This window comes from Muntiacus reevesi, chromosome 2 (genome assembly GCF_963930625.1).
Source record: "Muntiacus reevesi chromosome 2, mMunRee1.1, whole genome shotgun sequence".
Classification (NCBI taxonomy): domain Eukaryota; kingdom Metazoa; phylum Chordata; class Mammalia; order Artiodactyla; family Cervidae; genus Muntiacus; species Muntiacus reevesi.
Window position 1 is genome coordinate 188415154 of NC_089250.1, and position 71933 is coordinate 188487086.

Consider the following 71933-nt stretch of genomic DNA (forward strand, 5'->3'; position numbering starts at 1 on the left):
CCCATGCCCTCTGGGGCCCTCGGAGCTGCTCCCAGAGAGGCAGGGGTGCAGGCAGGGCAGGGGAGCAGGGGGCTTGGCCGGCTGGCATAGGCAGTGGCGTAAGTGACAGCTCCAGGGTGCCCAGACGCCCGGGCGATTCCTGGTGAGCGTGGGCAGCCAGCAAACAAGCCTTCAGTGTCCGTGCAGCCCACCCGGCTCTGAAACACGTCCTCTCTGTTTTCTGGGGGGTGGGGCCTGATCGTAACCCCTCAGGGCCCAGTGACTGCAGGATACCTGCCATCTCCCACCCCTATTTTATATCCCCATCCATCCTCTCCTTCATCAAGAGGGAGGGACTCCCCGCAGACCTGGGTGCAAGCCAGCTGGTTTTTTTTTTTTAATCTCAAAGATCGTGTCCATCCCAGCCTGGGCAGGGCCCGGGAAAAGCCTCTGGCTCCATCCGCCCTCTCTTTCCATTCCCTGCCCCCTCAGAAATGAACGTCGCAGGCGTTCTGCCAAGCTCAAAATCCTGAAATGCAAGCCACCGCCTCTTGGGTGCCTGAGAAGAGTCAGGGTGGGGCCGGCTCCCTCGGTAGCACCCAATCCCTCCTCCCCTTACACTCTCCACTCTGGCATCAGACATAGGTTCCCCCCCCCCCCCCCGAGACACACACCTCCACTCTAGGGCGTGCATGCGTGCTAGGTGACTTCAGTTGTGTCTGACTCTTTGTGACCCCATGGACTGTAGCCCACCAGGCTCCTCTGTCCATGGGATTCTCCAGGCAAGAATACTGGAGCGAGTTGCCATGCCTTCCTCCAACGGAGTGGGGGGTCTTCCTGATCCAGGGATCGAACCTGCGTCTCTTGCATCTCTCGCCTTGCAAGCAGGTTCTTTACCGTTAGCGCCATCTGGGAAGCCCACTCTAGGGCAGTGGGGAAGTTTCCAGAACCCCAGATTCAGAGAGTGGTATGAGAGGCAGGTGTGTGCTTGCATGTAGGGATGGGGTGGGGGGGGACAGACTGTTTGAGATACAGGTCCCCCAGGCGGGGTGGAGGTAAGGAGGAAGGATCTCTTTCAATTCAGCGCTTAACACTTGGTGGGAGTTGAGGGGGAGGAAAGGGAGAGGAAGAGGGTGCAGGGCAGTTAATCAAGGTGTTATCTCTGCCCAAACAGCTGCCAGATTGCATGAGCTAACTTGTGGAATCTCAGAACAGGGGTGCCAAAACTGCGTATCTTAATTGTGTTTATTATTATTGCTGCTGTTCCTCTTGTTACCCTGTCTTCTTTCTGGGGCCTCAGTTCCCCACAGGGGTGCATAGTGTCTCTGTCTCCACCTGTGTTGGGGAGGGGAAGTTGTCTTCCCAGAGAAACGAGTGAGTTTAGCTGCCCCAGGATGGTCCCCAGGACACTTCTGTCCTCTGCTCAGAGCTCACAGCCCAGGCAGGGTCCCCAGCTTGGGTTTGTTCGTATCTTGTTCGCTCTCTCAGCTCAGGGACACATCAGTCCGTTTTGTGATTCTCCTAGTGTTCTGCTCTTGTGTAGGCAGGGTAATAAATACACTTGGAATTGAATTAAAGTTAGTCACTGGAACTAATTCTATTCATTCTATCATCATCCATCCATTTAACAAATATTTCTTGAGGCCTGTCGTGTGCCAGATGCTGTGCTGGAGGTAGGGCTGCAAAAAATAAAGAGGATGGTTCCCACCTTTGAAGACTCAGAACTGAGTGGGGGTGGGCACACACCTATCAGCCTCCCACCCACAGGAATGGAAAGGATCCCCCAAGGGGCTCCTTAAAAAGCACCCAGAACCCTTTGCTGGGCTTTCTGACTCTAAGGCTGAGAAGGGCCCAGGAATCTGCATTTTACAAGGGACTTCCCTGGTGATTCAGTGGCTTAGACTTCACATTCCCAATGCAGGGGGCCCAGGTTCAATCCCTGGTCAGGCAACTAGATCCTACATGCCACAACTAAGAGTTCATATGCCACAACTAAGACCTGGTGTAGCCAAATAAATAAATAAGAACTTCACAAGGGAGTTTGGAAAGGCTGGCCTAAGGAATAGGATTTATACTCAGAGCTGAGAAGGAAAGGAAGCTGCAAGGACCCATCAGAGAGATCAAGCTAGCCCTTCCTGGGGAACTGACAGAGAGCTGTGAACAAGGCCATTCACTGGGTGGAGAAGGGACTCATGTTCCTGGAGCCAGAACAGCATGTGCAAAGGTCCTGTGGTGGGAAAGTGAAAGACCAGGGTGCCTGGAGCACAGGAGGAAGGGGGCCTGGAGAGGCAGCTCAGAGTTAAAGTTGGGGTGGGGGATACCCTAGGAGCCTGGGGAGTCCTGGAAGGGTTTTGTGCAAGAGGGGCTGACATGACTGATGCTTTGAAAAAAATTTTCATTTTTCAGATGAACTTATGGCTGCCAGAGGAAGGGATAGTTATGGAGTTTGGGATGGACAGGTACACACTGCTACTTTTAAAATGGATAACCAACAAGGACCTACACTGTAGCACAGGGAACTCTGCTCAATGTTCTGTGTCAGCCTGGATGGAGGAGAGTCTGGGGGAGAATGGATACATGCATATGTATGGCTGAGTCCCTTCCTCAGCTGTCCATCTGAAACTGTCACAGCACTGCTAACTAGCTATACCCCAATCCAAGGTCTTCCCAGGTGGAGCTAGTGGTAAAGAACCCGCCTGCCACTGCAGAAGACATAAGAGACGTGGGTTCGATCCCCTGGGTCGGGAAGATCCCTTGGAGGAGAACATGGGAACCCACTCCAGTATTCTTCGCTGGAAAATTCATGGACAGAGAAGCCTGGTGGGTTACAGTCCAGAGGGTTGCAAAGAGTCCCACACGACTGAAGGGACTAAGCACACACGAAGTTCAAAAAACCCCAAGCTTTTTCATTCCCCAGATACACACACGGAGCCTTGCAGGTCCATCCGGCTACTGGCAGGATCAGGCTTCTCTCCCAGCTGCCACCTCAGTGGGGCCCTGCAGACGGAGGAGCATACAGCACACGTGGTCTGCAGGCCCACCTCGCCAGACGGGAGGCTCCGGACTCAGTGTCTGCTCTCATGGGCTGTGCCCACCTCTGTGTCCCCCGGGGGTGGCCCAGCAGCTCCAGAGGGAGAGGGAGGCTGTTTTCCAGTCCGGCTGCCAAGATCCACCTCTAGTTCCGCTGCCGCGCCCTCAGACGGCAGTGCCAGCACCTATTCTCCCCTCGCCGCCATTCCACCCACCTCCTTTGCCTCTGGAGTCACCTGCCAAGGTGCTGACAGATGGGGGGGCAAGCCAGTGCCGCAGAGCAGACATGCACGCCCTCAGGAGACTCTCCTCCGAACCCCAGACCTGGGCGAGCCCCTTCTCCCACCACCCACACGCCCTGCAGTCTGGCTGGCCGACGGGGAAAGGGGGCGTCCTCAGCCCCTCCTCAGACCCTCAGCGCTTGCTGGGTAGGAGGCTGGAAGGAAGGTGGCCAGTGCCCACAGGGGTTGGGCCGCCAAGCACGATTGGCACGGAGGTGGCGGGATGCCCGGACATCCACTCAGGGGCATGGGGGGCAGGGCACGGCTCAGGGGGCGGGGCTACACACGGGGCCTCATTTGCATACAACCCTGAGGGGCGGGGCAGGGCCGCTGGCGTCATTCTTGACGCCATCCCTCCCACCTCCACTGCGCCCAGGCCCACTGCCCCCGTTACCCCCGGGGGACGCTCTTACCCACTCACATAGTGTCTTTATCTCCTCTTTTGAGTAGATTTAAAGCTCCGGGACCAGTTCCTGGAATCCAGGGAGGGTGGACGGGAGGGGAGAAAAGACATCCATCCTCCAAGCTGATGAAAAAGGCTCCTGAGAAGATTTCCGGGAAAAGTTGAAGCCACTGGGGTTTACGAGGAACCAGGATGGGGAGGGGGTGTTCCCAAGTGGCGCTAGTGATAAAGAACTCGCCTGCCAATGCAGGAGACGTAAGAGAGGAGAGTTCCATCCCTGGGTTGGGAAGATCCCCTAGAAAAGGGAATGGCAACCCACTCCAGTATTCTTGCCTGGAGCATCCCATGGACAGAGGAGTCTGGTGGGCTATGGTCCATAGGATCACAAAGAGTCAGACACGAGTGAAACAACTAAACACACACGCAGGGTGGGGAGGTGGGACTGTACAGGCTTTTTCTGCACCGTCCTTTCTACAGGTGATGCACACGTCCCGGGGCCTCAAAATCTCTCCTCCTTTTGTTCTGGGTCAGCTTCAGGACCCCAGTCGCCAAGCCCACAACATGATTTGCTAAGTCGGCGTGTGGATCAGCGAGTCCTGGCCTGGCCAGGCCTCTGAAGAGTCCCCCCTGGCCTGCAATTCTCTGTCTGGTGGGGGTCCTTAACAGATACTGAGAAAGCAGGAGCCCCCCCTAACTAACCCCACCAGCAAGGCACCTCTGCTATGCGCCAGTCTCTGTGGCCTGCGTTTCATAGACATTGCTCCGGACAACGGGCTAAGCCCCCACGAATAGAAATTATTATTGTTACTCCCATTTTACAGATGAGGAAACCGAGGCTCGGGGCAGTTACATGAGTTGTCCATAATTACGCAGAGAGCGAACTGCAGCGCCTGAATATATTTAAAGCTCCTGGACAGCTCTTGGTCTGCTGTGGTTCCCCGTCAGGATGGTCCTGTTTTGGAACAGGAGGCTGCAGACCCATTGGAAAGGTCAGTTCTCTGACTCACATCCTCCCCTGATGGGTCTCACTCATCTGAGACCACCAACAGCTGGCGTTGAGCTGTGGGCCCTGCAGAGACACCTTCCAACACACACACACACACTCACACACACACTCACACTCTGCCAGGCTCAAACCCACTGGGCTTGTTGCAGGGGAGGGGCTGCTCCAGGAGCCCCTTGGCCACCCCCACCAGGCTGTCCTGGGCTCTGCCCCCATGGGTGCCCACACCCTGGCCTGCCCGCGGAGGAGCGCCAGGAATCCCAAGCAGCATAGTTGGCCGGGGAGGAGGGAAGGACCAGCCATCCCTGGGACACAGAAAATTCCTCCTGGGAGCCCATCTGTAGTTACAACGGACCCAAGAAGGTGCAGCCAGAGGCTCAAAGCCCAGCCCAATATAGTGACCAAGAATTTTCTGTGTGTTTTCAAGGGAGGAATTGAAGGACTCCACATAGTTCCTTAGGAATTTTAATCATGTGCCTTGAAACTGCGTCCTTTCCTGCCCCTCCCTGCTCAGCCTATGTGAGGTGACACTTGCAAAGGGTACCCCAGGAACCACAGGAGCAAACAGCCAGGACTTTGTGTGATGGTGACGCACTGGCATTTCTGGTCAAGGCAAAAACTGCAGCCGCCTCCCTCCCAGCGCCTAGCAGCCTGACGCTGGCTGGGGAAGGGTGAAGGGTGGGGAGCCCCATGGGGGCCAGTGCCAACTCCTCATAACTGTACTGCTGTGGGCACCCCATAACATGTGTTTGGAAGCCTGGACTCGGCCTGATTGCCTGGGTGTGGATCCTGGCTTCACCATCTCTAAATTTGGATGACTTCCTAAACTGCCCTGTGCCTCGGTTTCGTTATCTGTAAAATGGGGACAGGCAGGACAGTGACTTCAAATGATGAATGTGGGATTACCTGAGATAAGAGGGTAGTACTTGGCATCTCACAAGGGTTCAAGATGTTATCTCCAATTATTATTATTGCTATTTGTTAGCCAAGAATGGATAAATGCTGTCTCCCCCCCCCCCCCCAGGTCAGCTACGTGGTGACTAGGGCTCTGGGGTCCTCTGTCCATTAGAGTACCCTGTGGTGGTCGCCAATGGCCTTGCCGGACCCCTCTCGGACTCCAGGTCCACTTTAAACAGTAACTTTTCTTTTATTTTGGGTCAGCGGTTCAGACCCTAAAGTCACATACCTGAACTTATGTCCTGTCTCAGCCATTTATTCACTGTGTGACTCTGGGTGAGATTCTTAACCTCTCTGGGCCTTGATTTCCACTTCCATAAAATGACATGGTAAATAGAACCCACGTTCCAGGGCTTAGTTCCCTGACCAGAGGTTGAACCCACACCCCCTACAGTGGAAGTGCAGAGCCTTAACCACTGAACCACCGGGGGGTTCCTGAAGTTCACTGTTAAAAACCTCATTTGACTCTTCAGTGAAACAGAATTCTTTTCCCCCGGGTTGTTTGACTGAGGACTGTGGCTTCAAGTTCTGTGAAGGCAGGAGGAGTCCCTACTAGAGCCACAATGCCCGGCACAGGTGTGGACACATGCCGGGTGTTCAGTGAATATTTCCAATGAAGACGTGAATGAATGAATGAAAGTTTACATGGAGTAACACAGCGTCCAAGGGTAGCCCTTCTATGTATATTACTAATTCATAGCCACCTTTAGTCCCAGACCAGATGGCACAACTCTCGGTCCTTCAAAGTCATCGAGCAAAGACAGGCTCAGCGTGCCCGCTCAGCTCTCCTTAACCTGGGGGAAAAAGAGGGTTCTGCAACAGGCTTGGGAATTCTGAAGAGAACAGAGTACCGGCTCCACCTCTAGCTGGCTGTGTGACTATGAGCTAGTCACTGTGCCTCTCTGGGCTTTCTCTTCTGAAAAATGAGGGCTTGAAAGTATCACCTCCTGAGGCCCTCGTGAGCCCCATCTATTCCATCATCCATTCACTCAAGAGACATCTGGTGATTCTAAAGGTTAAAACCAAAACAGAGGGCCTCTGAATCACTCTTGTTAACCAGAAAATGAAAAAAACCCCAGGACCTTTGCATTCCTAGATCATTGCTTTTGAGATTTTACTGTACTTTTCCCAGCCTTGGTTTTGCTGAATTTGTGAAATGAAATTGGGAAAGAGAATACAACAGCATTCAAGTTAGTGAGTATCCTGGCCCCCAACAGCTCCAGCCTTGATATCTCAGATCCTATGTCCCTTCTTTTATTTTTTTTTTTTATTTAATTTTTGTATTTTGTTTTTTACCCCTTCTCTTGAAGCACCCCCATTGGGAAGTAGATAGATAGCAAGGTCAGAGAGTGACTTTTGGTGTCAAACATGATTATAAATTCTGAACAATTCACCCAGGGAGAAACCTGGGGGCATAGGAAATCAACCAGACAGAAATCAAGCGACCTGGTCCCCACTGCATATCTGCCTTGTCTGTATCATGTGACCCCACTTGAAGTGTGACCCCCTTCTCCTCTCCAGCCCCTGGGCCTCAACTTTCTGGATCAGAGGATCTTTCAGGAGCCTCAACAAAGCAAAACACCAAAATCAACTGCCTAAAGGGTCAGCAAGTGATCTGTGTTAGTGAAGCAGGACTGGTGTGTGACAATAGGGAATGGTGGGGACTGTGGTAAAATGAATGCTGCAAGCTCAGTATATCAGCTTCAGGGAGAGTGTGCAATCAGGGTAACCAGATAATACCATCTTTAATAGAAGCCAAATGTGTATTTTCATGTATGTGTGTGTGCGTGGAAAGTATTATTTAGTCATTGGCAGTTAATTCAACAATTCAATACCTTTTTGAAAGCTTCCTGCTAATTGAGACTCAGGTCCATGCCCATCAGCCTTCCATCTTCAACTCTGTCTCTCTTCTTTGGCTTTTCACTTTGTCCCCGAAGCCTGCTGGATCTCTACCTCAGGTCTGGTCTCAGAAATGCTAAAGTGCTGGGTAAGACTGTGGAGACAGGGAGACTACAAGTGTGAGCACACACACGTACACACACACATGCACTGCTTAGGGAGTGGTCTGTTCCCTGGAGCCAGCTGGACAGCATCCTCCTGAACCCACTGGAAAGCAAGTCAACTGGAAGATCCTCCAGCTTCTCCCAGTTTGCTCCCGGCCTGGCAAGGAGCCAGCTCTTGGTCGTGTCTCTAGGATTTCCTGCCTGGGCTGCAGCAGGGAAGACATCAGTGAGGCTGTGGTCACCACGCCAGCCTCTGAGAGCCACAGTGGAAAAAACCTCACGGGTCCTTAAGCTGTAAAAGCAGATAGGAGACTTACCTTCCCACAGGAAAATCCAACTACACCCTTTTTCTTCTAAAACTCAGAAGTCATCCCTTCTGTCCAAGATAAATGTACATGCATTTGTATGTACTTGTTTGGTTATTTACAATTTGCCCAATCAAGTATTGCATGCACATGTGTGCTCAGTCATGGCCGACTCTGTGCAACCCAGGGATCTCTTGTGTCTCCTGCATTGGTAGCCAGATTTTTCACCACTGTGTAAAAGAATCTGCCTGCCCAGGTGGCGCAGTGGTAAAGAATCTGCCTGCCAATGCAGGAGATGCAAAAGGCATGAGTTCAAACCCTGGATCAGAAAGAGCTGCTGGAATAGGAAATGGCCATTCACTCCAGTATTCTTGCCTGGAAAATTCCGTGAACGGGGGAGCCTGGTGAGCTACAGTCCATGTGGTCGCAGAGAGTCAGACATGACTGAGTGAGCATGCAAGTACAATAAAGTATTTATGGAATACCCACTTTTACAGGGACTGGGGTGTGGAGTTGACTAAAAGCTCAGGGCGTCCCCAGTTCTCTCCACTTTGCTTTCTGACCCCATCACTCTGCCAAAACACCTCTTCTCACAATTCATCCAAAGACTCCTGGGCACTAAACCCAATAATCTTTTTATTTTCTTATTAAAAAAAATTTCCTAATGATGACCACATTTCCTTAGGGAAATGCAAATCAAACAAATCTCACAGATACCATCTCACACCCATTAGGATGGCTAATTAAAAAAAAAAAAACCCAGAAAATAAGTTTTAACAAGGATAGTCCCACCAGCCCTTGTTAGTGGGACTAGTATGGTGGCTCCTCAAAAAATTAAAAATAGAATTGTGTTATCTAACAATTCCTATTCTGAGTATATACTCAAAATAATTGAAAGTAGGATCTCAAAGAGATATTTGTATATCTGTGTTCATTGAAGCATTATTCATAATAGCTAAAACTGGAAGCAAACCAAGTGTCCATTGACAAGTGAATGGATAAGCAAAATTAAGTACAAGAGAATATTGTTTAGATTTAAAAATGGAAGAAGTTTTGCAATATACTACAACCTGGGTGAACCTTGAGGACATTATGCTAAGTGAAATAAGCCAGTCACAAAAAGACAAATACTGTGTGGTTCAACTTATATATGAGGTACTTAGAGTAGTCAAAATCATAGAGACAGAAAGTAGAATGGGTTGGCAAGGGGGAATAGGGGGAGTTACTGTTCAATGGATACAGACTTTTAGTTTTATAAGATGAAAAGAATTATAGAGATGGATGGTGGTGATGGCTCAGTTCAGTTCAGTTCAGTCACTCAGTCTTGTCCAACTCTTTGCGACCCCATGGACTGCAGCACGCCAGGCCTCCCTGTCCATCACCAACTCCCGGACTTTACTCAAACTCATATCCATTGAGTCAGTGATGCCATCCAACCATCTCATCTTCTGTCGTCCCTTTCTCCTCCCACCTTCAACCTTTCCCAGCATCAGGATCTTTTCCAATGAGTCAACTCTTCGCATCAGGTGGCCAAAGCATTGGATTTTCAGCTTCAGCATCAGTCCTTCCAATGAGTATTCAGGACTGGTTTCCTTTAGGATGGACTGGCTGGATCTCCTTGCAGTCCAAGGGACTCTCAAAGAGTCTTCTCCAACACCACAGTTCAAAAGCATCAATTCTTCAGCACTCAGCTTTCTTTATAGTCCAACTCTCACATCCGTACATGACTACTGGAAAAACCATAGTTTTGACTAGATGGACCTTTGTTGGCAAAGTCATGTCTCTGCTTTTTAATATGCTGTCTAAGTTGGTCATAACTTTTCTTCCAAGGAGCAAGAGTCTTTTAATTTCATGACTGCAGTCGCCATCTGCGGTGATTTTGAAGCCCCCAAAAATAAAGTCTGTCACTATTTCCATTGTTTCCCCATCTATTTGCCATGAAGTGATAGAACCAGATGTCATGATTTTAGTTTTCTGAATGTTGAGTTTTAAGTCAACTCTTTCACTCTCCTCTTTCATCAAGAGGCTCTTTAGTTCTTCTTCACTTTCTGCGATAAGGGTGGTGTCATCTGCATATCTGAGGTTACTGATATTTCTCCCGGCAATCTTGATTCCAGCTTGTGCTTCATCCAGTCCAACATTTCTTATGATGTACTCTGCATAAAAGTTAAATAAGCAGAGTGACAATATACAGCCTTGACGTACTCCTTTCCCTATTTGGAACCAGTCTGTTGTTCCATGTCCAGATCTAACTATTGCGTCTTGACCTATGTACAGATTTCTCAGGAGGCAGGTCAGGTGGTCTGGTATTCCCATCTCTTTAAGAATTTTCCACACAGTATTATGAATGTTATTTATTACTAATGATTGTACACCTAAAAATGGTTAAGATAAATTTTACATCACATGGATCTAATCACAGTAAGAAAAATTGAAAAAAATTCTAATAGCAAGCACACCGAGCACCCAGACTTTGGGTTTCTAAATACCATTCTCCCTTAACCACGTAACCAGTTTAACCTCTACCGGGATGTCACACAGATGTCATGAATGCCTTCACAGGAAGGAACGAGAAAGACACCTCATCCCTGGTCTCCCCTGCGAAACCTGTAACCCCAGACTAGTCCCGAGACAAGCATCAGACAAAGCCAAGTTCAGGGACATTTAGCAAATACCTTCAAATACCAGCAAATAGAAGGACTCTTCAAAACTGTCAAGATCATAAGATGGAGGAATGGCCATCCACAGAGGGGAGGTGGTAGGGAGGTGCAGGGTGACATACCCGGGATTGGATCTTAGAACAGATAAAGGTAAACAGGAAAAACAAATTCTGGAGTTTAGTTCATAGTAATGCACTAATGTTACTTCTTAGTTTTAACAGTGAACCATAACAAACTGTTCTAACAGTTATTAGGGGGCAATGGGTGAAGGATACGTGGAAATTCTCCATGTTGTCTTTGCGACTTTTCTAAGAACCTAAACATATTGCACAATTTAAAAGTCTATTTAAAAAAGCGTTTCCTTCTGATTAAAGAGGAACACATGTTCACTGTAGATGATTAATAATATAAACAAATAAGAAACCAGCAGTTACTTACTGCTGACTTTGTTAACATTCAAGTGTGTTTCAATGCCATCTTTTTTCCTGTGCAGTTTTGTATTCTGCACTTTTTTTTTTTTTTTTTTTTTTTGACTTGAAGTATAGTTAGTTGGCTCAGTGGTAAAGAATCTGCCTGTCAAGCAGGAGACCCAGGTTCGATCCCTGGAGAAGGAAATGACAACCCATTCCAGTAATCTTACCTGGATAGTCCCATGGACAGGGAAGCCTGGTGGGCTACAGTCCATGAGGTCTCAAAGAGTCAGACACAACTTAGTGACTTTGTGACTCCAACTGTAGCCCATCTTCTTCTGTCCAGGGAATTCTCCAGGCAAGAATACTGGAGTGGGTTGCCATTCCCTTCTCCAGGGGATCTTCCTGACCCAGGGCTTGAACCTGGGTCTCCTGTACTGCAGGCAGATTCCTTACCATCTGAGCCACTAGGGAAGCCCCAAACAACAATTCTGTATTACAATAATGTAATAGATTGTAGATAGTTGTATTGTAACAATACTCTATTACAAAATAAAAGTAAATAAATAAGTAAAATTGTCTATTAAGGGCAGGATTCAAACCCAGGGCTTCTGGCTCCAGTTCCTAATTCTTTTGCACCACCGCACATGGCTGACAGTCACCTCCACCTTGGACCAACCTTGTCTGATAGAAACAAGCTCAGTCTGGGAACTTGTACAAGGCCCCTCGGCTCCTAAGTCACAGCTGGTCTCGGGACTCCTGGCTCTGATGTCCGGTCTTTGGACATCATGGTCTATGCTGTGCTCCTTAACAGACAAACAGGTTTTTAAAAACACGGCCTCTTCCATTCCTGGTGAGGCTGACAACCTCGAAACATTCAGCCCCCAAGGGGTCACAGCCTGTCTCCACCCTGGGCTCCATCGTAAGGCCAGTTCCACAGCAAGGAACGAGCTCCCAGGTCTCTGGTTTGGGCACATTTATTTTGGCTCTTTACATATATATATACACACATATTATTTTTTTTTTCCATGATAGGAGGAGAGGGAGAAAAATGACACTTTCTTTTATTTTTGTTTTTCTGCCTTTGCAAATTCTGTGCTATGTAAGGCGTGTGCGAGGAGCAGGGCGGGGTGGGGGTGGGGGAGGGGGGAGGGGGCAGGCTCAAGGGCAGATGCCCATGCATGGGGTGCTGGGGAAGGTCTTCCTCATCGCCATGCACTTCTCCTTGTCGATGCACAGGGTGTTGGCCTTGATGGCCAGCTCGTGCTCCAGCCGGCACTTGGTCATGACCAACAGCTGCAGCGTATCCCGGGTCTCCCGCAGCCTCAGCTTGAGGGTCTGCAGGGTGTCGTCGATGGTGAACACCTCATTCACTAGCCTGGGGACAGAGCAGAGGGGAAGGTGGGTTCGGCCAGCTGGAGGGCATAGGTGCCTCTCCCATGTGCCAGGCACTGGGAGACTCAGAAAGCCAGGTGGGCAGGGCTCAGCCAGCAGGGAAGACAGTGGCGGGGCAGGCAGGTGGGTGAACAGGCCACAGAGCTGCTGAGGACGGTGAGCACAAAGGTAGACACAGACGGGATGTTCAGAAAACAAGCCAGCAGCTCCTCAGTTAGGCACAGACTCAAGACAGGACCCACAAGAACTAAAAGTGAAGTGAAGTGAAAGCTGCTCAGTCATGTCCGACTCTTTGCGACCCCATGGACTATCGAGTCCATGGACTTCTCCAGGCCAGTATACTGGAGTGGGTAGCCTTTCCCTCCTTCAGGGGATCTTCCCAACCCAGGAATCAAACCCAGGTCTCCCGCACTGCAGGTGGATTCTTCACCAGCTGAACCACCAGGGAAGCCCATGAATACTAGAGTGGGTAGCCTATCCCTTCTCCAGCAGATCTCCCCGACCCAGGAATCGAACCAGGGTCTCCTGAATTGCAGGCAGGTTCTTTACCAGCTAAGCTACCAGGGAAGTATAAACAGACACTCAAATCCTTGCACAAATACTCATGTGGCACTAATGAAAAGTGAGTGAAAGTGTTAGTTGCTCAATTGTGTCTGACTCTTGCAATTGCAAGAGACTTCCCTGGTGGCTCAGATGGTAAAGCGTCTGTCTACAATGCGGGAGACCTGGGTTCGATCCCTGGGTCGGGAAGATTCCCTGGAGAAGGAAATGGCAACCCACTCCAGTACTCTTGCCTAGAAAATCCCATGGACGAAGGAGCTTGGTGCAGGCTACTGTCCATGGGGTCACAAAGAGTCGGGCACGACTGAGCGACTTCACCTGCAACTGCGTGGACTATATCCAGCCAGGTTTCTCTGTCCATGGAATTCTCCAGGCAAGAATACTGTTGTGGGTAGCTATTCCCTTCTTCAGGGGATCTTCCCTACTCAGGGATTGAATCCAGGTCTCCTGCATTTCAGGCAAATCCTTTAACGTCTGAGCCATCAGGGAAGCCCGAGGCACTAATAACAAGAGTCAAAAGGTGGAAACAACCCAAAATGTCCATCGACAGATGAATGGATGCACAAAATATGCTTTGTCCCCACATGGGCATATTATTCAGATGTAATGAAAAGAATGCAAAGAACTGACTTATTGGAAAAGACTCTGATGCTGGAAAGATTGAGGGCAGGAGTAGAAGGGGACAACAGAGGACGAGATGGTTGGATGGCATCACTGACTCGATGGACATGAGTCTGAGCAAGCTCCGGGAGTTGGTGATGGACAGGGCAGCCTGGTGTGGTGCAGTTCACGGGGTCGCAGAGAGTCGGGCATGACTGAGCGACTGAACCGAACTGAACTGAACTGAATGAAAAGGAATGAAGTGCTGATATGTACTACAACATGGATGGACCTTGAAGACATGATGCTGAGTGAAAGATACCAGACGCCACATCTGAACCCCAGTACCTGTGAATGTGATGCTTTTTGGAAGTAGGATTTTTGTGGGTGGAATTCAGTTAAGGATCCTGAGATGAAATTATCCTCCATTAAGTGTGCTGTGCTGTCGCTCAGTCCTGCCTGACTCTGTGCGACCCCATGGACTGTAGCCCACCCGGCTCCTCTGTCCGTGGGATGCTCCAGGCCAGAATACTGGAATGGGTTGCCTTGTCCTCCTCCAGGGGATCTTCCCGACCCAGGGATCAAACCTGGATCTCCTGCATTGCAGGCGCATTATTTACTGTCTCAGTCACCAGGGATATGGACCCTAAATCCAATGACTGATCTCCTTACAGGAGAAAGGAGGGGAAGATTTGAGACACAGAGACACACAGGGAAGAAGACTATGTGAAGATGGAGGCAGATGCAATGATGCAGCTACAAGCCAAGGGCTGCCAGCCACCACCAGGAGCCAGGAGAGGGGCTGGGAGATGATGCTCTCTCAGAACCCCCAGAGAGAATCAACCCTGCTGATACTCTGATTTCAGAGGTTCGGCCTTTGCAAGTTTCAGAGGAGAAATTCTGTTGTTTTAAGCTAGCCAGCTTGTTGGTCATTTGTCACAGCAGCCCTGGGTCACGAATACACCTGGTGAGCTGTGATGGTAGGTTGGTTGTGGGGCTGGGACCCACCTGGAGGTGGGGGGAGAGACAGTTCTCAGAACTAGAGCACATGCTGCTAGGAGACCCTGGGTGGATCTCAGGGTGAGCTTCCCCGTGACAAGCCTGAGCTAGAGAGAGGTGACATCGGCAGCCTGGAGACCCTTCTTTTCTTGGGGCTCTCTCAGCCAGCGCTGTCCGCAGAATTTTCAGCAGCGATGGAGATATTCCGTTCTACGCCTCCAGCCACACATAGCTCCTGACCACTTGATATGCAGTTTGTGCAAGTAAGAACCTGAATTTTATCTCCAGGCAGTGACCAAGGCTGTAGAAACCTCAGCGCATGGCACCACTCAGCATTTTCTCTCTGAATATTTTTCTTCCTCCTCTTTACTCCTCCAGCTCTCTTTGCCCCATTATCTCAGCTCAGAAGGAAGACAAGCCACTGAGTTGGGGGGGGAGCCTGTCACGCGGCCACAGAGAGTGAAGACAGTGTCCTGAGCTTGGAGGCAACAGAGCAGTCAAGCGACCAGCCCCAAGTCACACGGCAGGGTCACAGGAAAATACTCCCCAAGTCCAATGGCCATTTCCTTCCTTGCCTGATCATCGTGCCGTCCCAAACCCCCACCCCTAGACTCACAAACCCTGTTTCTGGGCCTACAGCGAGCCTTGTGCCCCTTTCCCCTCAGCAGAAGCAGCTCCTCCTTAGCTAACTGGGACGGGCAGGATTGGGCTGTTCGGAGGGCTCGCAGGTGAGAACTTCACAGAAAGGGCGCTGGGGGATGGGTGAGGTGTGGGCTGAGCGCCACTTTCACAGGAGCCTAGATGGAGGTGGGTGGGTGGGGGGGCGGAGGTGGAGCGATCAAAGGGCAAGGACCACGCCTCCGGGCTGGGCGGCGCCGCCTCAGTGGCTTGGAGAGTTCCCGGAGCAGCCCAGACCTACAAAACCGTCCTCACTTGGACGAGAAGGCGGCAGCGCAGAGGGGTGGCCTCCGTGGGTGGGGAGGCCACCAAGGGCGTCCTCAGAGCCCCAGGCCCCCACCCAGTGCCCTGTGGAGTCGTAGGCCCGGGTCTCCTGATGGGTGGAGGGTCCGTTTTCCAGACCCAGCTCTCGAGACCTGCCCCTCCCCTGCCGGCCCCCCGACCCCACCCCCGACTCACTTGAACTGGGCGGTGTCCCTGCACAGCTCCACGTTGGGGCGCCGGGTGCGGCACTCCAGCCTCGTCTGCGCCACCTTCAGCGGGCACTCCTTGGCCATGATGGACCTTTCTAGCAGCATGATGGTGTTCTCCGTCTGGAAGATCTCCTGCAATGTCTGCGGGGAACGTTTGCGGTATCGGAAGGAGCCTGAAGTCGCACTCGTGTGCTTAGCCGCTCGGCCGTGTCTGACTCTTTGCCACCCCGCAGACCGCAACCCGCCAGGCTCCGCTGTCCACGCGGATTCTCCAGGCAAGAACACTGGAGGGGGTTGCCACGGCCTCCTCCAGGGGAATCTTCCCAACCCAGGGATCGAACCCAGGTCTCCCGCATTGCAGGCAGATTCTTCACCCTCTGAGCCACCAGGGAAGAACTTGCACTTAACCAACCATAAGCACCCCCTAGAACTGAGTGTACTAAAGTTACGACACGTCATTGTGTATAAACCTTCTGTTCTCTTCCCTGTCATCCCCGGCAGCTCTAGATCTGTGAGCAGTTCTAGTTTTCATGGTGCCCTTCACCTGCGAGGAGGTTCTTTAGAGGTGGACTGCGCTGACACCCCTCCCAGACTTGGCAGGGCCCAGTGGGGAGGTAGTGACAGCCCACTCCAGTATTCTTGCCTGGGAACTCCCCTGGACAGAGGAGCCTCTGGGCTACAGTCCCTGGTGTCGCAAAGGAGTTGGACACGACTCAGCGACTCAACAACAACAACAAATAGCGAGGTGACCTGTGCTCTGTTCTGGACAAGCCTGGAATGGTACCCTGCCATGGTGTCCCTCAACATCCTTCCTTCAATTAATCTAAGGGCTTTTCTGTCTCCCTCACTAGCATGTGAGTCCCAAGAGGTCAGGGGCTTTGCTTTATCGATTGCTACATCCTCCCACCCATCGCCAGAACAGAGCTCGGTGCAGAGTGAGGGCTGTCAGATAAATACAGCACGCCCAGTTAAATGTGAATTTCAGATTGACAACAAAGCATTTTTAGTACAGTAAGTCCAATTCGTTCCTAAGTCCAACAAGTTTAACCTAGATACCAATTAACACAATTGGCGATATAGTACTGTACTCTAATAGGTTTTATAATACTTTTCACACAAATAATAGATAAACAAAAAATAAAACATTTTTACTCTTATAGTACAGTACCTTGAAACTACAGTACTACAGGACAACACCTGGCATACAGGGGCTGGCATCGGGTGAACAGGCAAGAAGAATTACTGACTCGAGGAAGTAGAGGAGGTGGGAGATGGCAGAGCTGAAGGATCGTCAGCAATAGGAGATGGAGTGTGTGTGCATAGTCACTTAGTCGTGTCTGATTCTTTTTGACCCTTTGGACTGTAGCCCACCAGGCTTCTCTGTCCGTGGGATTTTTCAGGCAAGAATACTGGAGTGGGTTGCCATTTCCTCCTCCAGGGGATCTTCCTGACCCAGGAGAGCAAGCTGCAATTTCACTCACTCCTGATGTTAATGGAACGCACGTTGGTATCTTTGAAAGTTCACAACTTGAAGGTTCATATATGTAGGGGATATACTGATATATCTCAACTATTGCATAAGACATACTTACACTAGAAAGTTGTTTTGCTGTTGCTCTGAAATTCAAGCTTAAGAGGACATCCTGCATTTTTATTTGCTAAATATGGCAACTCTACTCATAGTAGGAGCTCAATAAACATCCACTGAATGAACAAATGAATCACAGTGGGACCTTGAAGTCTAGATTTTTAGTTAGTTTCCCAAGGGTCCTTATGCACACTGAAGTTTTGGACCAGTGTGCCCTGAAATTTATATGGTCCTGTCACAGATTTTAATATGCAGAGAACTGTTACATGTGAGTATACCAGTGCTCCTGAATGGGGTGGGGACTGCAAGTCTAAGACCCTGTCTCACTTTTAGGGACTTTATAATCATACTGTTTTTCTCTTTGACATGAGCGCTAAAGAATTGATGCTTTTAAACTGTGGTGTTGGAGAACACTCTTGACAGTCCCTTGGACTGCAAGGAGATCAAACCAGTCAATCCTAAAGGAAATCAGTCCTGAATATTCATTGGAAGGACTGATGCTGAAGCTGAAACTCCAGTCCTTTGGCCACCTGATGCAAAGAACTGATTCACTGGAAAAAAACCCTGATGCTGGAAAAGACTGAAGGCAGGAGGAGAAGGGGACAACAGGATGAGATGGTTGGATGGCTTCACCAACTCTTCAGACATGAATTTGAGCAAGCTCCTGGAGTTGGTGATGGACAGGGAAGCCTGGCATGCTGCAGTCCATGGGGTCGCAAAGAGTCATACATGACTGAGTGACTGAACTGAACTGATGAAATACTCACAAATCATAACATGACTCTTTTAGCTGGGTTGATCCCATGTTCTATGGGCAACAAGAAATTGCTTAAAAGAGATTTTTTTCCCCAAAGAAGTAAAGTCTTGGCTTCCCTATTACCTTAACACGTTATTGACTAGAGACATATAAATGTATCTTTTGTCACCCAAATGTTATTGACTGGAGATGTATCAATATGTTTTTAGACAGTGATACAATTAACACCACTGTGTAAAGTTGTTAGAACTTAAAGTTGATCAAAGATTCATTATCCAACTTCTGACTGTCATTATCATTCATATTTTTCTCCCTTAGGGGTTTTTGTTCCAACCTTATGTGTATTATAAATGCAAATTTACTACCAAAAGTTTTCAAAACTGATGCATTGCAAAATTTTAAAGAAGTATTTTTCATTGAATTTTATGCAGGTACTTTTTCTGATTATCTAAACAACACATATACCAGTATCTTAGAGGATGACAGTCCTTCAGAGTATAATTCTGATTCAGATGATGTGAATATTAGACCAAAAAAAAGGCAAAAAAATCTTAGTGATGGATTCTGAAATGGAAAGGGAAAATGAAACTCTTGGTGCTGGAGAAGACTTTACAGGTGTGGCTTCTCAGGTGGCACAGTGATAAAGAATCCACCTGCCAATGCAGGAGACAGAAAAGATGCAGATTCAACCCTTGGGTCAATAAGATCCCCTGAGGAGCTCATGGCAGCCCACTCCAGTATTCTTGCCTGGGAAATCCCATGGATGGAGGAGCCTGGTCGGCTACATTCCATAGGGTCGTAAAGAGTCGGACACTGAAGCAACTTAGCGTACACACACACAGGTGAAACTACTGAATATAATAACCCACAAAGTGTTAGTGAAATAACAGGAATTAATTTTGGCCAGCCAAAATAAAAATCGCTGGCCAGAGGCATTAGTCTCTGGAAAAATCACCCCGCATGCCCTGGTCAATAATGAATTTGCATGCCTGCTTAGTCACTCAGTCGCGTCCAACTCTCTGTCACCCTGTGGACAGTAGCCCGCCAGGCTGCTCTGTCCATGGGATTCTCCAGGCAAGAATACTGGGATGGGTTGCCATGCCCTCCTCCAGGGGGTTTTTCCCGACCCAGGGATCAAACTCGAGTTTCCTGTCTCCTGTAATGGCAGGTGGGTTCTTTACCATTGAGACAGCTGGGAAGCCCTACCTTAAGGGAAAAAAAAAAAAGCCTACGAAGAGAACATGTTTCTGTTTCAAGAGAACAAAAGGATGCTCTTTTCCTCCTGGGGCTGAGACAGAGGCAGAGTTATCTGAGGGTGGGGTGGGAGGGAGTGCTGAGCTGCCTCTTTCAAATCCCACCAAAGAGGGAGACTGGCCCCTCACCTGGTCCTCACCCAGACCAGAGCAATGCCAACCAGAGGCTGGTTAAATGCTATCCCATAAGAATGTTCCGTGCCCAGCACGTGGGAAGGTAAACGCTCCACTGAGTGGGGAAAACTAGCTCCTTAGCAGCCCAGGGGATTTTTCTCAGAAACTTGCCCTTTGGATAGGAAGGTATGCAAAGCTCAGAGAGCATGCCCAACACACTGTAGAAGAAAACTGGGCCTTCCAACCCAGGTGGCTCATTGGTAAAGCATCCACCTGCCCAGCAGGAGGATTGGGGGCAGGCAGGTTCTTTGCCACTGAGCCACCTGGGAAGCCCCATTATGCCTCATTACAAGACATTGAGCACAGTTCCCTGTGCCATACAGGAGATCCTTGTTTATTTTATGTATAGAAGTGTGTGGACTCTCAACTCACACCACGCAAGTGAAACTGTTAGTCGCTCAGTGGTGTCCGACTCTTTGCAACCCCATGGACTGTAGCCCACTAGGCTCCTCTGCCCATGGGATTCTCCAGGCAAGAATACTGGAGTGGGAAGTCATCCCCTCCTCCAGGGGAATCTTCCTGACCCAGAGATCAAACCTGACCTCCTGCACTGCAGGCAGATTTTTTGCCGTCTGAGCCACCAGGGAAGCATGTGTCTGCTCATCCCAGACTCCTCATGTATCCCCCCACCCCTTTCCCCCTTTGGTAACCATAAATTTGTTTTCTGTGTCTGTGAGTCAGTTTTGCAAATACGTTGATTTGTATCATAGTTTGGATTCCATGTATAAGGGGCATCATATGGCATTTGTCTTTGTCTGTCTGATTTATTCACTTAGTCTGATAATCTCTAGGCCCACCCATGCTGCTGCAAATGGCATTGTTTCATTGTTTTTTATGAATGAGTAGCATTCCATTACATACCACGTGTTCTTTATCCACTCATCTATCCCTGGACCTTTAGGTCATTTCCATGTCTTGACTATTGTGAATAGTGCCACTACGAACACTGGAGTGCATGTGTCTTTTTGAATTAGAGTTTTCTCCAGGAATGGGATTGTTGGATCATATGGTAACTCTAGTTTTTTGAAAAACCTCCATACTGTTTTTCCACTGTGGCTGCACCAATTTATGTTCCCACCAACAGTGTAGGAAGGCTCCCTTTTATCCACACCCTCTCCAGCATTTATTTTCTGTAGATTTTCTTTGATGATGAAAAGGCCTATCTCTTGACTCTAGCGATAGGGCTGACATTCATTCACATGCTCAATCATTTCTTCATTCACTCACTAATTTATGGATTTATTGATTCGCTCATTGACTTAACTGTGGATGAGGCACCTATTGGGTGCTAAGCACTGTTATAGGTAGTGGACACAGCAGTGCACAGAACAGGTAGAAAACACCATCTTCAAGGAGTTACATTCTAGTATAGTGGTCCCCAACCTTTTTGGCGCCAGAGACAAGTTTCATGGAAGATGGGCTTTCCATGGACCAATGAGGCAGGGTATGGTTTCAGGATGATTCAAGAGCATTAGATTTATTGTGCAATTTATTTCTATTATTATTACATCAGTTTTACCTCAGATCATCAAGCATTAGATCCCAGAGGCTGGGGATCCCTATTTTAGTGGATTATTTGCCCACTTCTTTAGGCAAGATTTGTTAAGCGCCTGGGCTTCCCAGATGGTGCTAGTGGTAAGGAACCTGCCTGCCAATGCAGGAGACATGGATTCAATCCCTGGGTCAGGAAGATCCCCTGGAGGAGGGCATGGCAACCCACTCCAGTGTTCTTGCCTGGAGAATCCCATGGACAGAGGAGTCTGATGGGCCACAGTCCATGGGGTTACGAAGAGTTGAACACAATTGAAGTGACTAAGTATATCCGCACATTAAGCACCCATCAGCCCTTAACACAACTACGACCATCTTTGTGCTGTGCCGTGCTAAACTGCTTCAGTTGTGTCTGACTCTTTGCAACCCTATGGACCATAGCCCGCCAGGCTCCTCTGTCCATGGGATTCTCCAGGCAAGAATACCGGAGTGGGTTGCCATGCCTTCCTCCAGGGGATCTTTCTGATCCAGGGATTGGACCCTTGTCTCTTAACGTTTCCTTCATTGGCAGCTGGGTTCTTTACCACTAGTAGCACCACCTGGGAAGTGACCATCTTTACCATCACAGAAGTTCAAGTTCCTTTTTCCCTATTAACAACACATATTTGAATGCCTTTAGTGGGCAGGATATTGGTGGGAAAATGCCATCACTAGGAGGCATCCAATACATTGCAGTTTTCTGGGAACTCTCATGTGAGCACAGCAGTAGGGCAGGAAGACAGCAGCTCCCAGGGAACTAAAGCTTACTAATTATTTTCCAAACCTGAGGGCCACTTCCAGGAGCATGGGGCCAGCCTGTCCTGGCACAGCCTCCCAACACTTGCTCATCTCCCTTGATTGGCACAGAGCAGCTGGGGGATCCAGGGACTTCTGCAGGCAACAGGCTCCAGTTACATGCTAATAAGCCTGCTCTGCTTTCGTTATATGTATCTTTCCACCATGTGCGCGCATGTTAAGTTGCTTCAGGCATATAGGACTCTTTGTGACCCTATGGGCTGTAGCCTGCGAGGCTCTGTCTATGGCATTCTCCAGGCAAGAATACTGGAGTGGAGTGCCATTCCCTCTTCCAGGGGAATCTTCCCAACCCAGGGATCAAAACCCATGTCTCTTATGTCTCCTGCATTGGAAGGCAGATTCTTCACCACTTGCGCCACATGGGAAACCCAGCTACTCTCTACTCCTGGCAAATGCTGTTGGTTTTCCATCCATAGAATAACATAATTACATTTTACGGCTTGAATGAAACATGTAAAGTGAGTAACAGCCCAGGTGGTGGGGCAGGGGCGGGCAGGTAAAATCAGGAAGGGTGACGGTGAAGGAGGGTGCTGAGGGGCACCTATGAAGCCCCTTGCCCCTTGTCTCCTCCTCGGGGCTGGCTTTTAGCGGCGTGGTGGGGCAGCTGGAACCGACTTGCTTTTTCTCCATGCCACTGCCCCTTCCCACCCCACCCCACCCCACAGCATTTCTTGAACAGGCCTGCCTGTGAATTTTCCAGAACAGAAGGGGTTTTCCAGAATTGGCTGTTCTAGAACCCACTGATGACTCACACCCAAGACAAATCTGCCCAGGCGGGTCTAAACTCTGCCGAGAAATGATCCTCCAAACCTCCTGTCCAGCCTCCGTCACTCACAGCCAGGGTCCTCTTTATTGGAAGGGAGGAAAAATACACACACACACACACACACACACACACACACACTCCGTCTTGGGGGCAGCCCCAGATGCCTGCGCACCTCCAAGAGTCCCCGGGGGCAGTGATTCAGCTTCAGAAGTTTGAGGGATGTGACCCCCAAGGGGCAGGAGGCAGAGACCACGTGGGCTGACCAGAGGCAGGGGCTGGAGACAGAATGGCCTTGGCCTTCAGGCTCAGCAGGAAGCTAAGGTGCCAAGACTGAGCTCTGAGCTCCGGGACAGCCTGGTCCCTAGACCCCAAATTCCATGATGTCCCCCAAGGAGAAGAGCTCAGAGTCCAAGACGGTAATCCACGTATTCCAGCATATCCACTCCTGGTCTATACTATAGACACTGAAGGAGCCCAAGACCACACTGGAACATAGGTGTCAAGGAGGTTCAGTGAGCCGGCAGCACCCAGCTGCCTGTGACCACAGAGACGGACATATAAAAAATGGTAAATGAGCAGGTGGAGGATTTGGGCAGCCCAGAGAAGGGGGGGGGGGGGGGCGGCGATTAACCTCATATCCATAGGAACGATGCAAGGTGAGGAAACTGGGAAACAGAACAAGCTATTTGATACAATCCCTTTGGAGAAAAGTAAAGATCCATGCACATGCAAGGGCAATCCACGTTTTGTAAGAACACATTTAAACGGGTGACAGAGGAGGAGTGGTTAGATTGCATCACTGACTCAATGGACATGAATTTGAGCAAACTTCGGGAGATAGTGAAGGACAGAGGAACCTGGTGTGCTGCAGTCCATGGGGCTGCAAAGTCAAACACGGCTGAGTGACTGAACAACATTTAAATCAATAGGTCAGCATTCTTTAAAGAGGTCATATTCATTCATTCATTCAAATAGTCCACGAGGGCAAGGTCATCTATGGGAGAATAGGGATATTCTCCCTAAAGATATTCTCCTGAAATTTAGGGATAAAGGGGGTAAACAAGGAAATGAGGGGCTTTGTACAAACATATGTGCCAGGAGCCAAGACATATGATAAACTTACCTCTCTTCCCCGGATCAAAAGAGGAGAAAAAATCCCCACAATCCTATCAGATCTAAGGTTTCCTTTTAAAATAACTTTTTTAAGGGAGAAATTCTATTAAAGACAAAATGCTTTCTAATTGTAATGGGTGTTAATTCTTGCATTTGTTTGCCCATTAGCATTATCTGGACAGTTTTTAAAACTGCAGCTGTCTGCCCCCCTCCACCAGAGATTCAGATTTCACTGGCCCAGGGTACAGTGGGTGTCAGAAGGTTTTAGGAACTCCCTCAAGGTGCAGCCAGAGTCAGGACAACTGATGCATGTGATAGAGATGTGCAAACGCTAAAGAGTCCCATGGGGAAGGAGAAGGATTGAGGACTCCGGTTAGGGACTTGGAGGGGCAACTCAAGACTGTTCATCTTGGCAGGAAAACCCCAAGTGGAGTCACGGGAGTAATTTCATCCCTTGAAGGTATTTTTGGAGACGCATGTGTGTGATCTGTGCGCCGTGGGCTTGGGTTTCCAGCAAGGGACCTGGGGGAAAAGTGGCTGCCTCATCACAGGGTTTTCAAGTTTCTGGGGGAAATCTGACATCAGCAATTGGAAATCATGGTGCTCCGACCCCCAGCCCAGAGCTGTGCCCTTGTCCCGCACTGTGGTCAACTAGACGATCCAGACCTCGGCCCAGGCAGGCAGGAAGCTCAGAGCACAGGCAGCCTTGCCAGGTGAGAAGACCTGGGCAAGTCTGTACATGCTCTGCAGCTCAGAATCGCTCAGACTCAAGGCGCCTATTATGTGCATATGTGCATGCACACACACACACACACACACACACACACACACACAGAGAATGAGTATCTCAAACACCTTCACCACCCTCTGCAGGGGGAAGAAGATAAAGGTATTTGAGACATTCATTCACCCACTCACCCACCTACCTGCCCATGGAGCTGGTGGATCTCACAATCCACATCTAACCCAGCATGCTCCCACCACAGGGCCTTTGCACAGATTGTTCCCTCTGCCAGGGACGCTCCTTCCCCAGATCTCCACATGGCTCATTCCCTCATGCCCTTCTGGTTATGGCTAAAATGCCCAGAAGACCTTTCTCTGATCATTTCCTTTAAACTTACCACCCCCAAACCAGCTAGCACTCCCAATTGTTCAAATTCTGCTTTCTTTTCTCTATCGTCCTTATACCTTCTGACATACTGTGCTTTATTCATTAAAGAGCCTCTTGATGAAGGTAAAAGAGGAGAGTGAAAGAGCTGGCTTAAAAGTCAACATTCAAAAAACAAAGATCACGACATCCTGTCCTATCACTTCATGGCAAATAGATGGGGAAACAATGGAAACAGTCTTTATTTCATTAGCCCAAGACTATTTTCTTGGGCTCCAAAATCACTGTGGATGGTGACTGCAGCCATGAAATAAAAAAATGCTTGCTCCTTGGAAGAAAAGCTATGACAAACCTATACAGCATATTAAAAAGCAGAGAACACATTGCTGACAAAGGTCCATATAGTCAAAGCTATGGTTTTCCCAGTAGTCATGTACAGATTTAGACCATGAGTCATGTGAGAGTTGGACCATAAAGAAAGCTGAGAGCTGAAGAATTGATGTTTTTGGACTGTGGTGTTGGAGAAGACTCTTAAGAATCCCTTGGACAGCGAGGAGATCAAACCAGTCAATCCTAAAGGAAATCAACCCTGAATGTTCATTGGAAGGACTGATAATGAAGCTGAAGCTCCAGTTCTTTGGCTACCTGATGCAAAGAGCCAACTCACTGGAAAAGACCCTAATGCTGGGAAAGATTGAAGGTGGGAGGAAAGGGGGCGACAGGGGATGAGATGGTTGGATGGCATCACCGATTCAATGGACATGAGTTTGAGCAAACTCTGGGAGATAGTGAAGGACAGGGAAGCCTGGCATGCTGCAATCCATGGGGTCACAAAGAGTCAGACACGAATGAGCTACTGAACAACAACAACAACTCATTAATGTTGTCCATTATCCTCTACCAGGGAGTAAGCTCCATGTGGGGAGGGATTTTTGTTTTGCTCTCTGCTGAATCCCCACTGCCTAAACCAATCAGTGCCCGGGACATAGTAATAATATCACCTAACACTTAAAATAGTGCCAACAGTGTGCCAGGCATTTTGCTAAAAGCTGTACATAGCGACCAATTGCTCAGTCATTCAGTGGTATCCAACTATTTGCGACCCTGTGGGCTGCAGCCCACCAGGCTCCTCTACCCATGGAATTTTCCAGGTAAGAATACTGGAGTGGGTTGCCATTTCCTACTCCAGGGGATCTCAGGGATAGAACCCAAGTATCCTGCCCTCAGGGATAGAACCCGAGTCTCCTGCATTGGTAGGCAGATTCTTTACCATTGCACCACCTGGGAAGCCCACTGACTAATTAGTAGATGCTTAATGAACACTTTCTCCCTAGATGGAGCAAGGCACACCATGAGGTTATCTGCTTAAGAAGAAAGCAAAGACGTTGGCACCAGACGACCTGACTCTCTCCAAATCCCAGCCCCGGCACATCCAAGCTGGGTGACCTCAGGCAAGTGTCCTAGGCTCTCTGAGCCTTTCTAGTAAAATGGGGATCACAGCTACTCCATAGAGTGGAGGTGAGGCCACTGTGCCAGGCCTCGGAGAAGGAGCTCTTGGAAAGTGTATAAAGCGTATAGCAAGTGTATAAAGCCCCTTCACTGCTGGCACACGAAGCTAGCGACACTCCTTTGCGGTAACTTGAAAAGCATTGGTACCAGGTCCTACTCTTCCCAAAGCAAGCCCGTGCCTGTGCGTGCATGTTCCTCCCACAAACACGCCCTGGAAAAAGCCACCGTGCCCCTCCTTCCATCTTCCCTTGGCCAGCTAGAGAGCTCTCGCCCTCCTTCCCCATCTACCTTTCTCCCCAGTCCCTGAGCTGGGGAGGCATCCTGGGCAGGGTGTAGGGCTGCCAGCTGTGGGATTGGCCCGGGGCTCACCCCACGGGAGGAGTCTCCGCAGCCTTGGCCCAAAGCTGGAACTCAGTTAGGATGGATAGTCCCCAGGCCCTAGACTGAGAAAGGGGTAGTTCTAAGCCTCCCGTGTGCCAGGCATAGGGGGCAAGGGAGGCAGGTCCCTTCAGCTCACTGAGTCCTTCTGCAGTCACACAGATCTAGGTTCAAATACCAGCTCCAGCTCTTTCCCACCATGTGCCCTTCAACAGGTCGCTTATCCTCTCTGTGCCGTATATATTCATCTATTCAATATCCACTGAGCCTCTTCACTCAGTGGCCCCGTTTATGGGACCAGACATTGTTCGGGGCACTTGTTCTTTTTGTTGTTGTTGTTTAGTTGCTAAGGCATGTCCAACTCTTTGCGACCCCATGGACTGTACAGTCCATGGAACTCTCCAGGTCAGAAAGCTGGAGTGGGTAGCCAGTCCCCTTCTCCAGGGGGATCTTCCCAACCCAGGGGTTGAACCCAAGTCTCCCACATTACAGGCGGATTCTTTACCAACTGAGCCACCAGGGAAGGCCAGAATACTGTACTGGGTTGTCATTTCCTTCTCCAGGGGATCTTCCCAACCCAGGGATAGAACCCCACATCTTCTGCTTGGCTGGCAGATTCTTTACCATGGAGTCACCTGGGAAACCCATGCTTTTATTATCATGCTATAAAGTTAGCATAAAAATAATAACAAATAACCCACCAGGTTACTGTGCAGATTAAATGAGATACTGTATATAAAATGCTTAGTCCAGTGCAGGCACGTGCCATGAGGCTGTTCTTCCTGCCCACCCTACCCCCAGCTCCCATCCTGCAACGTTCAGTCCCTTAAAAGATTTTTCCTTTGGGATAATTGTTGTGTTGTTTAATGTCAGACAATAAGAAACTCGAAGTTTGTCTCTGCAGGCATCTTCAGTTCCCTCAGACCTCCAGTCCGGGCTCAACTTCCATCAACTCACTTATTAGGGTGTAAGGGATCAAGGCAGGGGTTGCCTGCGCAGTGGAGGAGGAATGTCCTCTTTCTCAGCTTCTAGAAAGCAGCTCAGGGAGGGTCGGCTCAGAGTAGAAGGTGGGTCAATCCCCCAACCCCCAAACCCCCAGCTCCGCCTGAAGAACCAAAGAGCTTTTTGTTAACAACACCCCTCTACCTTCCCAACGCCCCCCTCTCCTCCCCGCCCCTCGCCCCGGCTCCAGACAGATTCCCAGCCACAGGGGCCTCCTTGCAGGGTGTCTTGGAGGTAAGAGTCCTGGGCAGGAAGTCAGGAGACTGTGGTTCCATCCAAGCCCTAACACAAACCAGCTGTGGAACTTACACCTCACTCAGAGCCCTGGGCTGTGGGGGCCCCAATTTCCTTATCCAGCAAATGGGGACTCAAGACCTGTCTCCCTCACTGCTTAGGGCACTGCAAGTGCTCCTGGACCATGTTCAAGCTCTAATCCATCACCCATCACCTCCGCGTGCCTGGAGCCACGTCCTCTGAGAGCCAGTCTGAGAGCTGTTGCTAATAGCTGCAGGTGTGGCTGTGTGTGCACATGAGTGTATGTGCGGGTGTGAGTCTGTGATTTTGTTTTTAAGTCTTCAGGTCAACCACCCTCAGGTGGCTGGGAGTCCCAGTACATAACCTTCTGGAGCACCTTGAAGATGCTGTAGACAGTGGACACATTTTTCTCTAAAGCTCTGGGTGGTAGATATTTCAGATTTTAGGAGACACAGAGTTTCTGTCACCACAGCTCAACTCAGCCAAAGCAGTGCACAACTAGATTTTAGGAGACACAGAGTTTCTGTCACCACAGCTCAACTCAGCCAAAGCAGTGCACAACTAACCCTGGACAATGTAGAAATGTATGGGATCTGTGTTCCAATAAAACTCTATTTACAAAAACAGTCATGGGAGGGGCAGATTTGGCCCCAGGGCTGCTAGTTTGATGGACTTCCCAGGTGGCTCAGTGAGTAAAGAATCCACCTGCCAATGCAGGAGATGCAGGATCAATCCTTGGGTCAGGAAGATCCCCTGGAGAAGCAACCCGCTCCAGTATTCTTGCCTGGAGAAGCCCATGAACAAGGAGCCTGGTGGGCTACAGTCCATGGGGTCTCAAAGAGTCAGACATGGCTGAGTATGCACATAGGCTGTAGCTCCTCACAGAGGAAGCCCTGATCTCTCTCTGTGTGTGTCACGCACAACGCTGCTGCTCTTTCAAGGTTTCCCACGTTCAGAGAGTAATTTCTCTAACAGCTTTGCTACCCAGGGGTGGTCTGTGGACCAGCATGGCTGAACTTGGAGCACTTGTCATAAATGCAGAGTCTCAGACCCCACCCCAGACCTCCCAAGGTGCCACGCATTTTAACAAAAGGTTGAGGTGTCACATGCACAGTAAAGTTTCAAAGCAGAAGGACATGGTCGGGTTTGTTTGAGGCAAATCTCTCCAGGTGCCGTTAGGAGGGTGGGCAGAGAGGACAAAGCTGGGAAGATGATGGCCAGTGAGGACCTGAGAAGCGGGAGGGTCCACACCAAGTCCAGATGGAGAGACGCAGAGGGAACAAGGTCACGAGAGGATATGAAGGGCAAGATGTGGCGCGCCGTGATGGTCCGAGTGTGCCGAGGGAGGAGGAGCCGGCCCCTAAAATCAGAGGGCTGCTGTTCAAAGGCCAGCACCACATCACTGAGCACATGGCCTTGCCAAATGGCCAAACCTCTCCGGGCCTCAGTTTCCCCATCTGTATAATGGAGATAATAACAATATCTACCTCAGAGGGTGACTGTGAGAATTAATTTAGGTACCCTATGCCAAGCACAGTGGCTGCCACCTAACAAGCACTCTGAAGACCTCAGCACTTTCTGTCCATCCACTCATCCATTCATATATCCACCTATGTACCCATCCATCCATCCCTCCATCCATATATCCACCTACATACCCAACTATCCAGCCATTCATGTGTCCATCCATGTCTACCTATCTTCTACCTTTTATCCTTTCTTTTAAAAAATATTTATCTATTTGGCCATGCCCGGTCTTATTTGTGGCATGCGGCATGTGGGATCTAGTTCCCTCACCAGGGATCAAACCCAGCCCCCTGCACTGGGAGCGCAGAGTCTTGGCCACTGACCACGAGAGAATTTCCCTCCTTTCTTTTTTTTAAAAGTCAAAACTTAATGCCAGGAGACCAAGTCTTCTCAGTCTTGGCACTATTGACCTTTGGGGCAGGGTTATTCTGTTATTCTCTGCTGCTTCCCTCTTCACTGTAGGGTGTTTAATGCATCCCTGGTCTCCACCCACTGGATGCCAATAGCAGCCCCTCCCAAGTCATAATGACCAAAAATGTCTCCAAACATTGTCAGATGTTCCCTGGTATAAAACTGTCCCATTGGAGGGCACTGATCTAGATATTATTATTGTTGTTGTTGTTAGGCTGTGTTGGTGGGAGCAGGGAAGATGCTCACATTGACTTAAAGAATAAACTCTGGAGCAGAACACCTAGATTCGAATCCTGATTCTGCCATTTACCAGCTGCAGTGGGTAAGGGCTTTAGGAAAACATTTGTCCTCAGTTTCCTCACCTGTAAAATGGGGCTAAAAGTAATCTCTTCTTCACAGGGTTGTTGGCAACCCACTCCAGTATTCTTGTCTGGGAAATTTCATGGACAAGGGAGCCGGGTGGGCTCTAGTCTATGGGGTTGCAAAGAGCCAGATAAGACTGAGCTTGTGTGTGTGCGCACGTGTGTGTGCGCGCGCGTGCACACACACACACACACACACACACGGTTGTAAGAGGGAAAATGAGTTAACGTTAGAAAAGCACTTAGAACTCTAGCTGCATGGAGTGAGGTTAATATGCCTCTTGTGATGGTGAGTTTTTTCTTTCACCTTCTACTTGCAACAGGATGACAAACTAGATGATGATCACCCACATTCAGGCCTTGTGAGGGACCAGCTGACAGCTAGCCCTAGTCCCAGGCTTGGAGAAACGATGAAGTCCTGGCTGGAAATAGTCTCTGGCCCCAAATGGCAAGGTACGTCCTTGCTAGGCGTGCCTAGGACGAAACCAACCTCAGCTCAGTGGAAAAGTGCTCTGATGTTCCTGGCTGGAACAGAAATCCACCCAAGGGCTTTGAAAGGGGGGAGGCTTTTGGCAGTGGTGTTGGTCATTTCAAAATATCTGCCTGCATCTTGTGACAGCAGACAAAGCCTCCAGGGCCGGGAAATTATTTTTGATGTGAAGGGGAAAAAAGGCAGATTGAGCAGTTCCAGCCGGCTTTGGGCTTCTGCATGCTTTGTGCAACCTTGCAAATTTGTTGTTTTCCAAATTGCGTGCAGCCAAGGGGTTTCCAAGGAGATGCCTGACTCAGTGCAGTTTCCCCAGCTTCAGAAGGCAGAAAGCAGCTTGGAATCCCTTTTCTGGTCAAATGGTGGAAGATTTTCAACTGCAGCTGAGCCCAGGGGCAAGAGTTAGTGGAGGAAGGCTCCAGAGGGACTTGGCCAGAAATGCAAGTCGTGAAAGAGCCAGAGCGGCGAGTCTCAAATTCGGCCCGCTTGATGTTTGGGGCCACAACTTCTTTGCTGGGAGGGTAGACTGTCTTATGCATCAGCACGTTTATCGGCATCCCTGGATTCTACCCACTATTTGTGTCTGTTAGTAGCACCCTGACGCCTTCCCCCTCCACAAGGCAGGTTGTAACAACCAAAATGTCTCCAGACATTGGCAAATGCCACTGGGTAGTAAATTCAGCCAGGGTGAGAATTACTACTCTGAGGAGAGATGTTGAGTCAACCCTACTCACAGTTGTTTCTGTCCAGAGGCGGCCAGCTGCCTTCAGACAATGCCAGGCCCGTACACATACCAGCTGCTCAGAGATCACCTGGGGTCAGGTGTCCTGAAAGTCCTGGAGGGGCGGTGGCTCCCTGCTAGAGAGCACACTTGTTCGATTCTGTGAAGATTCGTGGGCATTCAGTATCTCAGGCCCTCGAGCATCTTCTTAATGCTTATCACAATTTTCATTAATGATGCTTTTACTATTTAAAAAATATTTATTTATTTGGCTTCACTGGGTCTTAGTTGCAGTACTCAAATTCTTAGTCTTGGCTTGTGGGATCTAGTTCCCAGACTGAACCCAGGCCCCCTGCATTGGGAATCCAGAGTCTTAGCCACTGGACCACCATGAAAGTTCCTACTTATTTTTTTAAAAATTGGTCTCTCCCACTGGAACATAAGGCTTCGCTGGTGGCGCAGTGGTAAGGAATCCACTTGCCAATGCAGGAAATGCAGGAGACATGGGTTCGATCCCTAGGTCTGGAAGATCCCCTGGAGAAGGAAATGACAACTTATACCAGTATTCTTGCCTGGGAAATTCCATGGATGGAGGAGCCTGGCAGGCTACAATTTCTGGGGTAGCAAAAGAGTTGGACACGACTTAGTGACTAAACAACAACAAACTAGAACTTAAGCTCTGCCGAAGGCAGGGCCCATTGGACCCCATGCTCCTAACTCAGAGTCTAGCACACCGGATGTGCTTTTAGTAAATACTGGGTTAGCCAAAAAGTTCATCCGGGATTTTCTGCAAGATGCTAATGAACTTTTTGGCTAAACCAATACCTCTCAGGGAGAGAGGAATGGATTAGCAAACACTTATTGCACATTTGCACCTGGCAGGCACACTTGGGAGACTGGTGAAAACTTGAATGTCTGGACCCCAGTGTTTCTGAGTCAGAATGTCCAGGGTGGGACCCAAGGATGTGCACTTTCTTCTAACAAGTTCCCAGATGATACTGATGCAGTTGGTTCAGGACCACACCTTGAGAACCACTGGTCTGAATGCTGATTCTTTCATTCTCAACCTTGGCTGGGGGGTTTAAAAGGTTGGATGCCCAGGCCTCATCCCAACCAATCATGTCACAATCCCTAGAGATGCAGGTGATTCCAATGTGCGACTGTTGAGAATTGCTCAGCTGTATCTTTTCTTGGGCAAACTCGGGGAGACAGTTAGGGACCAGGAGGCCTGGCGTGCTGCAGTCCATGGGGTCACAAAGAGCTGGACATGACTTAGCAACTGAACAACAACAATCTTTTCTTTTCATCCTCACAGGATTATTACTCCTCAGAGATTAGGCAACTGAGACTCAGAAGAGTTAGTTACTTTACCAGATGCAACCCCGGTCTTTTGATCCCAGAGGTCATATCCTTTCAGTTTTCTTGTCCCTCCCTGATCAGCACAGGTTATCAATCAGTCTACAGGTTTGTTTGTTTTGCCATTTTTACAGTTAATAGTCATTGAGCACTTATGAAGTGACCAGTGTAGATGCTCTTATACTCAGAGCAAACATTTGCCAACCATTATTGCTCCCATTTGACTGAGACACAGAGAGGTAAGGCAACCTGACCTTGGCCACATAGTCAGGAAGTGCTGGAGCCAGAAGTGAACCCAACCATCTTCACAGCACTGTGGGGGCTCACGTGTGGGAGAAGCATGTGGAGATGGAAGGGGAGTCGGGACCGGGAGGAGGCAAGCCCATGTGAAAGCCAGGAGTGGAGGTGAGGCTGGGCAGCAGGTCCCAAGAAGGCAAGGAGCTGAGGACCCAAAGAGGGAGAAGTCACAACTTGGAAGAAACTCAGAGACTGCTGGGACACACCCACACCCAGGAGGCAGCCCTCTGCCTCCTCTGGGCTGCATCTTACTGTCTCCTTGTCTCATCAGTAACCAATCCCAGGGATTGCCCCGCCCACGGCTTCCAGTCAAAGCATATGACTGGCTAATATCAACTGCAAAGTGCAGTCGTAGCTTCCCTGAGCATCAGTGGTTCACAAAGTGAGCTCAAAGCACCCTCATTAGTACCATGCCCAGCTCCAGCCCTGGCCGTGCTGACCTTGCTCATTTCCCCCCATTCTCCTGTCTGGTCCCTCCAGCTTTCTGTGTTGTTGGCTACCTTCCCAGCTCTGGACCTTGGCTCTGTTTTCCTGACTCCAGCAGCATCTCTCTCTCTCAGTGGCACAGTGTCACTGTGAACAGATAACCAGTGGACTTGGCACCCCCTCCTTCACCTCACCATTTGGCACAGCCTTCAGAACCACCTATATCTGAGCTCTCATTGACCCCTTCCTGCTGGGTGTCCCCAGGCACACCCCCCACCCTGCAAAAAAACAGTGATGAAACCTGAGCCCACATGACACCAGGGAACCATTGATTCCTGCTGGTACTAAGGCGAGCATCATGCAGAGACCTGCTGCACACGGGGCTTTTCCTGACAGCTGCCTCACCATATCTCCATACACACAAGGGTTCAAAGGCTCACTAGTGTCCAACTCTGTGCCACCCCATGGAATGGAGCCCACCAGGCTCCTCTGTCCAGGGGATTCTCCAGGCAAGAATAATGGATTGGGTTGCCATTCCCTCCTCCAGGGGATCTTCCCCACCCAGGGATCCAACAGGCATCTCTTGTGTCTCTTGTATTGGCAGGTGAATTTTTTACCACTGCACCACCTGGAAAGCCCCTAATTATTTAATCTATTTCTTCAAATCAATGCCCTTTTCAGCCTTGAACAAATGTATTTGAAATGGCATCTTTATAGTATTGCCATATGTAGAAAGGGACTCCTTGATAACTCAGCTGGTAAAGAATACGTCTACAATGCAGGAGACCCTAGTTCAATTCCTGGGTTCGGAAGATTCACTGGAGAAGGGATAGGCTACCCACTCCAGTGTTCTTGGGTTTCCCTGGTGGCTCAGCTGGTAAAGAATCCGCCTGCAATGAGGGAGACCTGGATTCAATCCCTTGGTTGGGAAGATTCCATGGAGAATAGAATGGCTACCCACTCCAGTATTCTGGCCTGGAGAATTCCATGGACTGTATAGTCCATGGGGTCACAAAGATTCAGACACGACTGAGCGGTTTTCACATATGTAGAAAACGAGTATCTCCTACCACAGATAGTGGGTCCCATCGTGGTAGAGAAGATGGGGAAAGACCTTAATTTCAAAGGGTCAGTGTAGCCTGAGACTTGAGGTTTGCCTGGAAAGGGAGATTCCCAAACAAAAGAGAGATGGCAAAGACAGACTAGGGTCACATCAGGCCCCATTGCCCAACACTGTTGGAAGGACTGATGGAGGGAACTTGAAACTAGAACGTTCTCAGTAGACGCGATGGTCTTTAAGGCCTGGCCCGTTCACTCCTCACCAGCCTGTCCACCGAGGCACAGGGGCAAGCAGGCCAGCTCCCCAGGACTTGTGCTCGGTCGGTTTTGGAAATAAGCTGTCAGGAGCTTGGCTGTTGGCTCTCGTGCTGGAAGGGATCCGACTGCTCGAGAAGCACAAAAGCGTTTCCCACTCTGTCATGGGGTCCAAGCCTCGCTTTTTTTTTTTTTCTGTCCACAAACAGAGGGGCTGGCGGCAGGCACTGGGGCCCTCAGATGGCGACTGCAGGCCCTCACCCCTGTAGACAGCGCACAGCCTACTGCCCCCGACCCTCCCGGGGGAGGAGAGGGTCTACTGGTGTTAATGACCTCTTGGGAGTCAAAACCCCAAAGAAACTTCAGAGTGAAAGCAGAAATCTTTCAAGGTGAAAACTCAGAGCCCCTGTGTTCTCTACAGTCCTTTCCAGGCCTGGCTGCTTTCTTGCATTTCCTCCGATGTACAGAGCAGATGTGGAAAAAGATGGGAAAAATGGAAAGAGTTTCAGATTTTATTTTCTTGGGCTCCAAAATCACTTCAGACAGTGACTGCAGCCATGAAATTAAAAGATGCTTGCTACTTGGAAGAAAAGTTATGACAAACCTAGACGGCATATTAAAAAGCAGAGACATCACTTTGCCAACAAAGGTCTGTATAGTCAAAGCTATGGTTTTTCCAGTAGTCATGTATGGATGTGAGAATTGGACCATAAGAAAGGCTGAGCACCAAAGAATTAATGCTTTGGAAGTGTGGTTTTGGAGAAGATTCTTGACAGTCCCTTGGACAGCAAGGAGAGCAAACCAATCCATCCTAAAGGAAATCAACCCTGAATATTCATTTGAAAGACTGACGCTGAAGCTGCAGCTCCAGTACTTTGGCCACAAGATGCGAAGACCCTACTCAGTGGAAAAAGACCCTGATGCTGGGGAAGACTGAGGGCAAGAGGAGAAGAGAGCTGTTGATGAATATTAGGGTTGTTGTGGTGTATCGATATGATACATACCAGGGGTAATACCTATTAACACAATACAGTATCCATTCAAGACATATAAGATTCAGGAATAAGAAGGAACAAACTAGGGATCTCAACTATGCTGAATGGAAAAACCTAATGAAAAAAGAGTGGATAGGATATGGTGTCCTTTATGTAATTATTCTGGAAAATACAAACTAGTTTGTAGTGACAGAAAGCAGATCAGTGGTTGTGTTGGGAATGGGGGGTGAGAGGTCAGAAGGGAGAGATGACAAAGGGCACAAGGAAATCTTTTTGTATGTTCACTACCTTGCTTGAGGTGGCAGCTTTGTGACATATATGTATCAAAGCGTCTTAGATGCTACACTTGAAATATATTCAGTTAATTACATGTCAAGTAAAAATAGAGCTGTTAAAAGAAAAATGTGAGGGTCCAAATAATATGTGGGCCAAGTTTAACCCCTAGACTACAAGTATTTATCCTCTGATTTAAAATACCCTCCAGGGACTTCCCTGGTGGTCCAGTGGTTAAGATTTCACTTTCTTGTGCAGGGGGCATGAAGGTTCGATCCTTGATCAGGGAGCTAAGATTGCACATGCCTCGTGGTCAAAAAATCAAAACGTAAAACAGAAGCAATATTGTGACACATTCAGTGAAGACTTTAAAAATGGTCTACATTAAAAAAAAAATCTTAAAAAAAAAAAGAAAAACCACTCCATCCACATTTACTTAGACTTCATCAGGCACCATGCGTTTTGGGAGGCACTGCGGTTGCAAAGATGTGGTGAGAAATTCCCATGATAGTAGCGGTGCAGAGGGGCCTGGCCACGGTGCAGAGGGTGACCCAGGGACACTGGACAGCCTGTCACCTGTATTCTCGAGTTAAACTCTCATGGTTTCCTGAAGAATCTAAAGCAGTTGAACTTTTTCTCTCTGTAAATCTAGTTGGCCTATTGAAGGATCGAATGCCCTCTCAACAAGCTGCCAGCCCATCAGTTGGCAACATCAAAGGCAAGCAGAGCACTTAGGAGGCCACAGCGATGGTCCAGGCAAGAGATGACGGAGGCTCAGGTCAGAGTGGAAGCAGAGGAAGAGGGGGGAGTGATGAGCTTCTGAAATTTGAACCAACAGGATTTACTGATGGAGAGATTGGGGGCGTGGGAGAGAAGAGAGGCATCCAGGTGGACTCCGAGATTCGGGATTGAGCCCTGGAAGCTTCTAGAAGCATCTGGAAGTGAGAGCTACCAACTGAGATGGGGGAAGGGGCTCCAGGTGGAGGAGAGAGAACAGGAAATTTCCCAGCTGGAAAGCTGGCTTCTCCTGTTTGCTACAGGAAAGCCTCCTTCCAAGAGAGTGGGGGGAGGTGGGTGCAGTGAGGGTAGGGGGAAGGGAGGTAGAGGGGGGAGGCTCTTGAGCAGAAGCAGAGAAATCTGATTCATCTCTCTGACAGCCAGTCAAGGCTAAGCTTCTGCCTTATCCTGACTCCCCAACTCCTAATACCATTTGCTCCCACCACATTAGTAATCAAGATGGAAAATGATATTTTGATTCAAGGGCATGCATCTCGGAGGGGCGGCAGAAGTCCCAGAGGGACATATACATCTACAAAAACCCGAGAAGATCTGTGTGGGGCTGAGCCGGCCTGAGCCGGCTGAATCTCTCCAGGGAGGAATGGCTGGGCTTGGCTCGGAAGCTTGGAAGTAAAATGCAATTAGAGAAAATCTGATTAGAACAGGATGACTGCGCCTTGCCTCTTGGAAGGATTTGGTTCCCCAATATTTTTGAGTCTGGAAGAGAGAGGGAGGAGGGAGGAGTGAGACAAGAGAAGCAAACAGCTTAGAGTTGTCAAGGTCAACTTGCTCTACAACCTGCACTCTTGCATGTGTCTCACCAGCAGCACTGAGGACCCCGGAGGTTGCTCACAATGCAGATTCTCAGGCTCGACTCCAGACCTTCTTGGTCAGGATCTGCACTTCGATGCAATCCCCAGGTAACATGGGTGATTACAGCACAGAAAATAATAGTAGAGACACAAGTCTATTTTGCTCTTCTCCAAGAGTCAGGGGCTTCACCGGTAGCACTAGTGGTAAAGAACCCGCTTGTCAATACAGGAGACATAAGAGACACAGGTTCAATCCTTGGGTTGGGAAGATCCCCTGGAGGAGGGCAACACAACCCACTCCAGTATTCTTGCCTGGAAAACCCCATGAACAGAGAAGCCTGGTGGGCTACAGTCTATGAGGTTGCAAAGAGTTGAACATGACCAAAGGGACTTATCACACACGGAAGAGTCAGGCTTTCACCCACCATCTTTACCACTATAGGCATATCCCCTCACATCATTTGTAACATGGTTAACAATCTTTTAAAATAAATTGTCTTTGTAAAAATTTTTTTTAATGTATTTGTTTAAAAATAAAATGTTACATCACTATTATCGGTGGAAAATCGGCATCATTTGCCTTAACAGAAATGACCATAAAAATGCACGAACAAGATGAGAGCAAAAGCGTGTAATTTAAACCCTGGGTACAGCTTCCCACCCAAAGGGCTCAGCCTGAGGTCCACTCCCTCTGCTTCAAAGGGAGATCAGTTGGAGTTAAAGAGCTGAGGAAGGCATTCTAGCATCCAATCAAGACTTTCCTCTTGAGAGCGTCACAAGGATTGAAGAGGACTTCCCTGATGGTCCAGTGGTTAGGAATCTGCCTTCCAATGGAGGAGACAGGGGTTCCATCCCTGGTCTGGGAACTAAGATCCCACATGCCGAGACAGCAGTGAACCATGCCACAACTAGAGAAGCCTGTGCACCTCAGTGAAGAGCCCACACGCTGCAGGGGAGATCCAGCACAGCCAAAATGTTAAGGAGGAAACACTTTCTCACTATGTGACTGAGTGATACTAATGCTGCGTCCTTGCAAACACACCAACTGTCATTTCCCCTGCTGGGACATCACGCCCACAACTGCAGAACAAGACATCACGCCCACAACTGCAGAACAAGAACTGCAGAACAAGAAGCAGCACTTCTGCGCCCATGCCTCCCTCCCCCCAGGTCCTTGTATCTTTCTCCCCACGTTGAGTCTCCCTCTAAAGGGCACCTTGGATTGGGTAATCTGGAGACAAGCCCCTCCTATGACCACGCCCCTTCCCTGGCCACGCCCCCCAAGCCTGGTTCTCAGGAGCCATCAGTTAGTCCTCAAAGGCAGCAGCAATTCACTCTATGACCATCAACTGCTTCAGCTCAAAGAGGTCACCCGCCGTTCTTTAAGCCGTGGTCAGTATGACTGGATAACACCCCAAGGCCCCAGAGTGTGAGGACCCAGGACAAGGCCTGGGGTGTGGCCTTGGGGATAGACCCCCATGATCACGGTAGACAGCTAAGGCTGTCTACATAGCCCTGAACCACTGGGACATTCAAAATCTGCTTAGGGAACTGTGTAGGCCTGGTCTTTCAAAGTGAATTCCTATGACCACCTGGTCAATAACCGCTTTGCAGCACAGAAAAAGATAGTGTGTGCTTAGTCGGTCAGTCGTGTCCGAGGCTCTGCAGCCCCATGGACTTAGCCCACCAGGCTCCTCTGTCCATGGGATTCTCCAGGCAAGAATACTGGAGTGGGTTGCCATTCCCTTCTCCAGGGGATCTTCCCAACCCAGGGATTGAACCCTCCTGCAATTGCAAGTGGGTTCTTTAGCATCTGAGCCACCAGGGAAGGTCCACAGATAAGGATGGGGGGTAGAATTTTCTGGAAATGCCTCTTGCCAAGGGGATTCAAGCCAAGCTCAAACAATTAACAGCTAAAATTTTACAGAGAACATTTCAAATCCTCCAGCTAAAGCAAACTGTTGAAATAATAAATATATTTATGTTTATTATTAAATATATATTTATGCAATATATTTATCTTTATTACATCAACTTTTTCCTTTGTTATCTTAGAAACACACTATGTGAGATGGTCACTAACCAGAAGACGAGTCAAATGTTGTATCACGTTAGGGTCTGGTGTATTTCAAATTAAAACCAAAAAAAAAGTGAAAGTGTTAGCCACCCAGTCATGTGTGACTCTGTATGACCCCATGGACTGTAGCTGTCCATGGGATTTTCCAGGCAAGAATGAGTACTGGCTTGTGTGCAAAGCAACTGGTGATTAAATAATGATGATTAATAAAAATCCACTTGGTGGCAAAAACTAATCAGCAGTGATGAGGCTGTTAGTAATCATTGAAAACTTCCCTGCAGATATGTGGAAAGGGAAAATGTTTGCTCCCTACCCTCACCCAAAAGATCCCTTTTTCTTTATCAATAATAGTATCAATTTTGTTAATTAAATAGATTAATAAACACTTCTCTTGAGTGTTTACTGTGTGCCAAGCGTGTTCTAAGGGCTCCATAAAAATCAACTCACTAATCCTCACACTGTCGGCATCAGACAGGAATCCTCACCCCCAGTTTCACAGATGGGAAACCAGCTGCCATGACCCAACCTATTCCCAAGTCACCTTCAGGCCTCAGACTCATGTGGTAGAACGATGATTTGTATTTGATCCACTACAGGAAATGCCAAATTATAGAAATCGCTTGCACAACAGCCCCAAAGTAGAAGTCATCTGAGCATTCATCAAGCAATGAATGGATACACGGTATATACATCCATGCAACATCATTCAGCTTCACAAAGGATGTTCTGATGCAGTCTACAACACGGATGAACCTTAAAGACATCGTGCTAAGTGAAATAAGTCAGACACAAAAGGGCAAATATCGTATGATTCTACTTATCTAAAGTACCTGGTCAGTTCATAGAGACAGAAAGTGGAATTGGTGGTCGCCAGGGGAAAGGGAGGGGGATGGGGGGTCATTGTTTAATGGACACAGAGTTTAAACACAGGGTTCTTTATACTTTGGGAAGATGACAAATGTTCTAGAGATGGATAGTGGTGATGTTTGCATCATGTGAAGATACGTAACATGACAGAAAGCTTTAGTCGCTCAGTCGTGTCTGACTGCAACCCTATGGACTGTAGCCCACCAGGCTTCTCTGTCCATGGGGATTCTCCAGGCAAGAATACTGGAGTGGGTTGTCATGCCCTCCTCCAGGGAATCTTCCTGACCCAGGGATTGAACCCGGGTCTCCTGCATGGCAGGCGGCTTCTTTACCATCTGAGCCACCAGGGAAGCCCAACATGACAGAACTATATGCTTAATAATGGTTGCTCTGAACCGAATGTCTGTGTCCCCCCAGGTTCAGATGTTGACACCTAACCCCCATTGTGACAGTATAAGTGGAGTAGTCTGTGGGAAGTGATTAAGGCAGCAGTAGCCTCATAATGGGAGTAGGGCCATTCTGAAAGAGGTCAGGCAGCTCCACACCTCTCTGCCATGTGAGGACACAGGGAGAGGACAATATCCAAGAACCAAGAAACGAGTTCCCACCAGACACCACACCTTCCAGGGCCTCGATCCCAGACTTCTCAGTCCTCAGAAGGCTGAGAAATAAATTTCTGTTGTTTATAAGTCACCCAGGCTATGGTATTTTTGTTATAGCAGTGCAAAGGGACTAAGACAATGGCAAATGCTTTGTTATGTATATTTTATCACAATAATAGACTGACTTTTCAAGGAAGGAAGGAAGAAGGAAGAAAGGAAAGGGAAGGAAGAAAGGAAGGAAAGAATGAATCTGCATGACCTCTTGTGTCTTCCCCTCCCTCTAACCTCATCCCACCTGCATCATCTTGGGAACACGTGCCCCCACCCCAGTCCTTCAGTTGCCTAACTCCCTATCTGTCTGCTCTTGATGTAATTGCGACAACTGCCTGTCTGATCTACCTGAAGTAAGGACCCCAGGAGATTTCGGGTGAATCCCCTTGCTTCTTCTCTCATTAACACTTATTACAACCTTGCAATTATTTTAGAGAATCTTCTGTTTTATGGGCTTCCCTGGTGGCTCAAATGGTAAAGAATCTGCCTCCAATGCCAGAGACCTGGGTTCGATCCCTGGGTCGGGAAGATCCCCTCGAGAAGGGAATGGCTACCCACTCCAGTATTCTTGTCTGGAGAATCCCATGAATAGAAGAGCCTGGCAGGCTGCAGTCCATGGGGTCACAAAGAGTCAGACACGACTAAGTGACTAACACTGGGCTTTCCTGGTAGTTCAGCTGGTAAAGACTCTCCCCGTAAGGCAGGAGAGCCTGGTTCGATTCCTGGGCCGGGAAGATCCCCTGGAGAAGGGATAGACTATCCAGTCGAGAATGCTTGGGCTTTCCTTGGTGGCTCAGACAGTAAAGAATCCACTTGCAATTCAGGAGATCTGAATTTGATCCCCTGGAGGAGGGCATGACAACCCACTCCGGTATTCTTGCCTCGAGAGTTCCATGGACGGAGGAGATTGGCAGGCTACAGTCCACGGGGTTACAGGGAGTCAAACATGACTTAGTGACTAAGCATAGCACTCTATACCCCACCCAAAGGGTGGCCTATTTGGGTGGGCTTAGAGTGCCCCCATAATATCCATTAAACCCTGCCTGCAGCTCACTAAACCTCACCAAGCATATATACAATAAAAAGGGGTACTGTTTACAAGTTCAGGCTCAAGGCTAGTCCCCTGCCTCCCCGCCCCCCCTTCCAACCAGACTGTCATCCCTAAGTCCTTACTGTGTATAAATTTGGCAGCCACCACTGCTCCCGTTTGCAGCTACCATAAGCCCCTGAAGATGGGCGCCAGGGGACTGCTCGTGTGGCTCCTCTTCTCATTCCAGTCCCTAGCACAGCATCTGGTACCCAGTAGGTGCTCTAAATTGAGCAGAGAGGATAGATTCCATGCAGCAGAGCTTCCCCCAGGGCTGGGAAACAGCATGATGGTTCAGATGCAGGAGAGGGAAGGGGGCATGTCCATGAGGGAATAGCAGAGGATTGAGGCAGGGGTAGGCTATCCTTGTGGCTCCTCCAATTCAAAAAGCACCCCACCCCTCCACAGGGGTGCCCTTGAAGCCTTTGAAGGTCAAGCGGTTGCATTTCTTAAGATGTTGATGTGATTACATTTCTTAAGATGTTGATGTGACATTTCTTAAGATCTTAAGATCGGCTCAGACCCGTTTCCTGGGGGTCCGGCATTGACAACCATTCTCACTGGTCACGCTCAGCCACGTGGCCCTCAGATAGACTGAAGGACGCTGGGGGCCATCAACAACCTCTTTGGGTGCCGCTATGACAGCCAGGCCAAGCTCCATCATCTAGTGAGCAAGGAAGATTTACCCACAGGATGCTGGCGTCTCCCCAGGAAGCTCACAGCCTCCGCCCCCTTTTGGGTGAATAGGCTCATAAACCGTGGACCACTGCAGCAGCAACCAGAAGCCGCAGAGACCCAGGAGCAGGGGAGGGGAGGCACGTGGCGAGGTCCTGGCAGCGTGGACGACGATCCTCCCGGGCATCTCGCGTACCTTAGCCAGCTGCGTCTGCAGCTTGTTTTTCACCTCCGTCTCCTCGGCGATGCGAGCGTTGAAGGCCAGGTTGGTGTTGATGAACTGCCTCCACAGCTGGTCTGCCAACACATCGAAGAGGTTCTGCGCCTCCTCCCGCAGCCGGATGGAGTTGGCCCGCATGTTCTGCGAGTGCCGGATGTTGTCGTTACTGAATTTGGCCCACGTCTCCGGTACGGTGATCCTAGGAGAGGCAGGAGAGGGAATTTACCAGGCGAGGAGGATGGTGGGGCAGGGGGAGGTCTGCGGCAGGCTTGGAGATCTCTGCATCCGGGGTTTCTCAGCCTTGATGCTCTGACATTTGGGTCAGGATAATTCTCTGTTGGGGCTTCCCTGGTGGCACTAGTCATAAAGAACCCATAGCCAGTGCAGGAGATGCAAGAGACTTAAGTTTGATCCCTGGGTCAGGAAGATCCCCTGGAGGAGGGCATGGCAACCCACTCCAGTATCCTTGCCTGGAGAATCCCATGGACAGAGGAGCCTGGCGGTCTACAGTCCATAGGGTCATACAGAGTTGGACACAGCGACTTAGCACACATTCACGCAATTCTTTGCTAGGGTGGGGAGGATGGGCTGTCTTCTGCCCTGTAGGGTGTTTAATAGCATCCCTGGCCTCTAACCACTAGATAGATGCAGGGAGTAATGCTTCTCTCCTTGTGACAGTAAAAAATATCTGTAGACGTTACCAAATGTTCCTTGGAGGAGGGGGATCAATGACCCCTAGCTGAGCCCCTGAGCTGATCCAAACCCCTCATTTACAGATAAGGTGACTACAGCCTGGCTGGTTTCCCGAAAAGGCACTTGGTGAATTGCAGGAGTGGAGAGATCCCCTGGACGGGCCAAAAACACAGATTCAGGCCAAGAAGGGGACACCAGGCATGGTGCTGGCTGAAGGGCCCCTTCCATTCACGGATGAGCCTGTGGCCACGCTACTTGTACTGACTTATTCACTCAGCAAATGTTCTCTGAACACCTACCACATGCCAAGACTTTTCCTAGTCACTTGGGATAGAGCAGGTGACATCCTCATCCTCATGGTGATGAATTTCAGGGAGAGAGATAGACAATAAATTAAGAAGTTGTTTACACCTGGTGTTACATTCTGGGAAGGAATTTAGAAGCAGAATGAGGAAGAGAGACAAGTGGAGTGGGTCATTATGTGTCAGTCAAGGTCATAAAAGGAAATAGATGGAAGTTATACTCAGAGAACACTGAGAGACTCATAGATTAGCGAGTGCACAAAGTTGTCACCACCCCAGCTGTGAAAGGAGAAGGGAGGGAGCCATGGAGAATAAATCCCCAACATCCTTCTTCTTCATCTCCTGCTGGTGACCCTCTTATTGGCTGAACCCTGCTGGGAACCAGATGGCAAAGACCCGGGAAAGGCAGTTTGTAGAGGGCAAACTCCTCTATCGGACTCACACCAGGGCAGCTAGAGAATGGATCTGGAAGGACGTATAGAGCTCAGGCGACATTAGAAACGGCAGGCTGGGAAGGCTTCTTGGAGGCAGTGACATATATGGGATTCAGTTTAGGGAGGAGAAAGTTCTTCCTGGTTGAGTATGTAAATCCATGCAGTAAGTTTTCTCCTCTGGGAAGCCTTTGAGAAATAGACACACATACACATGTTCCTTTGAGCTGACTTCAGTCCCCGGGTAAACCAGATTAGATATATTTTTGAGGTCTTTTCTAGCCGGGAAGTCTCCAGTTCTTAAAATAAAGCAGATTTTTATTCTCAGACAGCAGGAAAAAAGAGATTCAATCATCTGAAATAGAAGGCTCTTTCAGGACATTTTAAAGCACACTTAGACTACATGGTGACTAGAAATATTTCTAAAAGCATACAACATGTGCTTGTTTTGTCTGGCTTTTGCAGGAGTTAAAATGAAACTTCTGGAGAGGTCTCGGCTTCTAGAGATGCAAGAGGGCACTGAGTCTGATCCAGAGCTTTCATCCAACAAAGACTGGAGGCTCAGAGAGGTGAAGTGTCTTCCCCAAGGTCACAAAGCTACTCACCATCAATCAAGGAAGCACCTGCCGTTGCTCAGTGGGACGCTATCGAAGTCAAGGGCAGCAGCCGCCAAGCCCCGCTCCCCCAGAGCAGACAGCTGAACTCCGAAGGGAATATAGCCCACTTACTCACACTCTCCCGGGGGAGTTTGCCGAGGCAGCCTGTCTCCTCACAGGTGGCATGCTTCAGGAGTGGGGGAGGCATGCTTTCTGGAGCGTGTGTCCTCTAAAAACAGGAGGACACAGCAGGCTTTGCTGGGAAGGCAGGAAGGCGCGGTGGTAAAACAGGGTCCCAGTGTCCCACGTGGACTCAGACTGAGGCTCTGCCACTTGCTGTGTGAGCTTGGACCAGTCACTACCCCTCTCTGAGTCTCAGGCTCCTCACTGTGAGATGGGGATGAAAATGGTGCCTTCCCTGGAGGTTGCTGACTGACTAAATGTGAGCCCCTATCATGGCACCTGACAATAGAAAGCGCTTGATAAATGTTTATTATTCACGAGATGCTCTGGAGGGGCTCAGCACAGTCCCCAGCCTATAGCAAACACTGAGGGAAAGGCAACGGCTAGCATCTTCATCACATCATCCCAGGTGATGAGAAATTCCATGAACAGAGTTACTGCAGTGCAAACTCCAAACGTGCCGCGACCTACCCAGACATGGCCTCGCCTTAAGAAACCCCACAGGGACTTCCCTGGTGGTCCAGTGGTTAAGACTCCATGCTACCAATGCAAGGGGCCTGGGTTCGACCCCTGCTTGGGGAACTAGGATCCCACATGCAGCCAGGTGTGCCCCCCCCAAAAAAAACCCCACATACAAAGCCTCAGGCTAGCACATCTAGGGAGCAGTTTGTCACCCCAAATGGCAACTCTGGCTTTCCAGCTGGAGTCACTGGAATAGCAGGCTCGTTGAAATAGCAGACCCCTTGTGGGCAAGGAAATCGGTCTCCACCAACCAGCCTGGCTGCCCAGCTTCCAGGAAGGCATCCGTTTGGGAAGGGAACCTTCCAGATTCCCTGTCCAGGTGACAGCTGTGGCTCAGGGGACTGGCCCCCCCGCCAAGGCCTTGTTCACCTTGCCCCCGCCGTGGGGAAGTCAAATTTGTCCAGACAAGGAGAAGGGCCCCTGGGCGTTGTCATTGCAGGAAACCCCAAAGCGTTCTTTCAATAGCCGCGTGCTTAATACAGTCCAGAAAATAACCCCAGCATGAGCCAAGGAGACCGTCCCTTCCTTCTCTCCTCTCCCTCCCGCCTCCCTTTCATTTATTTTCTCAGTCCACAGACATTTATTGCACTCCTACTATGTGAAAAGCACAATTCTATGTGCTAGAGTGTTTTTTTCTTGAAGGGGATCCAAGAGAGACCCCACCCTCTGCATGTACCCAGAGCATCTCTCTCCAGCTGTCATTACTCCAGACCTCAAACTACCAATGGGGAAAGCTCGCTTTCATTTTCAAGCAATTCCGTGATGCTGGGACATGCCCACAGCAGTGCCAGGCAGACAGGAGAGGCACCTATTTTATGGTTGTTGTGACGAGAAAATGGGGTCACACAGCAAGCATTCAATAAAGGTTAGCCATCATCATTCCCGACGCGAGGATTTGTGCTCAGCGCCTCAGACGCCCACCTTTCCACCCTCACAGTAACTCTGGGAGGTGGATGTTATTTTTATTCCAGTGGTAGAGGCGGGGAAATGGAGCCCAGAGAGATTAAGTCCTTTGTCCTGAGGGTTCACTGAAGCCTGGATCTGAAACAGGCAACCTGGCTCCCAAATCCACTCCTTTTTTTTAAGCTTTTTATATTATTTTTGGCTACACAGTGAGGCATGTGGGATCTTAGTTCCCCATCCAGGGGTTGAACTTGCACTCGCTGCATTGAAAGCATGAAATTTTAGCCCCTGCAAGTCCCAGAACCCACACTTAACCAGAGTGGGCAGGCATCAATTGACTCTCCCAACCAAGCTTTTGTTCCTCCTCCTCCTGGTTAAAGTCATCTTGTCTTGTAATTTGTTCGGTGTGCCTGCCAATCCAGGTGCCCCAAGAGCAGTGGCTGTGGGACCCTCACAAGCCAATCACCTGTGCTGTCTTCCTGGAACTTGGATCTTGGTGAAGTGGGCAAGACAGTGGTACTCCAACATCAAAGCTGATTAGCTCGTTCAGGCTGCCAGAACCTCCCCCTCCAGCCTTCCCCTGGAGCCTCAGTCTCCCCAACAGGCTTCCAGTAAATTCCATCATAGCTTAGCCAGAATCGGATTCTGTGTCATGCAACTGAATTCAACCCACAACCCATTCAACCCACGGCTCCACGCTTTTCTGGGGCCTGATGCCCCTTTCCCGCTCCTTGGCAGGAGTGGACCCAGAGCCCCCCTCTCAGCTCCCCTCGGGCACAGCCAGGCGGGGACCGAGAGCCCGGTACTCACGTGCCATCAATTTTCTCCACCCCGTGGAAGAAGCTGATGCAGTCTGACGTGTTCCGTAGGTTAAGGCACTTCTCATCAATGAACTCGGCCGAGTTTTTGTCCTCGAGGTCCCTCTCCAGGGCATGCTGAGCATCTCGGTTATCACTAGGAGGCAAGGATGTGTCCCAAGATTGTGCTCTCATCTGGGGTCCCTCACCCAGGGTCACAGGGGAGGTCAGTGCAGAGCCACTGCTGGAAACCGAGTCTCTGGACCGCAGGAGGATGTTCTGTCCACCCCCAGTAGCTTCCAGCCCTCTTCCCACCTTGAGGCCCCACCACACACCCAGCGTCTCCCCCCACCCCCCTCCCATCCCCCCGGTCCAAACAGACCTATCGTCACTTAGAACAGGAGAGAGCGAACATTTATTGTAAAGGGTCAAATGCTATATATTTTAGATTTTGCGGGTCATGTGGTCTCTGTTGCAACTAACTGCTCAACTACGTAGGAAAACAGTCATAGATAATCTGTAAATGAATGGTCATGGCCATGTTCCGATAAAACTTTATTTACAAAAACAGACGGTGGGCCAATTCCGGCCCTCCGACTGTAGTTTGCTGACCTAATATAAAAGATACAAATTCGCACTTTGGACAAAGCCAGATTTCAATCGATTCACAAATCATCGTGTCTGACCCTATGCCAGGCATAGCGGGAAAAGACATGAGTATGACCCAGGCATTACCTTCAAGTTGCTCACAGATGTGTGTAAATAAGTACAGAAAAAATAAATAAAGAATAAGGGCAACAGTGCAGGTTTGAAAAGGATACACAGTAACAGAGGAGGAAGCCATTAACCCAGGGTGAGGGCTGGTCAGGGTAAAGGGATCTGACATCGCACATGGATCCGTCTCTTCCCCCTCCTGCATCTTCTCATTTTCTCCCTTTCTCTCCCTTCCTCCCTCTGTCTCTGTCTTTCTCATCTTTATATCTTTCTGCTCCACCTTGCTTGGGTGTGTCTCTCTCCACCTCTCCCTGCCTATCTCTACCTTTCTACCATGTTCTTTTTATGCTGTGGATACTGAAAGCTGGTGAAAGGCTTCAAAAACAGGTCAGGAGCAAAGAAATTAAATCCTTATGCTGGGTCTGCACCCATCAGGATGCACAGAGGGTCATGTTGGGGCAGGAAGAGCCCTACTGGGGCCCTTAGGGCCCTTGGAATTGGCAAAGCCATGGAGAAATGGGGCCCCATCCTACACTATGAACCAGAATGAGAAGACAGACCAGAATGAGATACTTCTTTGGTGGTCCAGTGGTTAAAACCCACCCTTGCACTGCAGAGGGCATGGGTTTGATCCCCAGTCTGGGAAATAAGATCCCACATGCACCTTTGTGACCCCATGGACTATAGCACACCAGGCTCCTCTGTCCATGGAATTCGCCAGGCAAGAATACTGGAGTTGGTAGCCATTCCCTTCTCCAGGGGATCTTCCCGACCCAGGGATCGAACCCAGGTCTCCTGCATTGTGGGCAGATTCTTTACCATCTGAGTCAAGAGAGAAGCCCCGTTCACATTCATGCCACATGGCAAGGCCAAAAGATTAACAAAAACAAAAACAAGAATAGAATGTAGGAGAGACACATACCAGAGCATCAGAGGAGGACCTAGGGCCTCAGAATCATGGGTTAGTCGGTCCAGCTCCTGGCCCTGGCTAATGAGGCCCAGGGAAGGAGGGGGCAGCCCGTCCCCCCAGACGGGGATTCTGGCCGGTGCCAAAGCTCACCCCACTGTTGGCCCACCAGGAAAATCCTGAACTTGGCTCCTGCCCAGTCAGAGAAGTCTTTTCTGCTTTGCTGGGGCATCTGGCGAGGTGAGGACTCGACCCCACCCAGATGCAGGCCCCAGGCCTCGCTTAGAAAACCACTAGTCCACAGCCCAGCACCTGCTCGGGGCCAGGGTGGCCCCCAGATGGGTCAGCGATCGAGCCTCCCCACGGGGTCAAGGCGCACTGAGTTCTGACCCCCTGATGAGGCTGTGGCCAGTCCTCGGGTAACTGGGCTGCCCTGGCAGCTCGAGCCACCTCCTCCCGAGATGACAGGCATCCTCTGACACGCGGGCCACTGCCAAGGTCAAAGGGCCTCTCTCCAGGGTGAGTGGACCTCTGATCCTGGCAAAGTCCACCCGCTCTCATCTCCCTCCGACTTGCGCTGCCTCGACGGCTTCCCTCCCGGCCTCTCTTGTTCTCCTTTCCTCTTTCTCTTTGTCTGTCTTTTCCACCTCTCTCACTCTGGATTTTCTGTTTGTCTGACATGTCTATGTCCCTCTCTGGCCCTCTGTCTCTCTGCTCCTCATCTCTGTCTGTTTACAGCTTCGTGTCTTTCTCTTTCTGTCTCTCTCTCCCTCTGACACCAGCGCTCGCTCTGAGCCTCTCATTCTGTGTCTCCTCGTCAAGGAGACCACCCTGGTCTTTCTAGTTTTCCTGCACAAGCAGCCCTCCGCTCACTCCAATTTCAAGATTTCTCTTCCGGGGTCCAGTTCCCCAATTTCAAGTCTGGGATTTTGTTCACTCTTTCAACTCAAACTGTCTCATTTCCCAAACTAGAGGCCTCCTGTCGCTCTGACACAGAATTATGTCACAGCCCCAGGACAACCACAAATGGAAAACCATGCTCTTTTGCTAAAAAATAAAAAGTGATCATAAACATAAGGGTGGGACTTCCCTGCCTGCCAGTGCAAGAGATGTAAGAGACTCGAGTTTGATCACTGGGTCAGGAAGATCCCCTGGAGAAGAAAATGGCAACCCACTCTAGTATTCTTACCTGGGAAATCCCATGGACAGAGGAGCCTGGTGGGCTACAGTCCATGGGTTGGCAAAAGAGTCGGATACAATGTAGTGACTCAACAACAACAACAACCATAAAGGTAAGAAAAATGCAATAAAGACATATGCCTGCCCAAAGCATTTTCTCTGTTAAAACTTTCCTGTTCTAAATACAAGTATTGAAGGCTTTATAAAAAGTTAATTTATAGAAAAATATTAGGCAAATTTAGTCCAAGCAGTAGGTGAACTGCCACAAATCAGGAGAGAATATGGAATTCAACTCTCCTTTCATCCATTCAACTGCCACCTCGGTCACTGCTGTATTTGCGTCTCATTTTGATGTTTCTCCACCTCTGAGGTCTCCCTGAGTCTTCCCAACTCCTCTGCCCCTGACTGCACCCTTAGATCTGCAGGTAGCTTTTCAACATTGCCCTGGATGACGTTGTATCCTGGATAATTCTCTCCAACCCTGCCCCCCTTTTTTACAGCCTCAGTGGGGTCAGAGGGCTGCTGTGTGTATCATGTGGGGGTGACTGCTGTTTCTGGGGATACAGCAAACCAGGGCACCGAACCCCCAGAGCCTAAGTGCAAGCTCCCAGACCCCTTAGCATCCCACGCAGGCTGCCCACTTGTCCTACACAGCAGGAAGGGGCGGCCCTGGCAGGGTTGCCAGCCCATCCAAATGAGGAATGGAGAAACCAGTAGAACAGCCTGCCCTGCAAGGGCCCAGCTCAAGAGCCAGGTTGCTACCTCCGGGCGATCTGAGTGCCAAGGGCTCAGCTATGAGTCTCACAAGTCCTGTAAAACTCAAGCCTCCCCTTCAATTATGGGGGATGATGGTGGCGGCGGTTCCTGGCTTGTCATGATACCAGGTACATAATCTCCCAAGAACAAAAAGTTGATTCCTTTGAAGACTCAAAGAAATGATGGCTCAAGGCGTCCACCAGCTCCCTTCTGGAGATTCCCAGGCCTCTCACCTTGATGCCCAATGCCACCCACTCTCGGATGTATGCCAAAGTTCACGACTCACACGGGGAAGCCACAGGGTAAGAGGACCCTCAGGGAGCCTAATTTCTTTTGTCAAGGCACTCACTGCCAACAAGAACCACCAGTGATGTGCTGACTCATGAAAATCAATCAGTAGCATCCTATAGGTAGACTGAGATCAGTGGTGGTGGTAGCATTTACATCCCTGAAATTGACAAGCATGACAAATCAGGATTTCTTTCTTTCCCTGGGGAAAGCTAGTTGTTACACTCTTACCAGCACACCACTGATCAAAAGAACCACCTGGAGGTGGGGGCCCCATCCATCTTGCCCCCTAGAAACCCGGGACACCCAAAACAAACTCCAAGAGGAGGAAGAGAAAACATCTCTTACCGCATCTGGATATCAATCCTTTGAGCTAGTTTTCTCATTTGTTCTTGGCAACATTTTATCATATCTACCTCCTGCAATGAAAGAAGTCAGAAAGAGCTCAGAAACTCAGCATCCTGTCTCCCAGGCCAGCACCCCACCCCTCACCTCTCACTGCCCACCCTCCATCCCATGAGGTGAAATGTCAGGGTGGGGGTCGATTTCCAGCCTCAACCCGCATGATCCCCTGGCCAGGCAACGGACAGTTGATTGTGGAAGCTGTACATTCTGTGTCCCTCCTGTCCTTTCTTTTATATCCTCCAGAGTAAAAGAAAATGCAGCACCTACTATGTGCCACGGGTTCATGCATAGAACTTCTTATCATTGAATTAAATAATGCATATGAAGTGATAAGTGACAGTGTGTGACATGTAATAGGTGCTCAATAAACACTGGCTGTTACTACCGCTGTTTATTGGTATTACTCTCATGATAGGTGGCACTAGTGGCAAAGAACCCACCTGCCAGTGCAGGAGATGCAAGAGACTCAGGTTTGATCCCTGGGTCGGGAAGATCCCCTGGAGGAGGGCATGACAACCCTCTCCAGTATTCTTGCCTGGAGAATTCCATGGACAGAGGAGCCTGGCGGGCTACCAGGTCCCAAAGAGTTGGACACGGCTGAAGTGACACCACAGCACACACTATTATAATGCCCATTGTGGAGATGAAAAGACTGGGGGTCAAATGACCTCATCTCTCACTATTTCTAAATTGCAACTTAACCGCCGCCACACTTTCTTAGTCCTAACTTTGCATGGCGTTCAGGGTGGGTGGGGGGGAGACACATGTGGCTTCTACTCTTGACAGGCAGCTCAGAAACCTCTCTGACCAGTTGATCTTCCACTTCCCTTAGGGGGCTGGCCAGACCCAGGGGGCACCTTACCTGGATGAGATTTTTCTCCACGTTGTCATGGACCAAATCAATCCCGATCCTTTTCTCTCGCTGGTACAGACACTCCAGGGCCACCTACAGGGAGTGATGAGAAATCGTATGTTCTCCCTGCAGCTGTTTGTAGACCCTGAGCCGAAGTGACTCACTTATACCTTTGCCATGATCTGTTTCATTCCTGGGAAACCTGGGTGTTTCATGGGGCCCCATTACTGTGTGTTTGGCTGGGCTTCTGCCTCCCCTTCTCCATCAGTGGGGGCTGCCAGATGCTGAGGGAGAAGGGGGCTGGGGGATACAGAAGGAGGCGGGCTGTGGAATGCTGAGATGGTACATGGGTGCCAAATTAGTGCACACCTCAAGTAGGTCATGATGGTTAAGTCAGCTCAACAAGTATAAAGAACTTAAAATACTGTCCATAAGTATCACCTATGAGTACGTATATGTGAAAACCCCTCTTTGGAGATCTCTGAATGGGGTGAGAGCTTTGGAAAGTGGCTGAGGCCAAGTGAGACCCAGGCAGCCCTGCCACATGGCCCTTACGACCGTCATGGGGACATGAGCAGAATGGAATAGAAGTCAGGGAGCAGATGCTCAGCAGATGCTGCTGCAGCAGACTGAGAAAGAATGATCACGGGCCATGGGCTTGTAACGTCACAAAGAGCACGGGAGGGAGAAGGGGGCAGGGAGCACGGCAGGACATCTGGCACCAGGATGCAGAAGCATCCTTGATTCCAGGATAAGTGACTGCCCCCTCCTCTCTGCGTCACAATCCACCAAGGTACTGGGGACACTGCAGTGAACTAAACAGACAGCCCTTGCTCATGTGGAGTTTGAACAGAAGAGCAAGGACACAAACACATGTGAACACAGGAAGGAACTCAGTCATTTCTGTGATGTAAGCCGGGATGAAAATAAGGGACTATGAGTGGCTGGGGAAGGACCGGCCGGGTGGTCAGGGAAGACTTCTCTAAGGAGGTGGCAGATGATGACCTGAACCATGAGAAGCAGCAGAAATGAATGGGGATACTGTGCCCGGAAGCAGGAACAGCTAGTGCAAAGGCCCTGGGGTAGGAGGTGCAGCAGACAGGAAGCACTGGGGCTGTGACAAGAAACTCAGATGTTAACCCCTAGGGTGCATTAGGAAACCATATGAGGGGATTTTAGCAGGCAGGTACAGAAATCTAGTTTAATGTTTAAAACCATCCCTCTGGCTACTGTCTGGAAAATGGGTTGAAGGGAGCAGAAGTCAGGAGGCCAAGACGAGACTGTCATCACGGTCCACTGAGAGGCACCTGGACCAAGGTGGTCAGCTTGGAGTGCAAACAAGTGCTTAAAAGTGAGATGTCTCCGGTCCCTGTGCCCCCGTATGGCTATTCCAGGGGGCCGTACATGGTAAGGCAGGGCTGGGCTTTCCAAACAGGCTCAGCGAGTGAGGTGGGTTGGAGGCAGTGGGCGGATCACTGGATTTTGGATGCTGCCCTGTATCTCTGAGCGGTGGTCCTTGCTCACTGTCCTTCCAGGTGGGCAACCTAGGGGTGTGGGGAAACAGCTGGGACCCCCAACACCCCATAGTGGTCAGAACCTGTTCCATCTCCAAGGGATCTGGAGGCAGGGCCCCCCCACAGGTGTCCCCATGCCTGACACGGAGCAGATGCAGATATAGGAGGTCGGCAGGCAGGATGTCTGCATCCCCACGTGCTCCAGGAGGCAGCAGGACACTGTCTTGTGTGGTCACGATAAACTTCCACAGCCCAAGGCAGATAATGCCAGTCCCTCCACCCAATGTCCAGGCCAGGACCCAGTGACAAATTCTCAGTCACCTAGACTCCTCTGCAGCCAGGGAGCCTATAGAGTTCTAGCAAATGGGCTAAACTCCAGGAGATGGTGAAGGACAGGGAAGCCTGGAGTGCTGCAGTCCATGGGGTTGCAAGAGTGGTACATAACACTTTTATTTCACTTTTCATAGACATACTGTTCCCTCGCAGCTGAACAGCAGTCCTTGCTGAAAAAACAGACAGAAATCCCTGCCCTCGAGGAGCCTGGATTCTAGGGCACGAAGCAAAACAGTAAATAAGTAAAAACATAAGCTGTCTAGTAGGTTAGCAGGGTCTTAAGGGGTACGGAGAAAAATAAAACAGTTAATTGAAACACATCTTCTAAAAACCATCACATACATATACGCACATGTGTGCTTGTGATTTCTTTATGAAGCACCTGTGATTCTGATGTAACCTCAGGAGAAAGGAAATTCCATTCAGTCTGAGGAACCCTGATTGCACTGGGATTATTGTCAACTGACTAAGTTATATATAACTTATATGTATATAATATGCATATATGTACATAATATATGTATGAATACATAATACATATACACAACTATATATTGTGTATATATGTATATGTATAAATGGACTTCCCCCATAGCTTAGTGATAAAGAATCCGCCTGCAATGCAGGAGACCCCGGTTCAATTCCTGGGTCAGAAAGATTCCCTGGAGAAGGGATTGCCTTCCCGCTTCAGTATTCATGGCTTCCCTCGTGGCTCAGACAGTAAAGAATCCGCCTGCAGTGTGGGAGACCTGGGTTCGATCCCTGGGTTGGGAAGATTCCCCTGGAGATGGGAATGGCTACCAACTCCAGTATTCTTGCCTGGAGAATCCCATGGGCAGAGGAGCCTGACGGGCTACAGTCCATGGGGTCACAGAGAGTTGGACACGACTGAGCGACTAAGCGGGAGCGCACACACACACACACACACACACACACACACACACACACATAAACATATATATAAATATTTACCTTAAAGCTGACTGTAGACAATGATAGGAATCAGAGGACTAAAACCAGTGAACTAAAATGGACTGGAATGGGTGAATTTAACTCAGATGACCATTAATACCTTAGAAGGAATGAAGTAGCCATCATAGTCAACAAAAGAGTCCGAAATGCAGTACTTGGGTGCCATCTCAAAAATGACAGAATGATCTCTGTTTGTTTCCAAGGCAAACCATTCAATATCAGAGTAATCCAAGCCTATGCCCCAACCAGTAATGCTGAAGAAGCTGAAGTTGAATGGATCTAGGAAGACCTACAAGACCTTCTAGAACTAACACCCCCAAAAAATGTCCTTTTCATTATAGGGGACTGGAATGCAAAAATAGGAAGTCAAAAAATACCTGAAATAGTAGGCAAATTTGGCCTTGGAGTACAGAATGAAGCAGGGCAAAGGCTAATAGAGTTTTGTCGAGAGAATGCACTGGTCATAGCAAACACCCTCTTCTAACAACACAAGAGAAGACTCTACACATGGACATCACCAGATGATCAGTACCAAAATCATATTTATTAAATTCTTTGCAGCCAAAGATGGAGAAGCTCTATACAGTCAGCAAAAACAAGACCAGGAGCTGACTATTGCTCCAATCGTGAACTCCTTTTTGCCAAATTCAGACTTAAATTGAAGAAAGTAGGGAAAACCACTAGACCATTCAGGTGTGACCTAAATCAAATCACTTAAGATTATACAGTGGAAGTGAGAAATAGATTCAAGGGATTAGATCTGATAGAGTGCCTGATGAACTATGGACGGAGGTTCGTGACATTGTACAGGAGGCAGGGATCAAGACCATCCCCAAGAGAAAGAAATGCAAAAAGGCAAAATGGCTGTCTGAGGAGGCCTTACAAATAGCTGTGAAAAGAAGAGAAGCAAAAAGCAAAGGAGAAAACAGAAGATACTCATTTGAATGCAGAGTTCCAAAGAATAGCAAGGAAAGATAAGAAAGCCTTCCTCAGCGATCAATGCAAAGAAATAGAGGAAAACAATAGAATGGGAAAGACTAGAGAGCTCCTCAAGAAAATTAGAGATACCAGGGGAACATTTCATGCAAAGATGGGCACAGTAAAGGACAGAAATTGTATGGACCTAACAGAAGCAGAAGATATTAAGAAGAGTTGGCAAGAATACACAGAAGAACCATACAAAAAAGATCTTCATGACCCAGATAATCATGATGGTATGATCACTCACCTAGAGCCAGACATCCTGGAATGCAAAGTCAAGTGGGCCTTAGGAAACATCACTACGAACAAAGCTAGTAGAGGTGATGGAATTCCAGTTGAGCTATTTCAAATCCTAAAAGATGATGCTGTGAAAGTGCAGTACTCAATATGTCAGCAAGTTTGGAAAATTCAGCAGTGGCCACAGGACTGGAAAAGGTCAGTTTTCGTTCCAATCCCAAAGAAAGGCAATGCCAAAGAATGCTCAAACTACCGCACAATTGCACTCATCTCATACGCTAGTAAAGTAATGCTCAAAATTCTCCAAGCCAGGCTTCAACAGTATATGAACTGTGAACTTTCAGATGTTCAAACTGGATTTAGAAAAGGGTGTATTTAGAAAAGGAACCAGAGATCAAATTGCCAACATCCATTGGATCATCAAAAAAGCAAGAGAGTTCCAGAAAAACATATATTTCTGCTTTATTGACTATGCCAAAGCCTTTGACTGTGTGGATCACAACAAACTGTGGAAAATTCTTCAAGATAAGGGAATACCAGACCACCTGACCTGCCTCCTGAGAAATCTGTATGCAGGTCAGGAAGCGACAGTTAGAACTAAACATGGAACAACAGACTAGTTCCAAATCGGGAAAGGAGTACGTCAAAGCTGTATATTGTCACCCTGCTTATTTAACTTATATTCAGAGCACATCATGAGAAATGCTGGACTGGATGAAGCACAAACTGGAATCAAGATTGCCGGGAGAAATATCAATAACCTCAGATATGCAGATGACACCACACTTATGACAGAAAGTGAAGAACTGAAGAGCCTCTTGATGAAAGTGAAAGAGGAGAGTGAAAAAGTTGGCTTAAAACTCAACATTTGGAAAACTAAGATCATGGCATCTGGTCCCATCACTTCATGGCAAACAGATGGGGAAACCCTGAGAGACTTTATTTTCTTGGGCTCCAAAATCACTGCAGACAGTGACTGCAGCCATGAAATTAAACACTTGTATCCTTGGAAGAAAAGCTATGACCAACTTAGGCAGCTTATTAAAAAGCAGAGACATTACTTTGCCAACAAAGGTCTGTCTAGTCAAAGCTATGGTTTTTCCAGTGGTCATGATGGATGTGAGAGTGGACTATAAAGAAAGCTGAGCACCGAAGAATTGACGCATTTGAACTGTGGTGTTGGAGAAGACTCTTGAGAGTCCCTTGGACAGCGAGGAGATCCAACCAGTGCATCCTAAGGGAAATCAGTCCTGAATGTTCATTGAAAGGACTGATACTGAAGCTGAAACTCCCATATTTTGGCCACCTGATGCGAAGGGCTGACTTATTTGAAAAGACCCTGATGCTGGGAAAAATTGAGGGCAGGAGGAGAAGGGGATGACAGTGGATGAGAAGATTGGATGGCATCACCAACTCAATGGACATGAGTTTGAGTAAACTCCAGGAGTTGGTGATGGACAGGGAGGCCTGGCATGCTGCAGTCCATGGGGTCACAAAGAGTTGGACATGACTAAGCGACTGAACTGAACTGATGGATGATGATGCAGCTCGAACTGAGCTGCAATATGCCTGTCACCTTGACCTTCACTCAAGGCGGGAGTGTGGGACTGTACTGCCGGGCTGACATCCCGGGCACCCCCAGGACCCCCTCCCTGCCCCACGCTCACCTGCAATGGACATCTCAGCTCCTCGGCTGCGCACTCCAGCCTCCTTTTAATGGCATCCAAGCTGTGGTTCTCATTCAAAAGCCTCTCCAACTCGTAGTTCAGCTCCGACTTCCAGAAGCCGATGTCCGACAGCCTCTGGCCCAGGTTCCGGCAGGTCCCCTCCTGCATCTGGCGCATCAGCTGGTCCTTGTCCTGCATGAGCCGCATGGAGTCGCCCGTCATCCGGCCGGCCCAGAGCCGTGAGGCCTCGGCCCCACATAACTGCAGCCGGTTAGACTGGTCCCAGTCCTTGGGGCTGTAGCGACAGAAGAGGGCGGAGCGGACGGCTGGCAGGATGGTGGGCGGTCGCACGGGGCTGCGGCAGGTGGCCCCCTCGTCCAGGCAGGTCTGGGCGTTGGCCACCTTGTAGAAGAGGCTGGGTCTCCAAGAGTTGAGGTAGCGATACCCTGGCAGGTAATAGGGCTGGTAGCACTCCTGGACTGTCGGGCCGGACGCCACCGTGGGCAGCGCGCTCACGCCACAGGGTTTCTTGGGACCACAGTAAGTGGCAGTCTGAGTCGTTCCAAGAAACTCCATCTTCCCCCTTCAGCCCCACTAGGGTAAAAGTCTGCCCTGGGGAGGCCAGGGCACCACGGGAAGGGGAAGGGGCTTCTCTTTGGGATGGGCAGGGCCTCTATGACTCGGCGCTGTTGTCATAAAGCCTGGGGGAGTGGTGCCCTCATGGGCACCCACCCCAGCCACTCACTTTCCCCCTGCTGGGGCCATGGCATCCCAGTTGAAACACAGACAAAACAACCAACAACATGAATGAGTTTTTCAATCGACAAGAGTTGGAGGTGCAAGAAATGTCATTTGTGTATTTTCAATAAAGAATCAAATCTGCCTTTCCACACTTAACTCTGCCTGTGGGAGAACGTGGTCCACTCCAGTACATCCAATCAGCTCAGGGTCAAGGTGGTCAAGGCTAGTTGTTTCCCTTCTCTCTTTGTCCCCAGGATGGTACCAGAGTGGTCCATGCACATCATGGAATACCACTCGGGGTAAAACAGAATGAACTCTTGGCACGCAAAAGAGCAGGAATGAATCTCAAATGGATTAAGCTCAGTGGAAGCAGCTAGACTTGCATCCTATATGATTCCATCTACATGACATTCTGGAAAAGGTAGATCCATATGGACAGAAGACAGATCGATGGGGCTGGTGGTGAGAGGGCAATTGACCAGAAGGAGAAGGAGAAAATTTGGGAATGGTGACACCATTCTGTATCTTGATGGTGGTGGGGGTTATGCAGCTATCTGTCAAAACCCACAGAACCATCCACTAAAAAGTGTCGAGCTCCAGTACTTTGGCCACCTGATGCGAAAAACTGACTCACTGGAAAAAGACCGTGATGCTGGGAAAGATTGAAGGCAGGAGGAGAAGGGGACGACAGAAGATGAGATGGTCGGATGGCATCACATTCAATGGACATGGGTTTGAGCAGACTCTTGGAGACAGTGAAGGACAGCCTGGGCTCGCTGTAGTTCATGGGGTCGCAAAGAGTCAGACACAACTGAGCAACAAGAAAAGGCTGATTTTTACTGTACGTAAATTATTCTTCAACAAACCTGATCTTACTAAGGAAGGTGGCGGAGGGGTTGTGAGCGCCTTGGCAGGGCTCTGCCGTGTCTATTTGACGTCACTGTTAACTCCCAGCGCCTGACGCAGGACTCAATGGGTGAATGGGAGTCTAGACTGAGGGTTTCATTATCCAGAAAAAGTATTCAACCTTCTATTCTATACCAATACTTTTATTCCATCAAGAAACTTCCTCCCCTCGTTGGTTGGTGGGAGTGGCAATAAAGTCTCGAGGTATTCAACAAGAGGGGTGCTTGATTTGTGGGGTCCCTTCTCCCTTCGAGGGCTTCCCAGGTGCTGCCGGTGGTAAAGAACCCGCCTGCCAATGCAGGAGATGTAGGAGATGCGGGTTCAATCCCCAGGTCAGGAAGATCCCCTGGAGGAGGGCATAGTGACCCTCTCCAGTATTCTTGCTTGGGAAATCCCATGGACAGAGGAGCCTGGCAGGCTGCAGTCCATGGGGTTGCAGAGAGTCGGACACGACTGAAGCGACTTAGCACGCACACACGTAACCCTATTTTACTGATTCTATTCTTCTCTCTTCTGAAATGAGAAAGACAATACAGTCAACCCTCAAATGGTCCTTGTTAGTGGAGTGTGACGGTTAATGTGAATTTTCTCCCCAGTCACCTAAAACCCGGACTGGAAAATGTAGTGCGTACTAGATGACTAAGGCAGAGAGAAATGTATTAAGCACTTCTGTATACATAGGGCTTTGCATAAACTCATTTATTTCATTTCCACAGCGAGCCTGTAAGAAAGCTTGAGATTCCCATCTTATAGTGTGGGCTTTGGGCTCCCTCTGGACCTAGAGTGTTTACCTTGCAGGATCATTAGAGATGGGACATCCTACCCAGGAAGTGTTTGTACATCAAAGAACTCCAAGAAGTAGTCCAGAAAGACTCAGGGTATTTATAAAGCACTAAATGTTAACGGCAATAATATTAATGTGATCATGTATCTAAAAACATATATATATATACATTATACATATATATATGTAGTATTACTCAGCCATTAAAAAGAATGAAATAATACCATTTGCAGCAACATGGATAGACCTAGAGATGATCATACCAAGTGAAGTGAGTCAGAGAAAGACAAATATTATATGATATCACTTATATGTAGAATCTAAAATATGACACAAATGAAATTATCTACAAAATAGACTCACAGACATAGAAAACAAACTTATAGCTATCAAAGGGGAAAGAAGGTGGAGGGAAAGATAAATTAGGCATTTGGCATTGACAGATATACACTACTATAAATAAAATATATAAACAACAAGCTCCTACTGTATAGCACAGGGAACTATATTCAGTATCTTGTAATAACCCATAATGGAAAAAAATCTAAAAATGGAAAAGAATCTCAAAAAAGAAGCTATATGGGCTTCCCTGGTGGCTCAGATGGTACAAAATCTGCCTGCAATTCGGGAAACCCAGGTTCAAACCCTAGTTGGGAAGATCCCCTGGAGAAGGGAATGGTTACCCACTCTAGTATTCTTGCTAGAGAATTTCATGGACGAGGAGCCTGGCGAGCTACAGTCCATGCGGTCTCAGGGAGTCGGACAAGACCGAGAGATTAACACTTTCATGTGTGTGTATATATATATATATATATATATACCCAAAATGGAATCACTTTGCTATACACCTGAAACCAACATGACATTGCAAGTAAACTATATTTCAATAAAAATAAATATATAAAAATTAATGTGAGCAATATCTAAGAGTGTAAAGTGTAGATTTTCTCACCGCTCAGCTATTTTCAGTTTTTTTCAGATAAACTCCAATGATCTGAGCTTCGCATTTTCCTAGAGATATCCTAGGCACATACAAGCTTATATCAATCTGTATCTTTTTTACATAAATGATAAAAACCATACCCACCATTTTCCACATAATTGTAACTCTTGGAGATCATCTCATTTCAGTCCATAAACCTCTCTTTCTACCGTTTAGTAGCTGCGCATCCCTCCATTATACGGAGGTGCTATGATTTATTTGATCATTCTCTACAATGGGGCATTTAAAGGTATTTCCTCTAAACATTGCTGCAATCAATGTCTTGCCTCTTGCATTTCTTTTTTTTTTTTTTAAGAAAACCTTTTTACTTTTTGTTGGAGTATAGCCAGTTGACTATGTTGTGATAGCTTCAGGAGGACAGTGAAGGGACTCAGCCCTATATACACACCTATCCACTCTCTCCCAGACTCCTGTCACATCCAGGCTGCCACATCACATGGAGCAGAGTTCCCTCAAACTCCCGTCACATCCAGGCTGCCACATCACATGGAGCAGAGTTCCCTCAAACTCCTATCATATCCAGGCTGCCACATTACATGCAGCAGAGTTCCCTGTGCCGTTCAGCAGGTCCCTGTTGGTTATCCATTTAGAATATAGCAGTGCCATTCGTGTTTCTTTAAGTCGGGTTTGCGGAGGTACCACTTCCACACAGCGCAGTCCTCTGCAGGCTATTGGAGGTACGCAGGCCTGCGGTCACCACCGGGGCGAAGCTGTCCCCACCTCCCAGGAAGATTGTTGTGCTCTTCCTCTGCTCCTAACTCAGCAACCACCAATGTGTCCTTTATCCCCACAGTGCATGTGTGAATACGCGCTCGGTCTTGTCTGACCCTTTGCAGCCCCATAGCCAGCCAGGCTCCTCTGTCCATATTTCCCAGGCAAGAAAACTGCAGTGGGTTGTCATTTCCTTCTCCAGGGGATCTTCCAGACCCGGGGATCAAACCCCCATCTCCTGCATTGCAGGCTGTTTGTTGACTTCTGAGCCACCTGGGTAGCCCCACAGAATCCCATCTAAACAGAATCTTGTAGAATACAGTCCTTTAAGCTTGGCCTCTTTCCCTTAGTAGTTCTTTCCTTTTTAAAAATTTATTTCTTTGGCTGCACTGAGTCTTTAGTTGCAGCATTTGGGATCTAGTTCCCTGACTAGGGGTCAAACCCAAGCTCCCTGCATTGGGTGCACAGATTCCCAGCCACGGGGCCACCAGGGATGTCCCTGCTTAGTAGTTCTGCCTAAAAGCAATAAGCATCCTTCCACATACATTTCTGGGCATGTCTGAGCATAACTTCCAGAAGAAGTTACAGGATAGAAAAGCATGCTTTGTTTTTAACGTGAATATGTATTATCTTGAAGCCTTTCTGCCTTTGGGCCTCTGCGTATAAACTTTCTATATATTACTTATATGCCTGTTTATTGTCCTGAAGATTTTCCCACCCGTGGGGCTCTGGGGCGATGGCTTCTAATTCAGACGCTGACAGGCATCAGTCAGAGGTGGCAGTTCCTGACTGTTCCCCTTGGCCAGGAGCCTGGTGCTGTCCATGTGGGGGACCAGGCACGAACACTACAGCCTCCTACCTGGCCCCAGTTACAGGACTGCTGGGGAAGAAGGGGGCAGGGACTTAGAGAAAACCAGAGAGGCTAGACAGCTCGCTACAGGCTGGGATCTATTTGGAGTCCTGCTCACCTGGGTTCCAGGTTGCTGGCTTGAAAGCTCTGGGGAGATGTTCCAGGACAAACCCCACGAAAATCCACAAAGTCAAACTGTCACCAGAGAAATTGACCTGCCTGCCTTTCAGTCATGTCAGGGTCTGGCATGATTTTCCTAGGCAAGGTGGGGCTCCCTGAAGAGAAGAATTCAGCTCAAAATCCTGATACAGAACTTTGTCTGTAATATACACAGTATCTATATGACCCAAGTGCATTTTTTCTCTGCTGTAAAGGGAAGAATCTATGCAAGGGTGTAACCGACCAGGATTTCTCCATCTCCTCAGCCTTAGCTCCTCTCAGATGCAAGTTTCTAAAAACCCTCCCTCCCTCCAACAAAAGGAAAATGTTAACTATGTGATGACCAGATGCATGCAGCCCCAGGCCTCCTGGAGTCTACTGTTAACCCACGTGACACCTCACCATCAGCCAATCAGAAACTTGTGCACCAGCTGATCACATACCCTGTGAGCTCCTCCGTCACCTGACTTTTTAAAAACTCTTTGCCAAAAGCCGAGCTGGCAGTGTTTTGGGCCCTAAGCTAACTATCTTTTTCTTTGCCTGGCCCTGCAATCAACCCTTCTCTGCTCCAGACTGCAGCATTTCGGTTTGTTTGGCCGCCCTGTGCATCGGGCACACGAAATTGCACTTGCAGGGGTGGAGAGTAGGGGAGAGGTTGATCTCAATGAATCGTGTTTTTGGACCCACAGATCCTGGCTTCCACGCCAACCTGCTTACAAACCGTCGGTTGCTGAGTCAGTGAGAGCAGCTGAGGGGCCACGTGGCCAGGAAACTTTCACGCGGGGGAATCTGCTCAGTGCTGTCCTGACTGAGGGGGCCTTTCTGTCGAGTGGAATCCCAGCCCCCTCTCCCAACCTGGAGAAATGCCAGGAATCATGCCTTGTGGACGGAAGTTGTGAGAACCAAGTAAAGGCCTAGCGAGGTACTCAGCATGGTGGGTGATCAACAGTTGATGTTACTGTTATTATTATACGACACTTCGCCACATCATTGTGTTAATCCTTTTGATCATGGGGTTATCCCTGCCCTCATTTTACAGAGGGGCAGACTGAGAGTTGCCTTTATTTACCCTAAGGCACACAGCTAGTCTTCAGAAATGGCTCAGGTAATGTCCTCTGTTTCCCTCAAGGTGGGCAGGGACGAGAGCCAGCTAAAAACCCTAAATGTGCCTACAGTGGGGCTGAGAGGGAGCTCAGAGAACATCTCATCAAAATTGGGTTTCTATTTCTCCCCCATTTTATTATAAACTATTTTTTTGGGCCATGCTACATGGTTTGTGAGATCTCAGTTCCCCGACCAGGGATTGAAGCCTCACCCTTGGCAGTGAAAGCACGGAATCCTAAGCACCAGATTGCCAGGGAATTCCCTATTATAAACAATTTTTTAAATGCAGCGGTTTTAACAAGGACCTATTGTATCGCACATCGAACTCTGCTAAATGTCATGTGACAGCCTGCATGGGAGGAGAGTTGGGGGAGAGTGAATACATGTGTATGTGTAGCCTAGTTGCTCTGCTGCCCACCCGAAACTATCACATGGTTAATTGGCTATGCGTGCATGCTAAGTCACTTCAGTCCTGTCTGACTCTTTGCCACGCTATGGACTGTAACTCGCCAGGCTCCTCTGTCCAGGGGATTCTCCAGACGAGAATACTGGAGTGGGTTGCTGTGCCATCCTCCAGGGGATCTTCCCGACCCAGGGATCAAACCTGTGTCTCTTATGTCTCCTGCATTGGCAGGTGAGTTCTTTACCACTAGCGCCACCTGGGAAATTCTTAATTGGCTATAGCCAAGTACAAAATTAAAAATTCAAAAGAATACATAAACACAGTGGTTTTAAAACACATTGTCTAAAGTGGAAGGTTATCTTCAAACAAACTCTCACAGAAGCAGGGCTCAGGACACAGGGCCCTGAGATGCTCTGGCTGGAGGGAGTGGGAGCTGGGGGCCCTTCATGTGAGTCCCTAGAGCTCCACGGAACAGGGTGAGAAGCCCGTGATTTAGCCCACCCCCACCCCTTTCACAAACAAGGCTTGAAGTTCACCAGGAAGTGGAAGGACCAAAGTCCTTGTCCATATTTTCTGAAGTCGCACTGATTATCTAGAGGAATGGTAAGGTAGTTATGATCATCAAAGGCATTGTGTTAAATTTGGAATCATGTGGACGCTAACCAGACATTGTGACCACTTTGCAGTGTAGACAAACATCAAATTAATAGGTGTCACGCCTGAAGCTAATACAGTGTTAAGAACCAATTTTTTTCTCAAAAAAAAAAAAAAATTGAATTTGTGCCATGGGTGAGAGTCATGTTCATTTCATACGGCTGCTGTCACAAATCACCACAAATTCAGTGACCTGACAACACAAAGTAAATTTGTCTACACTACCAAGTCATCACAATGTCTAGTTAACAATCCACGCGATTCCAAATGCGGCAGAATGCCTCCTAATTATCATGACAATCCTACCGTTTCTCTAGATAATCAGTGTGACGTCAGAAGATATGGATGAGGAGTCTAGTTTTTCCACTTCCTGGTTAGGTGAACTTCAAGCCTCTTTGTGAAATGGGGAGGGAGGTGGACTAAATTATTAATAGCTCTAGAGGTCAGAATTCCAAAATGAGTCTCAAGGGGTTCAAACCAAGGTGTAAGGAGGGCTGATTTCTTCTGGAAGCTCCAGGGAGAATCAGATTCCTCGCCGTTTCCAGCTTCCAGAGTCTGCCTGCATCCTTTGGCTTGTGGCCCCACCTCATCCCCATCTTGAGTGGCCTTATCCTGCAGCCGCTTAAAGCAGGGCTTCAGTTCCCGGCCTGTGATTGAGGTCTGGCCGTGGTGGTGAGAGCACCAAATCCTACCCACTAAACCCCAGGTCAGTGACAAGGCCCTGACCCTTAGGCTTTGCAGAAAAGAACTCCCACAAAGTTGGAAAGTGGTAAAACAAGTAAGTGCTTTTAGGAGGAAAAAGAATACAGCATGTGTGTACAGACACGCGAGCGGGCTGAGAGAGTTGTGCCCTCGTGGTTGTTTGAATCACCTTTATGGGGCATTTCTTCCGGGTGTCCTTTGGGCAATCATTTTGATTTGCTTGTCCTGAGTCTATCTTTGGTATATCTCAGAGTCCTCCCAGGTATGCGAAAGCATCTCTCAGCTAAGATGGATTCTACCAAAGAGGCCTATGGGTAGTTAGCATCGCATAGCATCACTCCCCTTTGACCATCATGGAGCCTTTCTGAACAAGTGTGGTGGAGGAGATCTCCTGACTTTGAGAACGAGAAATACGTAATTTCTTATCTTCTATCTGGGCAGGGCCTAGCCTCCTCCCTCAATTGTCCTGTTATTTTCTTCTTGGAGTATCAGTCCACAGAGAATAAACTCCATCTGTTTGCCGGGGGAGGGTGGGGGGCCTTTATCTCTTGCCTGGGGTGGGCAGATGGATAAATGGATGAAGTGACAGCATTTCAAATGCCATTAAATGAGAAAGGTAAATTCAAAAAGTTGGGCATGGTTAAACTAAAACTCAGCAAAAAGGAAGAGTAAAATGTGATAACTCAGTCTGAAAGGCCCAAGGAATCAACTTTTAAAAATTTAGAAAGAAAAAAAATACTCAGATACGTTGAGTGTGACTGTTTGGGGAACTTCTAAACAGTGCCTGCCTCCTAAAGGATGGGCTGCTGCTAAGTCACTTCAGTCGTGTCTGACTCTGTGCGACCCCATAGATAGCAGCTCACCAGGCTCCCCCGTCCCTGGGATTCTCCAGGCAAGAACACTGGAGTGGGTTGCCATTGCCTTCTCCAATGCATGAAAGTGAAAAGTTAAAGTGAAGTCGCTCAGTCGTGTCCGACTCTTCTCGACCCCATGGACTACAGTCTACCAGGCTCCTCCATCCATGGGATTTTCCAGGCAAGAGTACTGGAGTGGGGTGCCATTGCCTTCTCCAAAAGGATGGGCAGTTAGGGTTAATCCCCAATGTAGCAGGTGTCAGTACTTCATTCCTTTTTGTGGTGGAATGTTTCTCATCGAATGGCTAGATCACGTTTTGTTTACCATTCATCCATTGATGAACATTTGGGCAGCTTCTGCTTTTTGGCTGGTATGAATAATGTTGCTCTGAACATTTCTATATAAGTTTTTTGTGGATGTAAGTTTTCAATTTTCTTGAATAGATACCTAAAAGTGGAATCACTGGGTCATATGGTAATTCTGTTTTGGTTACTGTTGAGTTTTAATAAAAGATCTGTATAGTCAAAGGTGTGGTTTTTCCAGTAGCCATGTACAGATGTGAGAATTGGACCATAAAAGAAGCCTGAGCACTGAAGAATTGATGCTTTTGGACTGCGGTGCTGGAGAAGACTCTTGAGAGTCCCTTGGACTGCAAGGAGATCAAACTAGTCAATCCTAAAGGAAATCATTCATTGAATATTCATTGGAAAGATTGATGCTGAAGCTGAACCTCCAATACTTTGACCACCTGATGCAAAGAACTGACTCATTGGAAAAGATGCTGATGCTGGGAAAGATTGAAGGCAAAAGGAGAAGAGGACGACAGAGGATGAGATGGTTAGATGGCATCACCAACTCAATGGACATGAATGTGAGCAAACTCTGGGAGATAGGGGAACCTGGCGTGCTGCAGTCAATGGTGTCGCAAAGAGCCGGACACAACAGAGCAACTGAACAACAACAACAAATTGCAAACAAGCACTTTTTATTACTTAGCTTTTAATAAATATCTATGTTATCCATAGAAGTTAACTCAGGAAACTTCTGGCAACACAGTCAGCCCCCTCACACTCAGGCTAGGTCACACGTGTTGCTTTAGAGAGTAAGTTCCTGACGCCTGGGAACTGTCATCTTTCTCTCTCTGGGCTCAGTTCGTGTCTCCAAACCCTTGGGGTGTTTTGCCCCCTGAATCCAAACAGTAGACTCAACACACACAAGGTGAGCCGTGATGGGAAAACCAAGAAACCAGAACAGAGGCTGCTTCCATCTGTCATCCTATGTGACCACTGGGAGTTCTTACTTGTGTCTAGAATTCAAAACTGTGAAGCAGAGTGTGACCCTCCAAGTGAGATATTTTTGTTTGGAACATGGACATTTTAGTTCATGCACAAAGTCTTTTACTGGACTGAGTATCTCCCTGGCGGTCCAGTGATTAAACACTTTGCCTTCCACACATGGGGTTCATTCAAGTTCATTCCCTGATCGGGAAACTAAGATCCCACATGACCCGCAGCCAAAAAAAAAAAAATTGAAATGTAATCTTTATATCTTCCAACTGTAGCAAAACCAAGATATTAACCAGGAATATAATTATTATTGGGAATACAGTTGTGTAGAGGAGAAAGGTGTTAAAAATCACTGTCTACTCTGGGTGTCAAATACATTAGATAAACCACTGCTTAGAGATCCCTTCTGCATGCATGCTAAGCCACTTCAGTGGTGTCCAACTCTTTGCAACCCCATGGACTGCAGCCCGCCAGACTCCTCTGTCCATGGGATTCTCCAGGCAAGGATACTGGAGTGGGTTGCCATGCCCTCCTCCAGGGGATCTTCCCAACCCAGAGATCGAACCCGAGTCTCTTACATCTACCTGCACTGACAGGCAGGTTCTTTACCACTAGATTTCTTTACCCAGAGATTTCACATCCACCACTAAAACTTTTTTTTTTTCCAATCTCTTTCAGGCTGATGGAAAGCTCATTCACTTTCTGAATCATCTGGGGGAGGTGAACTAGGAGAGGCTGGGGTATGCGGGACGGGAGACCTGACTCACAGGCTGAGTGGTGTGCCCGAGCCTCCACCGCAGGAACCTCCCTCCCGGCCAGCATCCCACTGACTCTGTTTTATTTCCATCTCTCGCTGCAGTTACCACATTGAGATGCCTGCCTGACTTCCGCAGGCCGTGAAGGGACAGTGCCGCCTCTGTGACATTAACGTGAAACCCATCTGCCCACAGAAGGCCTGAAGATTGTCTTAGGTGATGGCTGGGGGAGTACTGTCCAGCCATAGAACTTTCCGCAGAGAGCAAATCAACGCAGCAAGTCAGCAAGCGTTCCTTGGGCGCCCCCTGCAGGTAGGTAAAATCTGCCACTTGTCCTTCCCTGAAGCCAAAATCTCACAGGCAGTGGCTCCAAGCAGTGCTCAGAAAACCTGCATAATAAGGGCAAACACAGGAAAGAGAGAAAAAGAAATCCAGGAAGAAGCTGCTTTCAATTCAGCATCTTTGTCGGTTTGTATTGTTCAAAAATGAGATTTATATTTTACAATGTAGTCTTTTTGGTTTTTTCCTTCACTTTGAATTTCAGAAGGTATCTTTTCGGCGCTTAGCGCACTGGTCCTGGCTGATGTCCAACGACCTGGCAGTCTTTCTGGAAATCTCCCTGCAGACATACACATACATGTGTGCTAAAACATATGCCTTATAGGCACTCACTGCTACATTAATTGTAACAGGGAAAAAAAACAAATGACCTTTGGTACAGGATGGCTGAGTGAAATATAAAACACCTATTTTATGGAGAACACTGCAGCATTAAAAAAAAAAAAAAAGAAAGAAAGAAAGGTGAGGCTTGTATTTGCTGATAGGAAAAGATTTTTAAGATATAAGTGAAGAAAGCAAGATATAGAGCAGTGCATACAATAGGGTACCACTTAAGCAAATATATGGGTTTCCCAGGTGGCTCAGTGGGTAACGAACCCGCCTGCAATGCAGGAGACGCAGGAGCCATGGGTTCGATACCTGGGTCAGGAAGGTCCCCTGGAGGAGGGCTCGGCAAGCCACACCAGTGTTCTTTGCCTGGAGAATCCCATGGACAGAGGAACCTGGCCGGCTATAGTCCATGGGGACACAGAGTCAGACATGACTGAGCAGGCACACACAAGCAGATATTTAGATAATTGTATAATAACAAACATTTCTGGAAAGATACACAGGAGTCGGAATGATTATCTTGGGCAGGGACGGGACTGGAATGAACACAAATGGGGAGAATTCTGGGGTTTTTTGATTAAACCTTCCAAACTGGTATACATACAGGGTCGACCCTGGAGCAGTGTAGGGGGGTTAGGGGTGCCGGCTCTCAACACAGCTGAAAACCCAAGTATAATTCATAGTCAGCCCTCGTTATCCACCATTCCATATCCTTGGATTTAACCAACTGTGGATTGTGTAGTGCTGCAATATTTAGTACTGAAAACCAATCCAGATATAACTGGACATGTGCAGTTAAACCTATGTTGTTCAAGGATCATTGTAATTTTATTTTAGTGTCTATATAATATATGCATTCTCTAGGCAAGAATACTGGAGTGGGTAGCCATTCTCTTCTCCATGGGGATCTTCCCCATCCAGGGATCAACCCTGGGTCTCCTGCATGGCAGGTGGATTCTCTACCATATGATCCACCAGGGAAGCCCCCAATACATAAATAGTATAATATATTCATACATGTGACCTAATAGGGCATCAATTTCGGGCTAAGATTGAATAATGGAGATTGACTGTACCCTCCCATCTGAAACTACTCAAAAACACCCAGAATATATGGAACAATGATTTTCAAGACACCGGACATCAGGCATGAAGGACAGTCCTCTCTGATGGGAAACGAATGAGGTGAGTCCCCCGACCGTCGAAGCTCACTGCGGGGACGGGGAGTTTCCAGGCCCTGGTGCAGGGAGGGAGAACATCTCCAGTTAAGGGGAGAAGTCTCAAGTTAAGGGAACGGGGAGGTGGGACGCCAGGGTGTGTGGAGTCTGAAGGGCAGAGCTCCGAAGAGGAGGACGCTGCCCAGAAAGACGGTCCCCAGGTCTCCAGGTGAGCAAGATCAGTGCACACCTGTGAGGAAATGACCCCGGGCTGGGGAAGGAACACACAAGAGCATCAGAGGGAGTCATGCCCAGAGCCCCACCCCCCCGACCCAGGCTGGGAATTGTTCCCCATCACACCACACTCAGTAGATTTCATCATCTGTGTGACATCAGATCAAATAGCCAGAGGGTTTTGCCTCAGGACTAGGGTAAAATTAGCCTCAGACTCACTTTGCCAAAAAAGGTCAACATAGTCCAAGTTATAGTTTTTTCCAGTAGTCATGTGTGGATGTGAGAGTTGAACCACAAAGAAGGCTGAGTGCCAAAGAATTGTTGCTTTTGAACTATGGCGTTGCAGAAGACTCTCGAATGTCCCTAGGACAGCAAGGAGATCAAACCAGTCAATCCTAAAGGAA

At 48.7% G+C, this 71933-nt stretch overlaps 1 protein-coding gene across 1 annotated transcript; it reads right to left on the reverse strand.

The window, feature by feature from the left end:
* Positions 1-12192: 12192 nt before the first annotated feature.
* On the reverse strand, positions 12193-59132 carry TEKT5 (tektin 5). The gene is made up of 7 exons (XM_065920289.1): positions 58557-59132; positions 52862-52945; positions 51943-52013; positions 47764-47907; positions 43300-43522; positions 15724-15878; positions 12193-12409 (listed from the first exon to the last, which is right to left on the reverse strand). The coding sequence occupies exons 1-7, from the start codon at positions 59130-59132 to the stop codon at positions 12193-12195; spliced, it is 1470 nt and encodes a 489-aa protein (XP_065776361.1).
* Positions 59133-71933: the final 12801 nt, after the last annotated feature.

What these genes read in the sequence shown, in the direction of transcription:
- TEKT5 (XM_065920289.1), bottom strand. Translation starts at nt 59,132, where the DNA reads ATGGAGTTTCTTGGAACGACTCAGACTGCCACTTACTGTGGTCCCAAG. An exon ending in AGCTGAGATGTCCATTGCAG is followed by an intron (nt 52,946 to 58,556) that starts GTGAGCGTGGGG and finishes CACTCCCTGTAG; the next exon opens with GTGGCCCTGGAGTGTCTGTA. An exon ending in AGGATTGATATCCAGATGCG is followed by an intron (nt 47,908 to 51,942) that starts GTAAGAGATGTT and finishes CTTGCCTCCTAG; the next exon opens with TGATAACCGAGATGCTCAGC.